At 49.3% G+C, this 65159-nt stretch overlaps 1 protein-coding gene across 1 annotated transcript; it reads right to left on the bottom strand.

The window, feature by feature from the left end:
• Nucleotides 1–17009: 17009 nt before the first annotated feature.
• On the bottom strand, nucleotides 17010–35402 carry LOC142243856 (fucolectin-like). The gene is made up of 3 exons (XM_075316061.1): nucleotides 35313–35402; nucleotides 28492–28768; nucleotides 17010–17284 (listed from the first exon to the last, which is right to left on the bottom strand). The coding sequence occupies exons 1-3, from the start codon at nucleotides 35392–35394 to the stop codon at nucleotides 17122–17124; spliced, it is 522 nt and encodes a 173-aa protein (XP_075172176.1). The 5' UTR covers nucleotides 35395–35402; the 3' UTR covers nucleotides 17010–17121.
• Between the last annotated feature and the right edge of the window lie 29757 nt (nucleotides 35403–65159).

The following is a 65159-nucleotide window of genomic DNA, read 5'->3' as shown; positions in this document are numbered from 1 at the left end:
GTTTTTATTTACAGCAGCGCGGAACCGCGATGGGGGCGGCGTGTGCGCCATCCTATGCATGCCTGTTCCTTGGTTTTTGGGAGCGGGAGGTATTCCGGGGTGGCGCCCACGCCTCCTCCATGGTGGCGGGATGGTTCCGGTACATAGACGATGTACTTATGGTGTGGCACGGGACCATCCCAGAGCTGCAGGATTTTATGTCTGAGTTGAACCGCAATAGCTTCAATATCAAATTGACGTATAGGTATGATACATCGTCTATTGACTTCCTGGACATCCGTCTCTTGGTTCAGGACAACGGCAGAATTGAGACGGATGTCTTTCGGAAGGAGACCTCCGTCAACTCTCTCCTCCATGCATCCTCAGCGCACCTTTCTTCCACCATCAGGGCAGTCCCAAGAGGACAATTTCTGAGGATGCGACGCATATGCTCCTCGGACCCTTCTTTTGAACATCAGGCGATGGATCTGAGAAGGAGATTTCTAGAAAGGGGATATAGTAAGCGTTCAATTAACGATGGCTATAAGCGTGCTAAGAAGTGCCAACGCAGTGACCTCCTGAACCCTAACTCTAAAGGGAGGATGGGTGAGGACTCAAATCCACCAGTCCGTTTTATATCCACATTTAATCATCAGTGGAATCAGATGAGGACGATTATGTCACGTCACTGGTCTATCCTCACAACTGAACCCTCATTAGCTATGTCTTTGCCATCTGAACCCTTATTGACAGCCCGCAGGGGTAAGAATTTGAGGGATTTACTCGTGAGGAGTCACTACGTGGTAAAGCAGCCCTGCATTCCTGGTGTGGGGAAACCTCGGTGGGGCTGTTTTCCATGTGGTGATTGTATGGGGTGTAGGAACATCATCCGGGCCACCACCTTCACGTCATCAGATGGAAAACGTGAGTTTAAGATCAATAAGTTTATTTCGTGCAAGTCAACTTATGTAATATATTATGCCACATGCGATTGTGGCTTGATATATATTGGTCTGACTTCACGTGAGCTGCGGGTCCGTACACGCGAGCACGTGAGGGACATTATTGCAGCACGTGATGTTGAAGATGTAACAACGTTGAAAACCCTGCCCCGGCATTTCTACAGTTTCCACGACTGCAATCCTAAATTTTTGAAAATCAGAGGTATTGATTGCCTACATGGAGGCATCCGTGGAGGCGATTTACAACGACGGTTAGCCCAGATGGAGTGCCGCTGGATTGTGCTCGTGGGATCTGTTGCTCCAAATGGCCTCAATGAAAAGCTCACTTTTGCCCCCTTTTTATGAATTTTTGGGGAAAAAATTTTAAGCTTTTATAGATTTTCATAAATTGTTCCCCTCAGTTTAGTCTTGACTTTTTGTCTTGCCTCGTTCTTTCTTTAATACATATATGTAAGATCTCATTTTCCCAAATTTAGGGTGTTCTTTTAGCACTTATTTCATTAGGGATATGCAGAGTCTCTCCTTTCCACATTTTTAATTTTGTGTCATTTTCTGTTTTTTAATGTTTTTAGTGCTGTGATTATCCATCAATGGATTCTTTTCCCCTGCATATGACTCCGCCTATGATTCTTTGGATGATGGAATAACAACAATTTTTTCTGTGGGACCATCTTGAAATGTCAGCCGTTTGCCTGGACGCATATTATCAGTGCAATATTATGTATCTTGTATTTTGTCTTTTGTAGTTATATGCACTTTCAGGCATGATGATGTACTGCACTTCGCTTTGTATATATGTGCACTGAATCATGTAATTTGTGCCCAGGATTCGGATTTTGGCTGACACTATATGTTCCCCAGTTCTGACCTTCCCATCATGGCGTCGGTTTGTATCTGTTATGGGTACGACCTTCTCATGATGGCTGCTGTGGGATTCATCTCCTATCACTGGTGACGCTGTGCGCATGCGCGCTTGGCCGGCGTCGCCTTGTTGCTGCAGATGCCTCCTATTGGTAATGGGCCGGATGTGACGTCTGAAGGGGTTTTCCCTCCCGGACCCAGATACTGGAGTGCTGACGCAGCTTCCGGGCGACTCGCTGCGGCCGACCGCGCATGCGCCGCTATATGCGTCGCCATGGCGCGCAACTTGTAACAGCTGATATGTGGGTATTTATACCCTGGGATTGACACTATTCTTTGCGACCCCCATTGTGAAGAAGCCCTCGCGAAACGCGTCGGGGTCTGTGGAACTGCACCTCCCTTGCTGACTTGGCGACTATGGGTATGTGTCATTCTAACTTTGTGTAATTTCAAGCCTCCCTTGGTTACCAGTTGGGCAGGAGTGAAAGTGATGTTTTTTCACTCCTTTCATTTATCTTGTGAGTGTTTTGCTCCACTCAATAGTGATCACTTACTGACTGTCTGCCTATAGTAATTACATCTCTGCACTTTGTTGCACTGTATGTATTTTTCTGGTTAACCATTTGAGTGCCTCTTTTTTGTAAATTATTTATGACACATAGTCCCAGCTATAGGCTGCTTTGCCTAATATACTTATAGCCAGCAATGGTGTGCATGTTCCACTATTGTTTGTATCCTTACCAGCACACCTTGAACCTTTTTAATCGTGTTTGTTATATAACTGTTTAATAAAATATTGTTCTTTGCATGAAGGTAGTGTTACTGACTCTTCTCTTTGGTTCTTCAATTGTATATATGGAGTCACTACCAGGGATTTTGTATCCTTTATGTCTCTTATAGAGGTTATGGTGATCATTGGTGACCACCAAAAATCTCCCCCACTTGGTTATGTTCAGATGTTGTTTATATTATTTGTGACATTGTATATCTTTTCTTTTCTATATAAAAAAATCAGTCCTTGAAGATAACCTTCGGGTTAAAACGTTGGACAGTAAATGAACATATAAAAAATAAAAAAAAATTTTTGAGCACCATATTGGACTCTTTTTCATACTTTCCCTAGTGTGCCGGAGTATATATTTTCTATCATATATAAAACCGTACCCCCGACGGACGTCAAACCTCCTCACTTGTCCTTCATAGAGCGGGCCCCGTACACGGAAGGTGGCTTGGCGGAGGCTTTCCTTCTTTCTAATCGTGCGGGCTACCAGCTCCGCCTTCCTCCTTTCCCTCTCCGCGATCTCCTGGCCCAGCGGGGTCTGTTCCTTGTCCCAGTAAGGGGCTACTGCGGGCCCCAGCGCACGGGTCGGGCCCCGCGAGACCTCCTTCATGCTGCCCCGCGAGACCTCCTTCACGCATTCTGGGGGGAAGGTCCCGCGGTGTCATGGCCTGGGGTGCTGCCTTACAGCGGCAACCCGGCGCGGCCTCAGCCGAGGCGTGGGGGATGGGCACAGAGATCGTCTCCCGCTTAACCTCCTGCACGGAGCGACCTGTCGGAACCGATTCGGGCTCAGGCACGATCACTGCAGGTGCCTCCGGTATCTCTCCGCTGACGGCCTCGGATTTCGGCACCTTCCAAGGGAGCGGCTCCGGACGGTCACGGGCCCCGGCTGCAGGTCGGTCCGCCTGGGCGGATTGGCGGGGTACTGCTACCGGTTGTGGTGGTAGCGGGCCTAGTGACGGGGCAGCAGCAGCCAACACGGGTAGCAGGGGAGGTAGCAGGGCGAGCGGGTGTAGACCGGGCCCCTCGGCCGCGATGACCGACCCACTAGGGGTACAGGGGCGTGGGTCACTTACCCTCTCTTCCAAAACTCCCTCCACCTCGCGTCTCCGTATGGCCGCCACCACCTCCACCATGTCGGCCTCCCACTCCTCCAAGAGGAGCTGCACACGGATCTGCAGCCGTTGTTGTAGTTGGGCGGTCCGGACCTCCACCCACGCTGCGGTCCCGGGCGGGGGGGCTACGGTGCTGCGGGACGGTTGGTACATCGCTGCGGTGGCCTTTTCCAGGAACCAAAAGATGGCCGCAGGGTCCTGGCGTCCCTGCTTTTATAGCCGCGGGCTACATGCAGCCAGACGCCATCTGTCCCCCTTAGTCTTTTTCCAGCTCCTCCTCTACAGGGGCGGGGTTTCGGCTTTCGCGCCTCCACTACTCGGGAAGATGCTCGAGCGGGGACTTTTCGCGCCCAAAATGGTGGCTTCTCCAAATTTTCGGCCGGACACCTCCGGCGGTCACAAGGCGCACCTCTACCAGACGGCAGAGCGGTAAGATCCTGTTCATGACGCCAAGTTGTCGCGGGCGGGGAGGGGACGCTGCGCTCACCCACTGCTCGGGCCCGGCTGCTGCTGCTGCTCGGTGGCTCGAGCGGTGGGCCGGATCCCGGGGACTCGAGTGGCGCTCCTCGCACGTGAGTGAAAGGGGGTGGTTTGGTTTAGGGATATTGTCCGTGACGCCACCCACGGTTGTGGTGAGGTTGTGGCACCACCGCTGCTCTGGACGGGGATCCCGGGAACGGTGACAGGGAGCAGCTTGGATGTTGTTTCTCCCCTCTGTGGGTAGGGAGGTTGGTTGTCCCGGGGCTCGGTGAGGGAGGGGATAGCAGGCGGGTTTCGAGGCCTGGTGAGATGCAGGGTCGCGGGGGCAGCGCGGTGCCGCACGGCACAGTGGTACTCACTCAGTCAATGATGAATGCAAAGTCTCCGGTAAAGCAAACGGCTGGATGGACGGGTCCCACAGACGGCTGCGGTGGTTCTTCTCCCGGTAGGTTGGCGGTGACTGCCTTTCCCTGCACCTGTGTTATGTTCACGGTTCCAATGGCTTCCCACCGGTAACCCGCTCCCCAGCTTAGATGGAGGCTGAGGGAGCCCCTTTTGCCCGCAGGCTCTGGTCCTGGGAACTGTAGCCTTGGCGGTGACTGTATTTCCCTTCACGGTTTGAGCTGTTGCCTTCAATCGGGTCTTGACTGCTGGGAAACCCCGGATATTGGTAATGCAGCTGATGTGATTTATTTGGACTTTGCAAAGGCATTTGATCCTGTACCACATAATAGCCTTATACTAAAGCTCCAGAAGCAAGGACTAGAGGAAACTATATGCAACTGGGTAAGGAATTGGCTAAAAGATAGGCAACAAAGAGTAGTCATAAATGGTACATTCTCTAAATGGGCTGCAGTCAGCAGTGGGGGCCGCAGGGATCTGTACTGGGAGCAGTGGGGGCCGCAGGGATCTGTACTGGGAGCAGTGGGGGCTGCAGGGATCTGTGCTAGGACCGATTCTTTTTAATCTCTCTATTAATGACCTTGTGGATGGGATTGATAATAAAGTGTCAGTCTTTGCTGATGACACCAAACTATGTAGGATATTAAAATCTGACCTTGATAGTACAATATTACAAAAAGATCTGGATAAGATGTCAGAATGGGCAGATACTGGGCAAATGAGATTTAATGTTGATAAATGTAAAGTAATGCACCGAGGATGGAGTAATCCTATAGCTGCGTATACATTAAATGGAAGTAAACTCGGGACTACAGAACAGGAGAAGGACTTGGGTACTCTCATTACAAATAAGCTGAGCAGCAGCACTCAATGTCAGGCAGCAGCTGCTAAAGCAAACAAGATTCTAGGGTGTATAAAAAGAGAGATTAGATCCCGTGATCCCAACGTATTGTTCCCCCTCTATAAATCACTTGTAAGGCCACATCTGGAATACGGGATCCAGTTTTGGGCTCCACATTTTAAAAAGGACATTCAGAAGTTAGAGTCAGTTCAAAGGCGGCAACTAGACTATTACAAGGAATGGAGGCCGCCCGTATGATGAGGAATGGAGGCCGCCCGTATGATGAGTAATGGAGGCTGCCCATATGATGAGTAATGGAGGCTGCCCGTGTGATGAGGAATGGAGGCTGCCCGTGTGATGAGGAATGGAGGCCTCCCGTATGATGAGTAATGGAGGCCGCCCGTATGATAAGGAATGGAGGCCGCCCGTATGATGAGTAATGGAGGCCGCCCGTATGATGAGTAATGGAGGCCGCCCGTATGATGAGGAATGCAGGCCGCCCGTATGATGAGGAATGGAGGCCTCACATATGATGACAGGTTGAAAAAGTTAGATATGTTTAGCTTAGAAAAAAGACGTCTCAGAGGAGATCTCATTATATGTATAAATACATGTGTGGTCAATATAAAGGACTGGCACATGACTTATTTCTTCCAAAGACAATACTAAGGACCAGGGGACATTCACTGCGGGGGACGAAAGATGATTCCGGCAGCTAAATAGGAAAGGGTTCTTTACAGTTAGAGCAGTCAGACTGTGGAATGCGACCACAAGAGGTAGTAATGGCAGATACTATTACAGCTTTATATCAGGGCGGAGGATTCCTCAGTACACAACATTGCCGGTTATAAATGACTTAGTGACCAAATGTAGAACTGGTGGAGGAAGGGGGAACTAGATGGACCTAGGTCTTTTTTCAACCTAAGTAACTATGTAACGCCTACCCCCTTTCTGGGATTGTAATTTATGCACTCAGTTTGTTTTTAATTAGCGGTGGATGAGATCTGGGTGCACCTATATTTAGACGGTGAGGTCTCAACTCAACCCGTAGAAGCACAAGGGCGTGCGAAACGGCCGTCGTCCATTAAAGGGCCTGCACCAGGCTCTCTCCCCGTTACTTTTTAACTGCACATGATATTGGAATAAAGCACTTTGGAAAATTGGATGGTGTTTGCCGTAGATTCCTGCTACCTGGACATTCACTATATGGTAAATCTGACCTAGCATTATGATTCTCCAGGTCAATACAAGTTTGTACACACCAAACACAAATAGATTTACTATTATTTAAGTGGTGAAAAAAATTCAGAAATTTGTAAAAAAAAATAATAAAAATATTGTGCTTTTGTCGCTATGTTCTGACACCCCTTTTCAAATTCAATTTGATATATTCCAGGGGTCAATTTTATCTCAAAAATATATTATAAACCCCAACTTTTTTAAAAAAAAATTCCTTTATTATACCAAAAGCTAAACAGACTCATAGACATAAATACATACAGTATCTCAGCTGGATTCAACCAATAAGGGGGTAGATACATTGCAATATATAATTCATCCTTCTTTCACGATTCGATACCTATTTCCCCTCATCAAAAAATTCCTCAGAGGGAAAAATTGCAATTTTTCAAAGGTTTATATATACTTCATCCCATTATTCACATTATATATATATTTTACCTATTAAACTCACCGTCACACAGTGGTTTAGGAGCTGAATACAGAGACAAAAAGATATTTCGTCTCTATATCTAGTTCCAACCCCTATCCAGTTTTAGAGACCATAAAAACACACTTATGATAATGTCATCCCTGGTCACTCTTTTTGATGTTTTTTTGACAGCTACTCGACATCCAAATCACATCCTCAACTGGTCAATTGAACAGAGGAAAAAACAGGGATAACTTTTTTTAAAAAAAAGCACATCCTGGAATACCCTAGGTTATTCCTAACATAACCAACACCCAATATATGGTGCAAACTCATCTACCGAACTGGTATTTTGGATACCATGCACCCTATAGAATGCCAAAGGTCATTCTCTACAGAACAGAGACCTAATATCGGCCCAAGGCCATCATCTGAACTGTTAGAAAAAAGATTTTTTCAGCAAAGCAACAAACACATATATGCCAAAGATAATACAGAATAAAAAGTCCAGTAACCATAATTTGTTCCTTAATAGGATTCTTGATGGATGAAATATTTATCACATATCCACTTGAGATTGTCATATAAAATAATATCCTTCTTCATAGAGGTAGTTGATTTCAGACATGTGACATGTCGCAGTTTCCTTTTGGTAATGGTTACACACTCTGTGCTCGATAGCTTCACACTCTTGGGATACAATTTAAACCTTACACCTCGACGCGTTTCCCCCCTTGTATGATAGAGCCAAAGGGTTCATCAGGAGGTTTTATTGATCCATGAGTTTAATATCAATATTCAATATGGATCTAAAAGAGGAAGAGAGAAATATATACAATCTCTCAGTGTAGATAAGAAACGCTTCCCAACATACACATAAGAAGACTACACCGTCAAGATCTTACTCAAAATGAGGCTATAAATGATCCCATTAGATACCAATTGCCCCATTCCGTATACATATTCCCTACATCAAAACAGGTCTACTCCTCACAAATGAAAAGGAGAGCACAAATATGTATGCATATATCTAAATCAGTAACCCCAAGAACAATCATATAGACCAAGTCAGTCAGCTGATTTTAAAAGAAAATACAATAGCTATAGACAATGTCACTTAGAGGAACCTCAAGACCCACCTCTTCCAACAAGCCTACAACCTACAATAGCCTTCAGCCCAGTAGACCACTGCGCAACCAGCTCTGTCCTCACCTATTGTACCATCACCCATTCCCTGTAGACTGTGAGCCCTCGCGGGCAGGGTCCTCTCTCCTCCTATACCAGTCTGTCTTGTACTGTTAATGATTGTTGTACGTATACCCTCTTTCACTTGTAAAGCGCCATGGAATAAATGGCGCTATAATAATAAATAATAATAATAATAATAATAATACTTACGCCAAAATCACCTCAGATAAAGTATGGTATGCCAAACCGGACCACTACAGCAATCGTTTAGGGGTCCAAGTAAGATGAGACAGTAGAAACTGGCAAAACGCCATGATAGCCTCCGTCCCAGAAAATCCCCAAATGAGGACACCAGCACGCCAACCAGCAACCATGCGGCAACCTTTTAAATGAGTGCGGGAGCCATTACATTTCCGGTCCCAGCCGCCTCCCATCATTCATTGCGACCGCGCACACGCGCAGTCACGTCATTCACCCTGCTTCATACACAAACCTGATGTCACTTCCCGTATATCTCATCAAAGCCACCGTGCTTGCGCAAACCTGCGCCAACCACGCAGCCGCCCATATTCTCAAAGCGGCATAACGAAGGTTCCCATAGCACAGCGCCGCGCATGCGTCCAAAGCGTATACCTCATCAAAGCCACCGCACTTGCGCAAACCTGCGCCAACCACGCAGCCGCCCATATTCTCCAAGCGGCACCACAAAGGTTCCCATAGCGCAGCCCCGCGCATGCGCCCGAGGCATAAGATATACACAGGCTGAATTCACCATGAAACAAAATTCCACATAGCAAAAGGGTCACAAATAGAGGGTTAATGCTGACTAGAATTTAAGGATATAGAAGAAAAAATGCCTAAAATAAAGGGGCCTTACTGCATACATATATTGATGTAGTAATTATAATTAATAAAGGGCCAATTCCAAAGAAAAGGGAGCATTCCTACCCCACCAACATTATTAAACCTACACTTTCCACCCCTCTCTTTACCAATTATTGACCTTTAGCTTACTAATATTATTGATAAAAACCAAACCCAATAATGGGGGTTTATATTATGAAGGTTAACATTCAATCTAACCTCCTCTAGTCTTTCCAATATCACCGGACCTACACTAAAGCCAGTAAAGGAAGAAAACACCCTCCCCCAGTGGAACCATCTCAAATCATCCCTAGATATATCACAGCCCAATATACATCAATCCAGAAAACACCCATATGTTAGGTTTTCATTAAGACCCATTGGTTGTACTGACCCCAAACGAAAAATCCATTCCGTTTCTTTCCTAAGAATCTTATTGTCCCAATTCCCTCCTCTTTCACTTTGTATGATTACTTCTAGGACCTCAAATTTAAGTACACCTGAGTCGCCTCCATGATTTTCCCAAATATGACGGGATATGGGGGTATCCCGTTTGTGCCGGATATCCCCCAAATGATCCCCTATACGCCTTCGAAATTCACGTCGTGTTTTCCCAACATAGTTCTTTGGGCATGTACATGTTGCCACATATACTACCCCTTTTGTCAGGCAATTTGCAAAGTCCCTCAGAAAATACTTATTTCCTGTAGCTACACTGACCGAATACTTAGAAACATTACTCCAATCACAGAAGTGGCATCTACCACATCTAAAAGTGCCGCAAATCCGACGGTTCAGCCACGTCCCCTCCGATAGTGGTTTCTTATAGTGGCTATGCACCAATCGGTCTGCTAATGACCTACCTCTCCTGAAAGTTATCCTGAGGACCTCCGAGATATTATCTCCTATAGATTCATCCACCTTCAAAATACCCCAGTGTCTCCTCAAAATTCCAAAAATTCGTTCTGCCTGCACATTATAAGTACCAATAACCCTGATTTCATCCGGGTTAATTCTCTGTGTATTTGGGACTAGCAGGGAACTCCTCTGTTTATGGAGAGCATGTTGAAAAGCTCCATTCAGGGCCATCTCAGGATACCCTCTGTTTCTAAATCTTTCCATCAAATTGGAAGCCTCCAATTTGAAAGAGTTAATCTCAGAACAGTTGCGCCTTGCTCTAAGGTATTGTCCCTTTGGAATACCCAGGGGGTGATGACTCTCCCATCGCAATAAACTATTAGTTGATGTAGGTTTCCTAAATATGGTTGTGTGAATAGAGCCTTTCTCATCCAATGAGATAAGAAGATCAAGGAACGATATTTTCTGCTGGTCTATCTCGTATGTGAACCTTAGATTAAAACTATTCACACCTAGTTCCTCCACCATTTGCACAAATTCATCCCTAGTCCCAGTCCAGATGATCAAAACGTCGTCTATATATCTGTGCCACGCACTTATCTTATCTTGCCACCATTTATATTCCCCAGAAAATACGACGGTTTCCTCCCACCAACCCAGGAGGAGATTTGCATAGCTGGGCGCACATGAGCAGCCCATCGCAGTCCCCCTGAGTTGATGGAAGTACTTACCGCCGTATAAAAAATAGTTATGGTGCAAGACAAATGACAGTAGATCGAGGACAAAATCATTGTGCCGGCCGAAGTGGACGGCCCTCCCAGATAGATAGTATCGGACAGCTTGTAAACCCTTCTCATGCACGATACTACTATAGAGCGCCTCCACGTCGATCGGCGCCAAGAACGTTCCCCGATCCACTGTCATCCCCTCCAATTTCAATAGAAGGTCCGATGTATCTCTTAAGTATGTGGACAGTGATACAACAAAAGGCCGCAATATTTTATCAACATAGATTCCGACGTTCTAACCAATCGAACCTATTCCGGCCACAATGGGCCTTCCCCTCAATGGTTCCACCCCCTTATGCAATTTTGCAAGTGCATAAAAGGTAGGCACCACCGGATGAGTAGGGACAAGAAACTTGTGCTCCTGGGCCGAGATTAAACCAGTATCCAAGGCTTCATCTATTAACACAGCCAAATCCCTAAGAAACCGTTCAGTGGGATCAGTCCTGAGAATTCCATACGTATCATTATCCTTCAGGATTCTCATACACATGGAGTTATATTCTTCATGATCTAAAACAACAATGTTGCCCCCCTTGTCGGAGGACTTGAGGACAACATGTCTATTTTTCTCCAAACTCATCAATGCTTCCCATTCCACCTGACTAAGATTAGATGGCACATTACCATTATGAGGCTTCAGTCTTCCAAGATCCTTTTCAACTAGCTGCAGGAATAAGTCGATTTTACCATAGTCCCCAGAGGGAGGCATCTTAGTACTTTTTCTTTTTAAATCGGTAAAGGGTCCCTTTCCTAATTCTGGCAATTCATCATTAACAAGATCCATCAAATCTCCAAAGACCTCTATATCCTCCTCCTCTACTCCCAGAGCAAGACACTGTTCCTTATTATTAGATTTAAAAAAAAAATTCCATTTCAATTTACGACAAAACAGATTTAGGTCTTTTACCCAGGTAAACAGGTTAAAAGGGGTGGTGGGTACAAATGATAAGCCCTTCGATAGTAGTTGAATTTCCTCATTTGAAAGGTGCTGTCGACTCAGGTTGACAACTTGTCCTGAGTTTACTATATCTATTGTACTCGACCCTTGTTGAGTAAATTGTTGGGTGCCTGCTGTCCTAAAAAAGGCAATGGTGCAGAGGAGGGTGAGGCCAAAGGCGAGGCCATTACTCCTCCAACTACTCCTCCCCCCTCTGTCTGTATGTTGTTCCTTGTATTGCTCCTGGTCCTCACAGCTGGTCCCCATCTCTCTCTGGTCTCTCCAACCCCCTTTTCTATTCCGTCCACCCCTTCCCCTGTTACCTGCTCTATAATTCCTATTTGCTCCCTCCGAGTCTGATATATCAGTCTCAGATGATGACACTTCAAGGATATTTTTCGTTATTGTAGAAAAATTATAGGCCTATTCAGTCTGGAACTCGCTATGATCTCTATGAAATTGTGTATGTTTTCTGGATTTTAGTTGATTTTGATACCTTTCAATATCACCCTGCAAAATACTCTCCTTTTTATTAAACTCAGGGTTCGATTTAAAGCCTAGTGTTTTTTTCAATCAAGGTATTCAAGGTCCTCTCTGCCTCCCTGAACAACTTCCTCTCTTCCTCCAAGAGCAAGCCCATAAATCTCAAGGAAGAGGCTATCGACTCTGCCTGCCAGGCCTTCAACAGCTCCTTACTGCTTGCTCTTGGGGAGGGATTAATGTTGATACGTAATCCCTTAGGTACAATATTATTCTTGATATAATTCTCCAACCCCTTAATTTCACACCAGGACTTTAGATATTGTTTATAACAAGTAGTTAATTCCTTAAAGGTACCGCGAATATTGGGAGTAGTGTTGAAGGTAAGATGATCCCCCTGCAGAGAGAATACCTCCTCCGCCTCACTATCCCATGAAGTGATATTAATTGGCCCGGTCAAAAAGCTAGCCATACTATTTAATTTCTTTTCAAATTCAATTTGATATATTCCAGGGGTCAATTTTATCTCAAAAATATATTATAAACCCCAACTTTTTAAAAAAAAAATTCCTTTATTATACCAAAAGCTAAACAGACTCATAGACATAAAAACATACAGTGTCTCAGCTGGATTCAACCAATAAGGGGGTAGATACATTGCAATATATAATTCATCCTTTCACGATTCGATACCTATTTCCCCTCATCAAAAAATTTCTCAGAGGGAAAAATTGCAATTTTTCAAAGGTTTATATATACTTCATCCCATTATTCACATTATATATATATATTTTACCTATTAAACTCACCGTCACACAGTGGTTTAGGAGCTGAATACAGAGACAAAAAGATATTTCGTCTCTATACCTCGTTCCAACCCCTATCCAGTTTTTGAGACCATAAAAGCACACTTATGATAATGTCATCCCTGGTCACTCTTTTTGATGTTTTTTTGACGGTTACTCGACATCCAAATCACATCCTCAACTGGTCAATTGAACAGAGGAAAAAACAGGGATAACTTTTTTAAAAAAAGGCACATCCTGGAATACCCTAGGTTATTCCTAACAGAACCAACACCCAATATATGGTGCAAACTCATCTACCGAACTGTTATTTTGGATACCATGCACCCTATAGAATGCCAAAGGTCATTCTCTACAGAACAGAGACCTAATATCGGCCCAAGGCCATCATCTGAACTGTTAGAAAAAAGATTTTTTCAGCAAAGCAACAAACACATATATGCCAAAGATGATACAGAATAAAAAGTCCAGTAACCATAATTTGTTCCTTAATAGGATTCTTGATGGATGAAATATTTATCACATATCCACTTGAGATTGTCATATAAAATAATATCCTTCTTCATAGAGGTAGTTGACTTCAGACACATGACATGTCGCAGGTTCCTTTTGGTAATGGTTAGACACTCTGTGCTTGATAGCTTCACAATCTTGGGATACAGTTTACACCTTACACCTCGACGCGTTTCCCCCCTTGTATGATAGAGCCAAAGGGTTCATCAGGAGGTTTTATTGATCCATGAGTTTAATATCAATATTCAATATGGATCTAAAAGAGGAAGAGAGAAATATATACAATCTCTCAGTGTAGATAAGAAACGCTTCCCAACATACACATAAGAAGACTACACCGTCAAGATCTTACTCAAAATGAGGCTATAAATGATCCCATTAGATACCAATTGCCCCATTCCGTATACATATTCCCTACATCAAAACAGGTCTACTCCTCACAAATGAAAAGGAGAGCACAAATATGTATGCATATATCTAAATCAGTAACCCCAAGAACAATCATATAGACCAAGTCAGTCAGCTGATTATAAAAGAAAATGTTCTGACACCCCTAGCATTCTCATTTTTCGGGATCTGGGGCTCAGTCACGGCTTGAGCTGGCGTTTTAAATAATACAATTTTTGGGTCGATGTTTTGATCTCCGGCTATTACATTTTAATGCAATTTTGCTGCGACCAATAAAATGTAATTCTGGCGTTTTGCTTTTCTTTTCTCGCTCCGCCGTGTACCAATCAGAATAATTGATTTTATGGTTTGGTAGATCTGGTATTTCTGAACGTGGTGATAACAAATGTGTATTTTTTTTTTTTAACTTATTTTCAATGGGGGAAAAGGGGGATGATTTTAACTTTTAGGGTTTTTTTGTTTTTTTTTTTCATTTTCCTCCTGGGGCTCGGCAACATCTGTATTGAGAACATCTACTCTTGCCCTGGTGTACTCTGCTGCAGATACTCCAGTATGGTTAAATAGCTGTCATGTAAACCTAATTAACACTCAGCTGAACAACTCTATACCTGGCCTTGGTATTTCCCTTGTCATATCTTTAAACTTGTCAAAGAGCTGCATATTGACTAAAAGGGCCACTTAATATGGTGGTTATGGTGGTCTTCTAAAAAGAGCCACTCCTTGGCTGGGTCCTTCCCGGAGGGATATCTGGCTAGTTTTCTGTGTTGAGACTCCTAACAGAGGCTCCACAGACTTTTTTGATTTGCATATTTCCCAGGGGGCAATGCACCTAGGATTTCACTGTGTTGAGCGCCCTCGTTGGCTGCCGGCAGTGTTTTCTCTGGTTGGTCACCCCAAGATCAGTGATTGTTTTGTCTTGCTGGTCTACTAGGCATTGCTCCCACCTGGCCAGAATCCTACTCCACACTGATGAGGAGCAAAACCACGTACAGCAAGGTCGGCAGTGGTGGCCGTCTGCAGGAGTGGGTGCAGGTCAGCGGAACCGTAGGACTGGGGACGGGCGGTGGCCCGCCAGTACCAAGCCGGGGAGCAGATCTGTACCAAGCACAAAGGCAGGGCTATCAGACCCCGACCAGCCTGGGAGCCGCCGAAAACGGTCAAATCCGATAGTGACCGGGACCCCAGGGGTTCCTAACACCCAAGACCCGACAGAAGGCAACAGTCCACACAGTGAGGATAAAAAGCCACCGCCATAGGCTAGAGATCCAAGGGCCAGCGCCTGCGGGCAAAACGAGCTCCTTCGGTACATACACGCCAGGGAGCGGACTACCAGTGGGAAACCATCGGAGTCAATACATTCTACAACGGTGCAGGGAAAGACAGCCACCATCAACCTGTCCGGGGAGAGCAAAGACACTGCAGCCGGCTGCGGGACCCGTCCATGCAGCCGTTTGGTTTACTAGAGACTCTGTCAATATGTGCCTGAGTGAGTACAACGGTGCCATCCGGCACCGCGCCGCGCTGCCCTGCAACCCTGCACCCCGGCCTTCCTGCCTCCCCGTCTACTACCGGGCCCCGGGATCACCAACCCCTACCCACAGAGGGGGAACCAACACCTAGCTGCTCCCCGCCATCGTTCCCGGGAATCCCGTCACGAGCAGCGGTGGTGCCCACTATCACCACGACCCGTGGGTGGCGTCACGAACTATCTCCCAAAAACCACCCAACACCCCTTTTCACTCGGGGGCGAGGAGCGCTGCTCGAGTCCCCGGGTCCGGCCCACCGCTCAAGCCACCGAGCCGCAGCAGCCCCGGACACGAGCGTAGCGAGCGCGGCCCCTCCGCCCGCGACACATACCATCCCACCCGACATACCCTAAGGTTCTGTAACTGTCAGAGCATGCTGGGTGATTTATTGTTATCTTCATTTTTGCAGGTTGTCTTTAAATTCCACGCGTCTTAACATTTTGAGTGCGCCTCCTCCATCTTGTGGGATCGCCTTCCTCCTGTCCAGCCCCCTGTGCATGAACTACCCTGCATGATTCACAGAGAGGCCTCCATTGCACTCCTGTGCATGCACACTTTGATCTGCCCGGCAAGGTACTGTAATGCTCAGGCACAAGGAAAGGTCAAAGACAGCTCGCGCATGCGCAATACAGTACTTTGATCTGCCCTCAGCTGGGCAGATGAAAATGCGCAATGGAGGCCACTCTGTGAATGACAGAACGCATGCACATGGGGCTGGGCAGGAGGACGGCGATCCCACGAGATGGAGGTGGTGCCAGACCGAGACCAGCGACACCCCTCAGACCAGACCGCTCCCTAGGTGAGTATTATCATGGTGCTTTTTACGATAGACAGGGCGGCCTGGGCTCCTGCATACAGTATTTTAGAACGCTGTATATAAGAACTCACTGGTGGTGGTCGCAGCTTATAAGGAAAAAATCTAGTGACAGGTTTCCTTTAAGTATCCTTATTTGCCTGAGGGAATAAAACTGAACAAGCCTCTATCAATCAGCTGCTTTGGCTGCACCTTGCTGTCTTCCTTCAACGCTGGAGGATAAAGGAGGTGGTTGGCCAAACAGGAACATATTCATTAAGTCCTTATAGGTTTCTGTCTGTGATCTCACGATGGGGAGGACTAGTGCTCATGCAGCCTCCTGAGAAGAGGGGAGAAGCCTCAGTCGCGTAAGGAACACACATTCAAGCTGCAGAAGGAAGGAGGTATGACATATTTCTAGAAAACATTTAAAGATAAGATTTTGTCTGAAAATATGTAGAATGGTAGAGAAATAAAAATCCGAGTCGAAAAGATGATTGATAGAATATGTATTGTGTGAGCCTTGTGTCGTCAATTATATGTCTAGAGTGGGCTTTATATAGTTAATGTCTATTCTTCATAGGACTGGGGAATGTGATCTGAATCTGTTTTACTATAAACGTGCTACGATTAAATTATTCTACAGCTGGTTTCTTGTCTAATTTTTCTTCCGATTGCATTTGCGTATTTTATCCAGACCTCATTGTGTAGAGACTGGGCGGAGACCCCTGACAAGTGATTATAGAAAGGAAAGAAACGAGGCCATTGATGTTCTCAGAGTCATTTATTTCATTCATTATGATTGTGTTCAGTCATAGGATTTATTGCAATCACTGAGCTTGGATCTTTAGGATTTCGTGGCCTAAAATGGCCATTTTCAGCGTCTGTTCACACACATTGTTTCTCAATGCCCTCAGGATAGATCTCTACTTCACATAAATTGAGAATCTCTTCCCGATTTGGGAGTACAATACTGACGTAGCGTCCCACCATCCCAGCACAGCAGGTTCTGGTCACCAGTCCAGGCTCTGCCTCAGTAATAGTGCCACATCTGAAAACAAACACAAATGTTATAATAAACCTCAACTATGGAGGAAGTTAAATCACATCTACAATTATTGCTGCTAAGAAACATGTAAAGTCCTCAATCACAGTATGAATACTCCTAGAGTGCTAGATTGTCAAGCTTTTCACTCCCAAGAGGCTGAGGTCATCATAAGCTTCTGAACAGGTCAAATTTTATGTTTGGCACTTTGACCTCATATGTGGCAAGGCCCAAGGATCAAGTAATGAACATGTGAAGCGATAGCCCTAGAGCAGTCTAATACAATTCTGATAGATGAAGGTGTGGCGCCCTGGACAAGCCAGGGGCCACAGAGCACAACACCCTACACACCCCACACTCCCAGCAGGCACACCGAAGTCAGACAAAAACCCTTGTTGCCTTCCTCCAGGAGCTGATGATGACACCAGGGGATGGGCCAGGTGGTTGGTCCCGCCCACCGAGGAGTTCACAGTCCTGGAGGCGGGAAAAGAGCTCAGATTAGTTGGAGAGGAGTTGAGGAGTGGACAGAGTTAAGCTAGGGAAGTGCAAGAGGAAGGAGTAAATTGTGGTAAAGGAGCAACTGACTGACAGCGTCCGGGTGTGCGGCCCGGGCGAGACAGCAAGGTTGGCAGACGGTGCTGACCGTCTGCAGGAGTGGCCTATCGGAGTTGCCGTGAACACCGTGGACGGGCGGTGGCCCGGCGGTACCGGACCGGTACACGTAGAGAAGCCAGCGCCATCTGGCAGGGGCTTGCGGACCCCGGCAAGGCTAGGAGTCGCCGTGAATTTGCCGAATCCGTTAGTGAAGGGGACCTCCTGGGACTCCAAACAGCTAAGTCCCGACAGAAGGCGACAGTCCAACCAGAATAGGGAAACACCGCCACCGCCAAGGCAACAGTTTCTCAGTGCCAGAGCCTGCGGGCAAGAAGAGGGCTCCTCCAGCCCACATCCAAGCTGGGGAGCGGGTTACCGGTGGGGACCCATCGGAACCAACAACCGTACACAGGTGCAGGGAAAGGCAGTCACCATCAACCTGCAGGGAGTAACAACACCGCAGCCGTCTGTGGGACCCGTCCATCCAGCCAAGTGTTTTACCGAGAACTGTGTCTCCATCATTGGGCTGAGTGAGTACCACCGTGCCTTGCGGCACAGCGCTGCCCCTGCGACCCTGCACCTCACCAGGCCCCGTAACCCGCCTGCCATCCACCCCTACCCCATCACCGGGCCCCGGGACAACCAACCCCCTACCCACGGAGGGGAGAACTAACAACAAAGCTGCTCCCAGTCACCGCTCACGGGATCCCCGTCCAGAGCAGCGGTGGTGTCACCATTATCACCACAACCGTGGGTGGCGTCATGGACAATAATCAAATCCCCACCATAAGTCCACCCTTTTCACTCACGGGCGAGAAGCGCCGCTCGAGTCCCCGGGATCCGGCCCACCGCTCGAGCCACCACCGAGCAGCGGCAGCCGCAGCAGCATCAGCGGCCGGACCTGAGCAGTGGGAGAGTGCGGCGTCCCCTCCTCCGCCCGTGACAAAGGTGAAGGGTCATGGCACACGCCCAGCATGTTTCCTGGTGCAGCCACTGCTCCTTCACATCTTAGGCCACAAAGGCGAACAGGCCAGGCTGAAAAGCTCCTCTCACTCACTCAGTCCTTGGTCTTCACGATTACAGTCCATTCACTGTCTGAGACAATAGTGTCACTCTCCACACATACCACAGGCCCTATCACTTATTGTCTCAGGACATGGTGCTACTCTCCACACATACCACAGGCCCTATCACTTACTGTCTCAGGACATGGTGCTACTCTCCACACATACCACAGGTCCTATCACTTACTGTCTAGGGCCATAGTGTCACTCTCCACACATACCACAGGTCATATCACTTACTGTCTGAGACGATAGTGTCACTCTCCACACATACCACAGGTCCTATCACTTACTGTCTCAGGACATGGTGCCACTCTCCGCACATACCACAGGTCCTATCACTTACTGTCTCAGGCCATAGTGCCACTCTCCGCACATACCACAGACCCTATCACTTACTGTCTCGGGCCATGATGCTACTCTCCACACATACCACAGGTCCTATCACTTACTGTCTCAGGCCATGGTGCCACTCTTCACACATACCACAAGTCCTAAAACCTACTGTCTCAGGCCATGGTGCCACTCTCCGCACATACCACAGGTCCTATCACTTACTGTCTCAGGCCATAGTGCCACTCTCCGCACATACCACAGGCCCTATCACTTACTGTCTCGGGCCATGATGCCATTCTCCACACATACCACAGGTCCTATTATTTACTGTCTCAGGACATGATGCCACTCTCCACACATACCACAGGCCCGATCACTTACTGTCTCAGGCCATAGTGTCACTGTCCACACATACCACAGGTCCTATCATTTATTGTCTCAGGACATGGTGCTACTCTCCACACATACCACAGGTCCTATCACTTACTGTCTCAGGCCATGGTGTCACTCTCCACACATACCAGAGGCCCTATCACTTACTGTCTCAGGCCATGGTGCCACTCTCCACACATACCAGAAGTCCTATCACTTACTGTCTAGGGCCATAGTGTCACTCTCCACACATACCACAGGTCCTATCACTTACTGTCTCAGGCCATGGTGCCACTGTCCACACATACCACAGGTCCTATCACTTACTGTCTCAGGCCATGGTGCTACTCTCCACACATACCACAGGTCCTATCACTTACTGTCTCAGGCCATGGTGCCACTCTCCACACATACCACAAGCCCTAAAACTTACTGTCTCAGGCCATGGTGCCACTCTCCACACATACCACAGGTCCTATCACTTACTGTCTAGGGCCATAGTGTCACTCTCCACACATTCCACAGGTCCTATCACTTACTGTCTCAGGACATGGGTGCCACTCTCCACACATACCACAGGTCCTATCACTTACTGTCTCAGGCCATAGTGCCACTCTCCGCACATACCACAGGCCCTATCACTTACTGTCTCGGGCCATGATGCCATTCTCCACACATACCACAGGTCCTATCATTTACTGTCTCAGGACATGGTGCTACTCTCCACACATACCACAGGTCCTATCACTTACTGTCTAGGGCCATAGTGTCACTCTCCACACATTCCACAGGTCCTATCACTTACTGTCTCAGGCCATGGTGCCACTGTCCACACATACCACAGGTCCTATCATTTACTGTCTCAGGACATGGCGCTACTCTCCACACATACCACAGGTCCTATCACTTACTGTCTCAGGCCATGGTGCCACTCACCATACATACCAGAGGCCCTATCACTTACTGTCTCAAACCATGGTGCCACTCTCCACACATACCACAGGTCCTATCACTTACTGTCTAGGGCCATAGTGTCACTCTCCACACATACCACAGGTCCTATCACTTACTGTCTCAGGACATAGTGCCACTGTCCACACATACCACAGGTCCTATCACTTACTGTCTCAGGCCATAGTGCCACTGTCCACACATACCACAGGTCCTATCACTTACTGTCTCAGGCCATAGTGCCACTCTCCGCACATACCACAGGCCCTATCACTTACTGTCTCGGGCCATGATGCTACTCTCCACACATACCACAGGCCCTATCACTTACTGTCTCAGATCATGGTGCTACTCTCCACACATTCCACAGGCCCTATCACTTACTGTCTCAGATCATGGTGCTACTCTCCACACATTCCACAGGCCCTATCACTTACTGTCTCAGGCCATGGTGCCACTCTCCACACATACCACAGGCCCTATCACTTACTGTCTCAGACCATGGTGCTACTCTCCACACATTCCACAGGCCCTATCACTTACTGTCTCAGATCATGGTGCTACTCTCCACACATTCCACAGGCCCTATCACTTACTGTCTCAGATCATGGTGCTACTCTCCACACATTCCACAGGCCCTATCACTTACTGTCTCAGGCCATGGTGCCACTCTCCACACATACCACAAGCCCTAAAACGTACTGTCTCAGGCCATGGTGCCACTCTCCACACATACCACAGGTCCTATCACTTACTGTCTAGGGCCATAGTGTCACTCTCCACACATTCCACAGGTCCTATCACTTACTGTCTCAGGACATGGTGCCACTCTCCACACATACCACAGCTCCTATCACTTACTGTCTGAGACGATAGTGTCACTCTCCGCACATACCACAGGTCCTATCACTTACTGTCTCAGGCCATGATGCCATTCTCCACACATACCACAGGTCCTATCACTTACTGTCTCAGGCCATGGTGCCATTCTCCACACATACCACAGGTCCTATCATTTACTGTCTCAGGACATGGTGCTACACTCCACACATACCACAGGTCCTATCACTTACTGTCTAGGGCCATAGTGTCACTCTCCACACATTCCACAGGTCCTATCACTTACTGTCTCAGGCCATGGTGCCACTGTCCACACATACCACAGGTCCTATCATTTACTGTCTCAGGACATGGCGCTACTCTCCACACATACCACAGGTCCTATCACTTACTGTCTCAGGCCATGGTGCCACTCTACATACATACCACAGGTCCTATCACTTACTGTCTAGGGCCATAGTGTCACTCTCCACACATTCCACAGGTCCTATCACTTACTGTCTCAGGCCATGGTGCCACTGTCCACACATACCACAGGTCCTATCATTTACTGTCTCAGGACATGGCGCTACTCTCCACACATACCACAGGTTCTATCACTTACTGTCTCAGGCCATGGTGCCACTCTACATACATACCAGAGGCCCTATCACTTACTGTCTCAAACCATGGTGCCACTCTCCACACATACCACAGGTCCTATCACTTACTGTCTAGGGCCATAGTGTCACTCTCCACACATACCACAGGTCCTATCACTTACTGTCTCAGGACATAGTGCCACTGTCCACACATACCACAGGTCCTATCACTTACTGTCTCAGGCCATGGTGCCACTCTCCACACATACCACAGGCCCTATCACTTACTGTCTCAGGCCATGGTGCTACTCTCCACACATACCACAGGTCCTATCACTTACTGTCTCAGGCCATAGTGCCACTCTCCGCACGTACCACAGGCCCCATCACTTACTGTCTCGGGCCATGATGCCACTCTCCACACATTCCACAGGCCCTATCACTTACTGTCTCAGATCATGGTGCTACTCTCCACACATTCCACAGGCCCTATCACTTACTGTCTCGGGCCATGATGCCACTCTCCACACATTCCACAGGCCCTATCACTTACTGTCTCAGATCATGGTGCTACTCTCCACACATTCCACAGGCCCTATCACTTACTGTCTCAGATCATGGTGCTACTCTCCACACATTCCACAGGCCCTATCACTTACTGTCTCAGATCATGGTGCTACTCTCCACACATTCCACAGGCCCTATCACTTACTGTCTCAGGCCATGGTGCCACTCTCCACACATACCACAGGCCCTATCACTTACTGTCTCAGACCATGGTGCTACTCTCCACACATTCCACAGGCCCTATCACTTACTGTCTCGAGCCATGATGCCACTCTCCACACATTCCACAGGCCCTATTACTTACTGTCTCAGATCATGGTGCTACTCTCCACACATTCCACAGGCCCTATCACTTACTGTCTCAGATCATGGTGCTACTCTCCGCACATTCCACAGGCCCTATCACTTACTGTCTCAGGCCATGGTGCCACTCTCCACACATACCACAGGTCCTATCACTTACTGTCTCAGATCATGGTGCTACTCTCCACACATTCCACAGGCCCTATCACTTACTGTCTCAAATCATGGTGCTACTCTCCGCACATTCCACAGGCCCTATCACTCACTGTCTCAGGCCATGGTGCCACTCTCCACACATACCACAGGCCCTATCACTTACTGTCTCAGACCATGGTGCTACTCTACATACATACCACAGGTCCTATCACTTACTGTCTAGGGCCATAGTGTCACTGTCCACACATACCACAGGTCCTATCACTTACTGTCTAGGGCCATAGTGTCACTCTCCACACATACCACAGGTCCTATCACTTACTGTCTCAGGCCATGGTGCCACTCTACATACATACCACAGGTCCTATCACTTACTGTCTAGGGCCATAGTGTCACTCTCCACACATTCCACAGGTCCTATCACTTACTGTCTCAGGCCATGGTGCCACTGTCCACACATACCACAGGTCCTATCATTTACTGTCTCAGGACATGGCGCTACTCTCCACACATACCACAGGTCCTATCACTTACTGTCTCAGATCATGGTGCTACTCTCCGCACATTCCACAGGCCCTATCACTCACTGTCTCAGGCCATGGTGCCACTCTCCACACATACCACAGGCCCTATCACTTACTGTCTCAGACCATGGTGCTACTCTCCACACATACCACAGGTCCTATCACTTACTGTCTCAGGCCATGGTGCCACTCTCCACACATACCACAAGCCCTAAAACGTACTGTCTCAGGCCATGGTGCCACTCTCCACACATACCACAGGTCCTATCACTTACTGTCTAGGGCCATAGTGTCACTCTCCACACATTCCACAGGTCCTATCACTTACTGTCTCAGGACATGGTGCCACTCTCCACACATACCACAGGTCCTATCACTTACTGTCTGAGACGATAGTGTCACTCTCCGCACATACCACAGGTCCTATCACTTACTGTCTCAGGCCATGATGCCATTCTCCACACATACCACAGGTCCTATCATTTACTGTCTCAGGACACGGTGCTACTCTCCACACATTCCACAGGTCCTATCACTTACTGTCTCAGGCCATGGTGCCACTGTCCACACATACCACAGGTCCTATCACTTACTGTCTAGGGCCATAGTGTCACTCTCCACACATACCACAGGTCCTATCACTTACTGTCTCAGGCCATGGTGCCACTCTACATACATACCACAGGTCCTATCACTTACTGTCTAGGGCCATAGTGTCACTCTCCACACATTCCACAGGTCCTATCACTTACTGTCTCAGGCCATGGTGCCACTGTCCACACATACCACAGGTCCTATCATTTACTGTCTCAGGCCATGGTGCCACTCTACATACATACCAGAGGCCCTATCACTTACTGTCTCAAACCATGGTGCCACTCTCCACACATACCACAGGTCCTATCACTTACTGTCTAGGGCCATAGTGTCACTCTCCACACATACCACAGGTCCTATCACTTACTGTCTCAGGCCATGGTGCCACTCTCCACACATACCACAGGCCCTATCACTTACTGTCTCAGGCCATGGTGCTACTCTCCACACATACCACAGGTCCTATCACTTACTGTCTCAGGCCATGGTGCCACTCTCCACACATACCACAAGCCCTAAAACTTACTGTCTCAGGCCATGGTGCCACTCTCCACACATACCACAGGTCCTATCACTTACTGTCTCAGATCATGGTGCCACTCTCCACACATTCCACAGGTCCTATCACTTACTGTCTCAGATCATGGTGCTACTCTCCACACATTCCACAGGTCCTATCACTTACTGTCTCAGATCATGGTGCTACTCTCCACACATTCCACAGGCCCTATCACTTACTGTCTCAGATCATGGTGCTACTCTGCACACAGGCCAAAGTCTCTATCACTTAGTGTCTCAAGCCACATTGCCACTGCGCACACAGGTATCATTGAGAGTGATGCACTGAAGCAACCAATAGCTTACTGCCGAAAAGAGAAACAAATGAAAAACTTCATTTTTTGTATGCAATCACAATTGCTGTTAGGGTGGTCACTGGTCACTAGAATACCACAGGAATACCCAAATATTTACAAATAAAATGCCAATGACATGTTTCAAATCTACACAGCGAGGCCACTATCAAGGCATTACTGCCCTTACTGGTGTATGCGCCCTAGTGAAGAGGGGGGGGGGGCAAATAATTATTTAGCTTTATTAAGCCCCAGGCCCCAATCATAGCCGTAGCATAGGGGGCCGGCTGTGTAGCTTTTTCCACTTTAACTGAGCATGCACTACTACATGGCTACTTTGTATGCGATGTCCTTCAGGCACATCAGATGCAAATTAGCCATGTGGTGGGTGGAACAAGGGGCAGTGGGGCAGAGCAGGGCATGTCATCCTGCTGTCCAGCGCACAGCAGCATGACTGATGATGATGTCATCACGCTGCGACCTCATCATACTGCTACGGGCAACGCAGAGCCACTGAGGTGTCAAAGGTGCAGCCTGGAATGGTAAGTGCTCCATGGAAAAGCTGAAGACAGGAATCAAATGATCGGAGGGGCCCTTTCAGCTGTTTTTCTTCTGCACTTCCCTTGATGTCTTTATATACCCTCATTAACCCCTTAAGGCCACTTTACACACAGAGATAAATTTGTGGCAGATCTGTGGTTGCAGTGAAATTGTGGACAATCAGTGCCAGGTTTGTGGCTGTGTACAAATGGAACAATATGTCCATGATTTCACTGCAACCACAGATCTGCCAAAGAATTATCTCTGTGTGTAAAGTGGCCTTTTCTCTGTGTGCAGGTGCAGAACTATCTAGGGTGGTGAGGGAACCCAGGACCCAGTGGTAGGGTTGGTGCAGGCTTCACCATCTCCCCCTTCCCTAGACACAGGGTTTCCCTTCTCTTTTGCAGCTCATTTGGTACTTCCCTGCACTAGCATGACACTTTGTTTTTTTTTGTCACCCTTATAGGTTTTGTATTAATAAAAGGCATGTTTATACTGTATATAAAAACTTGGGAGTGCACATTTTTTACTATGCAGCCTTTTTCCTTTCATGTTACAATTCATTTTTTTTTGCATAGTTTTTGTTAGCACCCCTCCCTTTATTTATATTTATTACCCTGTGGTGTCCACTACTTCTTTTTAACAGAGCATTGCAAGGAGAAGTGTGTGTGGAGGATATTATACAGAGGGGCAGTGTGGGTATGGGGGATATTATACATAGGAGCAGTGTGTGTGGATGAGGAAATATTATACAGAAGGGTAGTGTATGTGTGAGGGATATTATACAGAGAAGCAGTGTGTGGGTGTATATTATACAGAGGGACAGTTTGTGTGTGGGGAGATATACAGAGGGGCCGTGTGTATGGGTGGATATTTTACAGAGGGACAATGTTTGGGTGGATATACAGAGGTGCAATGTGTGGGAGGACATTATACAGAAGGGCAGTGTGTGTGGGTGGCTATTACACAGAGGGACAGTGTGTGTGGGGGATAGCATACAGAGGGGCAGTGTGTGAGGGATATACAGAGCGGCAGTTTGTGGGAGTGATATTATACAGAAGAGCAGTGTGGGGGGATACTATACAGAGGGGTAGTGTTTGTATGGGCATATTATATAGGGGGCATTGTGTGGTGGCATATTATACATAAGAGTAGTGTGGGAGAGATATTATGGAGAGGGGCAGTGTAGAGGGTGTATTATGGAGAGGGACAGTGTAGAGGGTGTACTATGGAGAGGGGTGGTGTAGGGGGTGTATAATTAATTTTCTAAGGGAAATACTTAATTTCCTGGAACAACTTCGAGGGTGCTAACACTTTTGGCCATGACTGTGTGTGTGTATATATATATTTTTATCCACAACGAGCCAAATGCAGGAGAAACACCGGGTACTGCTGGAAATCCTCAGTTGTTGCTATTTATGTACCTTTTTGGAATAGACAAAGGGGTACTTTACACGCTGCGACATCACTAGCATTTGCTGGCGATGTTGAGCGCGATAGCACCCGTCCCCGTCGTACGGCCGATATGTGGTGATCGCTGCCGTAGCGAACATTATCGCTACGGCAGCGTCACACGCACATACCTGCTCTGCGACGTCGCTGTGACCGGCGAACCACCTCCTTTCTAAGGGGGCGGTTCATTCAGTGTCACAGCGACGTCACAGCAGAGTCGCTAAACCGTCGCCCAATAGAAATGGAGGGGCGGAGATGAGCGGCCGGAACATGCCGCCCACCTCCTTCCTTCCTCCTTTTCCGATGGACGGAGGTAAAGTGATGGTTGTCGCTCCTGCGGTGTCACACATAGCGATGTGTTGTGCTGCAGAAGCGATGAACCACATCGCTACTGAGCAGAAAACGATATTTTGTTTTAGGACGACCTCTCCATGACCACCGATTTTTCCCTCTTTTGCGATCATTTACGGTCGCTCAGAAGAGTCACACGCTGCGATCTCGCTAATGAGGCCGGATGTACATCACAACCACCGTGACCCCGACGATATCTCCTTAGCGATATCGCAGCGTGTAAAGCACCCTTAAGTCTGTACGGGTGCACAATCCTTATAAGTCCATCTGTAGAATCCATCCGGAAGAAAGAAAGGCAGCAACCATCATACTTTAGTGTTAAAAGTTTGATCTTGAATGCAGTTCAAATACAACAGGAGTGGGGGGAGATGGGGAAAGGCAGTGGGGTGAGGTCCTGCCGAAGCACATTTGTGCGAAACGGCGTGCCGTCGTCCTCACCCCACTGCCTCTCCCCATCTCCCCACACTCCTGATGTATCTGAACTGCGTTCAGGATTAAACTTTGAACACTAAAGTACGGTGGTTGCTGCCTTTCTTTTCTTCCGGATTGATTATATATATATATATATATATATATATATTTATATTTACACAGTCAGCGGCCTCTATAATATTTATAAATATATATATTTATTTTTATTTTTTTAGCCAGCAGATGGTGTTTGATGGGAACTATTAATGTGTGATTAGTGAAAATGTAGTACAGAAGTACAGTTTTTCCGAATGTGGCCGGAACATTTTGCCAGTATGGGGCCCTGATATTCCTGGTGCCAGCTCTAGTACACAGAGCTGCATTTTTCACTACTAGAAGATGATGTAATGGACTTGTGCACACTTAGGCTGAGTTCACATGTCCTGTATTCATCCGTTAGAATGGATCCTGCAGAGATCTGTTGGCAAAACGATGTCTGCCGGATCCATTTTTTTTTAACATTGGAGTCTATGGAGAATGGATCCATTAACACATTGCTATTTATCTTCCATTTTAAAAGGATCCTGTAAGAACAAAAAACGGATCATTTACAAATGCAAGAAAAACGGATCTCTAGATAGTTTGGTGATCACAGGACATGTGAACTCAGCTTTATACTATATTTGCGATTATTAGGGAATGCTTCCTAGTTGTGTCACTTACACTGGATTTTGGTTCTTGGTGGCGTTTCCAATTCGGATTTCAGCGCCTATTAGACGTTTCCAGCAGCAATCCTTCCTGTTGGCGACAACCACAGCTCCAATCTTGCGGGGCTCGGAAAGGTCGACTCTCCACCATGCAGAATAATCACTTTTGGTAAGGATACAGGATTTCATTCGGTAAGCTCCATCTCGATTACCATCAATGGCATTGAGGGCATTCCCATTCATATGATAGACAGAGCTCTGACTGGCCTTACCCTCCAAAGCAATATTTTTTCCTGCAGAAGAGAAGAAAAAGTTTAACTTTCAATGTAAAACTCCAGAAGATATTTAATCTAATATATAAAGACTTTATCCACAATACATGAAGAGAACATAGTGCAAGATTTTGTAATTAGGGATGAGTGGACCCGGGCCTGTTCGGGTTCACCGGGTTCGGATGGACTTTATTTAAAGGTTTGTTTTGGCACCTGGACTTGACCCGAGCTTGAATACAGACCTCGAACCTCATAAGTCAATGCAGACCTTAACTTCTGTCCTGCAAAGTGATAGTAAAATGGTCATAGTAAAGGCTACGGGGCCGCAACAGGAAGCAAAAAGGGTGCAAGTGCTTTCTCCTGTGTCTTCTTTAGAGCTTAGTGGGGTTGACTAAGTGCTCATCCCATCCATTTACTAATTAGAGCCTAATTCTAGGGTCAGTCAGGGTCAGGTATCTGGCTTGGCACATAGGTGTGGAACCTATCTAGGGTGGTGAGGGACCCCAGGGACCAGTGGTAGCCTTGGTGAGAGGAAACCATCTCCCCCTTCCCTAGACACAGGGTTTCCCTTCCCTGTCGTCATACACATGGTACTAGTGTGACAGGCCGCTTGCTGTGTGGCGCCCTGGACAAGCCAGGACGTCACAAGCACTACACCAACACACCCCACACCAGAGGTGTCCGGCCGAAAAATTTGTGAAGCCGCCATCTTGGGCGCAAAAAATCCCCGCTCGAGTGTCTCCTCGAGCAGTGGAGGCGCGAAAGCCGAAACCCCGCCCCTGTAGAGGAGGAGCCGGAAAAAGACTAAGGGGGACTGATGGCGTCTGGCCGCATGTAGCCCGCGGCTATAAAAGCAGGGATGCCAGGACCCTGCGGCCATCTTGTTGCTGGTTCCTGGAAGAGGCCGCCAGAGCCATGTTCATGTCGTCCCGCAGCACCGTAGCCCCCGCGCCTGGAACCGTGGCGTGGGTGGAGGTCCGGACTGCTCAGCTCCAACAATGGCTGCAGGTCAAAATGCAGCTCCTCCTGCAGGAGTGGGAGGCCGACATGGCGGAGGTTGTAGCGACCGTACGGAGACGCGAGGAAGAGGGAGTTTCGGAAGGGAGGGTGAGTGACCCACGCCCCTGTACCCCCAGTGGGTCGGTCATCGCGGCCAAGGGACTCGGTACACACCCGCTCGCCCTGCTGCCTCCCCCGCTACCCGTACTGGCTGCCGCGGCCCCGCCACTAGGCCCGCTACCACCACAACCGGTAGCGGTACCCCACACGTCCGCCCAGGCGGATCGGCCTGCAGCCGGAGCCCGTGACCGACCAGAATTGCTACCGTGGAAGGTGCCGAAGCCTGAACCGGAGGCATTTACAGAAACTTCCCCCAAGCCGGAGCCGACAGGCCGCTCCGTGCAGGAGGCCCGGCGGAAGAGGACCCCTGTGCCCATCCCCCACACCTTGGCTGAGGTTGCGCCGGGTTGCCGCTGCAGGGCAGCACCCCAGGCCAAGTCACTGCGGGACCTTCCATCCAGATTGCCAGTGGTGGGCAGTGTCCAGAAGGTCTCGCGGGGCCCGACCCGTGGGCCGGAGCTCGCAGCAGCCCGTATTGGGACAGGGAGCCAGCGCTGCTGGGCCCGGAGATTGCAGAGAGGGAGAAGAAGAAGGCAGAGTTGGTGGCCCGCATGATCCGGGAAAAGGAGAGCCTCCGTCAAGCGACCTTCCGTGTCCGGGGCCCACTGTATGAAGGGCAGGTGAGGCGGTTTGATGTCCGCCGGGACTATGGCTTTATCTACGAGCCGGGCCTGGAGGCCGAAGTTTTTGTAGCCCGGCGGGATGTCAACGCCCACCTGCCGGAGGAGCACCCTGGCCGTAACCTGATGCCGGGAGACCTGGTACAGTACACCCGGCACTGCGGGGAGAGGGGGTGGTTCGCGTTGGATGCGAAGCTGAGGGGCAGCCAAGAGGCCCGAGTGTCCACCGCGCCCCCTCCCCCAACCGATACCGAAGAGTCGGAGCAGGGGGCAGCGGAGTCCCATTGCAAGTTGTACCCGTTGGGACCACCAGCTTTGTGTGTTAAAAGTACCGTTTTTGAAAGTTTGAAAGAATTATAAGTGAAAGAATGATTACCAAAGATGTCACCTGATTTGCAGCTTGATTGGAACCGGTCGTTGCCGGCAACTGTTGTCCCCGTGGGGACTGTTTGAAACCAATGCGTAGAAACTGCTACGGACAAGCCCGAGAACTGGCAGGGCAACCACGAACTTGTAGTCTGTAAATAAATATGTTTAAGGCTTTTACCGTTACCGCCTCCGGAGAGGCTGATTTGGAGGATGGGCCTGGAGGAAAGGGATGGCCCAGGCCCGCCACTACCGCAACCGGTGGCGATCCTCCGGGGGTTTCAGGGGTTCCCCATGGACGTGGGTCCCCTGAAAAGGACAGAACCCGCTCGGGCAACTTGTGCTGGACTGGGGTCAAGGGGTAATGCCCGTTTGCTTAGGGGCAACATCAGGGCCAGGTTGCTTGGGTGGGAGAGAGCAGAAGCTGTTACCGTTTTAGTAACGTTTAAATACCGTACCTCCCGATGTGGGAAGATTGCAAATGTATATATGTGTTTTACCGTTTTCTTATCTTTCCAGTTTGTGAAAATAAAACCGGTGATGGACGGGCAGCCTGCGGACGGTCTGCATTTTACTAAGGGGGAATGTGGCGCCCTGGACAAGCCAGGACGTCACAAGTACTACACCAACACACCCCACACCCCGGTCAGGCACACCGAAGTCAGACAAAAACCCTTGTTGCCTCCCTCCAGGGGCTGATGTTCACACCAGGGGGTGGGCCAAGCGGTTGGTCCCGCCCACCGAGGAGTTCACAGTCCTGGAGGCGGTAAAAGCAGATCAGATAGAGCTTGAGATGAGTTTGGAGGGGAGTGGAGAGAAGAAGTGAAGTGGCAGTTGAGCAGTCTGAAGTTGGTCCGGGTGTGTGGCCCGGACAGTACAGCAAGGTTGGCAGACGGTGGTGACCATCTGCAGGAGAGGCCGATCAAAGCCAACCGTAAGGACCGTGGACGGGCGGTGGCCCGGCGGTACCGGACCGGTACGAAAGAAAAGCCAGCAGCAACCGGCAGGGCTTACGGACCCCGACAAGGCTTGGAGTCGCCGTTGAAATTGTCAAATCCGTTAGCGAAGGGAACCTCCTGGGTTTCACAGCAACCAAGTTCCGACAGAAGGCAACAGTCCAACCGAGAGAGGGAAACACAGTCACCGCCAAGGCTACAGTTCCCAGGGCCAGAGCCTGCGGGCAAAAGGGGCTCCTCCAGCAACCTTCAAAGCTGGGGAGCGGGTTACCGGTGGGAATCCATTGGAACCGTTTACACTACACAGGTGCAGGGAAAGGCAGTCACCATCAACCTGCCGGGAGAAACAACACCGCAGCCGTCTGTGGGACCCGTCCATCCAGCCGTTTGTTTTACCGGAGACTCTGTGTACATCATTGGCTGAGTGAGTACCACGGTGCCATGCGGCACAGCGCTGCCCCCGCGACCCTGGGCCTCACCAGGCCCCGTAACCCGCCTGCCATCCATTCCTACACCTCACCGGGCCCCGGGACAATCAACCCCCTACCCACGGAGGGGAGAAAACAACATCCGAGCTGCTCCCTGTCACCGCTCCCGGGATCCCCGTCCAGAGCAGCGGTGGTGTCACAACTTCACCACAACCGTGGGTGGCGTCACGGACAATAAACCCCCAAAACCGTTCCCCTTTTCACTCACGGACGAGGAACGCCGCTCGAGTCCCCGGGATCCGGCCCACCTCTCGAGCCACCACCGAGCAGCAACAGCCGGACCCGAGCAGTGGGAGAGCGCAGCGTCCCCTCCTCCGCCCGTGACAGCTGCACACATGATCACACAGCAGAGGGCGGCTATTGCTGGCAGGAAAGGGAGAGGAAACATGTATATTGCCCTCAGACCTTGCAGTATCATTATTTGCGCATTTTCATCTCCTTCTCATGCTACATACAGGATCGCACAGCAGTGGGCAGCTGATGCTGCCAGAAGATGAGCGCACACATACACTGACATTGTGCGTGTCTCATCTCCCTCCCCTGTAGGCATTTGTGATCCTGTGGTGTACATACAGCAGAATGCACCTGCATGCACTGACACTGTGTGTTCTTGGCACCTGCCTGCACTGACACTGTGTGTTCTTGGCACCTGCATGCACTGACACTGTGTGTTCTTGGCACCTGCATGCACTGACACTGTGTGTTCTTGGCACCTGCATGCACTGACACTGTGTTTCTGGCACCTAAGTGTAAGTATATGCAGAGTTCACCATATGCAAATTAGTTAAAGAGGGTGACCATCTCAAAGTAAATAATTTGCATACATTTAAATATCTCTTTTTATTACACTTTAAAACTACATCTGTGAATTCATTATTTGCACTTGTTTTCTGTTATGAAGTGTACTGTGATATTTTAGTACTTCATAATTTTTCACATGCCCTGCGTACATCTTAATCCTTTCACCCCCTGGGCGATTTTCTGTTTTTCGTTTTTTGGTGTGTTTTGCTCCCCTCGTAACTTTTTTATTTTTCCATAAATCTTGCCATATAAGGGCTTGATTTTTGTGGGATGAGATGTACTTTTAAATGAAACCATGAGTTTTACCATATAATGTACTGGAAACGGCAAAAAAATTCCAAGTGCGGAAAAATTGCAAAAAAAGTGCAATTGCATAATTGTTTTTGGGGTATTTTATTCACCATGTTCACCATATGGTAAAACTGATGTCTCCATATGATGCCTCAAGTCGGTACCAGTTCGTAGACACCAAACGTGTATAGGTTTACTTTTATCTAAGGGGTTAAAAAAACTCAGATGTTTGTTAAAAAAAGTGGCGCAATTTTTGTGCCATTTTCCACGACCCGTAGCGTTCTAATTTTCAGGTTATTGGGCTCAGTGATGGCTTATATCTCCTCATCCTATATATTTTTTTTTTATCACTTACACTATGTCTTTGCTTCAAACAGTCCTCAAGTTGGACCTGTCAGTAGGTCAGAAGCAGCCAGTTTTTGTTCTTATTTTATTCTCACTATTCCTCTAAGTTTACTTTTTTTTTAAGTATACACTTTTTTTATTTTTAAATTCACTAGAGATATGGGCCTTTCCATTTAAAACTCATTTTTATGATATTTTCCACAGGATTTTCTGGGGACATGTCATTAATCATTAGTGATTTCATTTTCATCTTGTGAGCTCCACCCTCTTGGTAAAGACCATAAAAAATAAATTAGCACTAAATAAAAAGACCCATAGCTCTAGAAACATATGGCAGATATATAAAAAATCAGAAATACAGATATTGGGTTAAGAACTGGCTCAGTGATTGAAAAGAAAGATGCAGTCACAGTAACCAGTGGGTACCACAAGGGTCAGTATTGGGCCCTCTTCTTTATAACATATTTATTAATGACCTTGTAGGGAACATTGAGAGTAAATTTCAATATTTTCAGATGAAACTAAACTCTGCAAGCTAATTAATACAGAGGAGGATAATATAATGTTGCAGAGGGATTTGTGTAGACTGGAGGCTTGAGCTGAGAAATGGCAATTGAAGTTTAATGTGGATAAATGTAAGGTCATTCACTTGGGCAGAGGAAATAACATAGTTATGAACTCAATTATAAAACCCTGGGTAAAACTGTCATGAAACAGACTTGGGTGTATGGGTGGACGGAAAACTCAACTTTAGTGACCAGTGTCAGGCAGCTGCGCCCAAGGCTAATAAAATAATGGGAGGCATTAAAAGAGGCCGAGATGCTCATAAGAAGAACATAGTTTTGTCTCTATACAAATCATTAGTGCGACCGCACTTATATACTGGGCACAATTATGGTCTTTAGTGTATAAGAAGGACAAAGCTGGTGCAGAAAAGGGCAACCAAGGCTATTAAAGGAATGGGGGAATGCAAAGGTCTAGGGGTGATCTTAGTACAATGTACAAATATATGAGGGGACGGTACAGAGAACTCTCTAATGATCTTTTTACACTTAGACCTGCAACAGGGACAAGGGGGATCCACTACGTCTAGAGAAAAGAAGATTTAATCATAATCACAGACGGAGATTCTTTACTGTAAGAGTAGTGAGACTATGGTTTCTTTACTGTACGAGCAGTGAGACTATGGAAATCCCTGCTACATATTGTTGTAATGGTTGATTCATTACTAAAATTTAAGAGAGGCTTGGATGCCTGTCTTGAAAAATATAATATTACCGGTTATGTGCACTAGTTTCTGTAATGGGAGTTGAATCCAGGGAACTAACCTGATTGTAATATGTGGAGTCAAGAAGGAATTTTTCCTCTAATGTGAAGCTTACGGTCTGCCTTATGGGGTTTTTTGCATTTCTCTAGATCAACATGTTAGGTTAGGATATGGGTTGAACTTGATGGATTTAAGTCTATGAAAGTATGACACATTGATTAGGTTGGACGCCTACACATAATTGTATTAGTGCTGATTTAGTGACAACCTATCAGTAGGCAAGGTTATATATTATATGGTGGAGCACGTTACCTTTTTCCACACAGTAACTGTTCACCAATGCGGCACCGAGGGCTCCAAGAAAGAGCAGAGATGTAAGTAAGCGTCCCATCATATCCACAATCCTGTCAGGTAGGATAACAGCCGAATATGAGTGAATAATCAGGTTGTTCTGTATTTCTTTGTTATGGTTAGGAGGGTGAAAGCTTATAAGGTTAGTACAGGAAAGATTAGACATTAGGGAGTTAGGGCATATAAGCCTAGTAGGTTAGGAATTTTAATGCTAATACAATTAGGGTTAGGACTTAAAAGGTTAGTAGCAGTAAACTAAGTAAGGCTGGGATTAATAAATTGAGTATAAAAGATAAGTAGAGTTAAGATTATTATGGGCAGTGCTTGTTCTCCTAAAATTAGTGCTGATAGAGCAGGAGCTCACAGTGTTAGTATTTGTAGCTCATAAAGTTAGTACAAGTAGAGATGGAACTCAGACTTAGTATAGGTATAGCTGGGGCTCATAGAGTTAGTATAGGTATAGCTGGGGCTCATAGAGTTAGTATGGGTTGAGCTGGGGCTCAAAAATTTAGTATGGGTAGAGCTGGTGGTCATAGAGTTAATACGGGTAGAGCTGGGGGTCAAAGAGTTAATACAGTTAGAGTTGGGGCTCATAGAGTTAGAATGCATAGAGAAGGAGCTCATAGAGTTAGAATACGTAGAGATGGGGCTCATACAGTTAGTATGGGTAGAGCTGGGGCTCATGGAGTTAGCATGGGTAGAGCTGGGGCTCATAGACTTAGTACAGGTAGAGCTGTAACTCATAGTTAGTATGGAAAGAGCTAAAGCTCTTAGAATTAGTAAGGGAAGAGTTTTGTCTCAAAGTGTTAGTATGGGTAGAGCTGGAGCTCATAGAGTTATTGCATGTAGAGCTGGGGCTCATAGAGTTATTGCATGTAGAGCTGGGGCTCATAGAGTTAGTATGGGTTGAGCTGGGGCTCATAGAGTTATTGCATGTAGAGCTGGGGCTCATAGAGTTAGTATGGGTTGAGCTGCAGCTCGTAGGGTTAGTAAAGGTAGAGCTGGGACTCATAGACTTAGTACGGTTAGAGCTCGGGTTCATAGAGTTAGTACAGGTAGACCTGGGACTCAGAGTTGGTAAAAGTATTGCTGGGTAGCATATAAAATAAAATTAGTATGGGTAGAGTTACTACAGGTATAGCTTGGGTTCAAAGACTTAGTACGGGTAGACCTGGGGCTCATAGAGATAGTAAAGGTATAGCTGGGTCGCATACAACTAGTACGGGTACAGCTGGGGCTCGTAGTGCTAGTATGGGTACAGCTGGGGCTCGTAGTGCTAGTATGGGTACAGCTGGGGCTCGTAGTGCTAGTATGGGTACAGCTGGGGCTCGCAGTGCTAGTATGGGTACAGCTGGGGCTCGTAGTGCTAGTATGGGTACAGCTGGGGCTCGTAGTGCTAGTATGGGTACAGCTGGGGCTCGTAGTGCTAGTATGGGTACAGCTGGGGCTCGTAGTGCTAGTATGGGTACAGCTGGGGCTCGTAGTGCTAGTATGGGTACAGCTGGGGCACGTAGTGCTAGTATGGGTACAGCTGGGGCTCGTAGTGCTAGTATGGGTACAGCTGGGGCTCATAGAGTTAGTTCAGGTAGGGCTGGGAATTGTAGAGTTAGGAAGAGAAGGATTATTATAGTCAGGGTTAGTAAATTAGAAAGAGCCGGGTTAGATTTAGGGCTTGTACAATTGATAGAGGAAGGTCTGTTCCTTCATAGCTCAAATTGTTATTAAAAATTAAAGTTCCTGATAATTTAGTTTTACTGTTCGGCTTTTTGTAATATTATGGCTCATAGGAATAATAGGGGTATAGTTGGAGTTTGCAGGGTGAATGCTTTACTACAGGGAATATTAAAATTAATGGCGTTAAGGCATGTAAGGTTAGTAAGATAGAGTGAATAGGATTAGGAATTTTTGTTTTTAGGGCTTTTAGGGCTTTAAACGTTAGTAGCAGTAAAGTAATTAATTCTAGGATTAGTAAATCAGATTTATTTGTTAATTAGGGGTAAGATTAGTAGGATTAGGGTTATTTTGAATGGCATACATGTATATAATGAGTAGGGGTAGAAGTAATAATTTTAGGATTATTAGGGATTGGTCTTTTAGATTAGGTAATTTTTAGTTTTATTGAGGTTCAGGGTTATAAGATTATTTGGAAAAAGGGTTAATAAGGTTTTGTTAGTAGGATTAGAGGGTAACGTTAGGTTTTTGGAGTTAGGAATCTTAATGTGAATAGAGGTAGAGTTAGTAAATTATAGTTAGTAGAAATTGAGATTATATGTGAAGCAGGGGTAGATTTAGTAACATTAGGGTTATTAGGGTTAGGGATTATAAGGTAAGTAGGGGTCGGTTTTGGATTAGGGGTCAGAGATGCAATGATCCTGTGAAGAGAACCCACCTGTGTCCTGTGAGGGATCAGCTCTGAGGTTCCGGTATCTCCTCCCAATATGTACATCTTGTAGGCCCCACCCATAGTGTCCACGGTGTTTACTCTATGGGTTTCTCACCGAGGTCAACACCTCAGGCTCTGCCCGGTCCTGGCCACTTGAATTCTCCCCACTAATCCATACGCGATAATGCTGCATTAGAACCATTGTTTAGCCACACAATGAAGTGACATGTGTGATAAATCCTTCCTACGGTGCTGCCAAGTACAACAGATCTCCATCCAGAAGCCTCCATTCAACCTTTTCTCACACTTACGGTGACTTCTGACTTGTTATTAGCACATATGTAATCATGGCTTCTGTCACGAGAGGATCACATTTATAAGACTTCTATACAAAGCCTTGTAAAATAGTACAAGACTGTTATATAAGGAATGACCGATATTAGACACGTAGAGGTGACCCGGAGAACGAGGGCTATAGAAGGAGTAGCCAATATGAGTCACATCCAAAAGCACCTAGTATTTTAATAGTACCAGAGTATACGCACGTGGTCAAATTTATTGGTCCCCCTCGTGTCATGAAAGAAAATCCCACAATGATCACAGAAATAACTTGAATCTGATAAAAGTAATAATCTAATATATAAAGCTGAATGTGTATGTGTATGTATGTGTGCGTGTGTGTGTATGTGTGCGTGTGTGTGTATGTGTGTGTGTATGTGTGTATGTCCGGGATTGGCATCTGCACCGTCGCAGCTACAGCCACAAAATTTTGCACACTCACACGTCTGGGCCTCGTGAGCGTCATAGGCTATGTTGTGAGGCGAACTTTTAACCCCGCGCGTTCCAATTTACCAATCAATTTTGACCTCTACCTACTTTATTGGGAAAAAGTGAAACAAAAAGTGTTGGAGGCAAATTGACAGCTGCCAGATGTGAACAAGGGGGACTTAAAGAATGAGAGCGATGGCGCCAAAGAGTATATACCTGTTATGCCTGGGTGGTGGATACTCTGGGCCGTGCACCGGACTCCCCCACTGAAGCAACTTAGAGCTAACCCCTATACAGGGACTGTCCGGTCACCCCACCAGAGGGCCTGGATGCACGGTTGCCGGAGCACGAAGCGGTACAAGAGCAGAGTCCAACCGGTAGAGGAGGTAGAGGTTGCCGGGTAAAGCCGAAGTCAGGAGATGGGTTCAGACTGGAGCAGATGGTAGTGTCACAGTAGACAATCCCCGGAGGACCACTCGGACAGGTTGCGATCAGGACCCGGTATGCTTGACAGAACAGTCCCGGCAGAACCGCTTGGACAGGTTGTCAGCAGGTCCAGGTGTAGCTTTGGTAATACTGGTTCCCGCAGGACCTCTCGGACAGGTTGTAGACAGGACCAGGTGTAGCTTTGGTAAGACTGGTTCTGTGGAAGACACAATTTTAGAACGAGACACAGCAAGAGGGACCTGGACTCCTAGCTAGAGAACTTGAAGAACAGGCGACGCCCTCAAGGCAGGAAGCCCCTTAAATACCCTAGTCCTGATTTAGGCAATATCCTGTTTCAGGAGTGCTGGCCCTTTTCAGAGGTCAATGACCACGCGCGCACCCTAATGCGCATGCGCGATGCCCGAGTGCCGGAGGCCAGGGCAGGGAGCGGTGTTGCGGAAGCAGGGGAGCCAGGCAAGGTGTCCATGGTCGCAGGGGAGCGCCGAGAGCGGGAGAGCGGGAGCCTGGAGGGTGCCGAGGAGGACGTGTGGCTGAGGGCAGATGATCCGGGGACCGGAGCGGTGTGTGAGGAACGACGTCGGGACCCGAGGAGCGTGACAATACCGTACAGTTGCTAAGATGGGGCCCCGGCATGGGATACTCACCACACTCAGGGATATGAACACACACACAAAATGCGCCACACACTACCACGTACTTGAACACATACACCACCCTCAGCACACATCTCACCACACATACACCAACCTTGCCACATAATCGCCCTAAAACACACACAAGTCTGGTATTATCCTTCAAAAATAAAAATCTGATTAATAAGCAGCCAAACTATAAGAACAACAAATGTACCATATAGGAAATACGGCAGCTGTCAGTCACATGACCTGTCTATTATGTGTATGTGTGAGCTAATATATACTGTCAGGGGAGAGGGCTTTCTGTTGCCTGGGGATTTATCAGGCTGCCAATAGCAACCAATCACAGCTCAGCTTCTATTTTTCTACAGTTAATTAATCTGAGCTCTGATTGGTTATGGTTAATATAGGCAACAAAGGACATTCTCAGAATAACAAAGCTTGTGTGAGGTAATAGGATGTCAGTTAGGGTGTGTTGGTGGAAAGGCTGATGTCAGTCACATTACCTCTATGTGAGAGGATATAGAAACTGTCAGTTACAGACTTTTTTTACCACAATAATGCCTCATAAGAAAAGGAATTCCTTGGCATGAATATCAGCTGATGTGAATAGAAAAGCTGCATTAACTTTCTGAGGAGAGGGAAGCGAGGCTTGCAGACATGAAAACAAGAACCGTTTCCTTAAAAGCCAATGAACTTTCTGAGGAGAGGGAAGTGAGGCTTGCAGACATGAAAACAAGAACCGTTTCCTTAAGAGCCAATGAACTTTCTGAGGAGAGGGAAGTGAGGCCTGCAGACATGAAAACAAGAACTGCTTCCTTAAGAGCCAATGAACTTTCTGAGGAGAGGGAAGCGAGGCTTGCAGTCATGAAAACAAGAACTGCTTCCTCAAGGGTCAATGAAGTCATCTCAGCAGAGAGAAGGCCGACTTGCCACTAAGAGAATTGCTATTTCTTCCACTAGGGCACAGGAAATAGTTGGAGATTTGAAACATGCTGCCTTTTGTTACCAGTCAGACATAAACTATCAGGATCATCCTAAAGTTCAGGCAGGAAAAATGGATGTGGTCTGCATGTACTGCAGTGCCCTGAAATGGAAAGATGAACCGCCAGGTTGATGCTGTGCAAATAGCAAGATAAAACTTCCACCTCTCCTGTCACCACCAGATCCCCTAAAGTCTGATGACAGGTACCAGCACAATATCAAAGCATTTCTTGGACAACATTAGGAAGTACCACTCCTGCTTCCAAATGACATCATTTGGTGCAACAAAAGAAATGTTTACAACAGGATTTATGCCGACATTTAAAGTTCAAGGACAGGTTTACCACTCAGTTGGGTCACTGCTTCCATTACAAGGCAAAGAACCTCAATTTCTTCAACTCTTCTTCATGGGAAATGCAGAAGCAGAGGCTCAGCGGAGATGCTCTTTAATTCCTAACACTCGCCTTGATATTGTCACTATTTTGCAGCAGTTCCTTCACTCCAACAATCCATATGTTCAGATTTTCAAGACTGCACTTGAATGCATGCCAAATGACAATTACAAGGTTGTCATTCGAGCTGACAAAACACCACGAGGTGAACATCAGCGACGTTTTAATGCTCCCACATCTGACGAGGTAGCCTTCTTGATTGTAGGTAATGATTTTCAAAGCCGTGACATTGTGCTTCAGAAAAGGAACAATAGTTCACAATTAGCAGAAACTCACAGGTCCTATGATGCTCTGCAATATCCAATCATCTTTTAGCAGGGACCGGATGGCTATCACTTTGGAATATCTCAGACAGATGCTGCAACAGGCAACCCTTCAGGAAAAAAAGTGTCTGCCATGGACTTCTATGCATATAGGATCATGACAAGATTTGCAGAGGAAAATCACATCTTGAAATGCAGACACCTCTTCCACCAATTTATTGTTGACATGTATGCAACGATCGAGAGTGAACGTCTTTTATATATCCGAATAAATCAAAAGAAGCTCAGGGCAGAGGAATACATTCACCTTAGAGATGCTGTTGCAAATGATGCTGATCCAAAAGAGTTGGAGCAAATGGTCATTCTGCCATCAACTGTCACTGGAAGCCCACGACACATGCATGAGTATGACTCGCCCATCCCAGGGCTCTGGGACACCCGGTGCCGGGCCAGACTAGTCCGGGGGTAGTCAGAGGTGGCAGGGCTCTGTGACCCTGGCGGGGTCAACTAATATGACGGCTGTGAGGATGGTGATTATAATTAAGTTGATGGAAGTTTCGTGACGCCACCTGTGGATTGCGGCTATGGAGCCGCCGCTGCTGGGTAGGGCCTCCGGGGCTGATGTAATGGCAGCTGGGATGGTTCTGCTCCCCACAGGTGGAGCGGTACCCCGGGGCAACCGTTGGTGCTTATGAAAGTCTATGCAATGGCGGTGCAATGTAGAACAAAAGGGAGGCGACACCAGGAGGTGCAGTTTCAAGGTCTTTACTCACTGTTGCCAGGGCTGCAGCAGACTGGTTGCCATTAGAGTGCTTTAATTCACTATCCGGTGCCTCTGCCGATCCCAGGTAATTCTTAGGGTTAATACCGGTGCACCACTTTTAAGTCTCTTTCCTTGACTGACTTCTTAGCCTCGACTTTGGTAGATGAACTAGTCTTGGCCTCTGCCCAGAATCTGGTCAAGAGGACTTGCCTTACAGGAATCTTGACCTCTTCCCAGGGGATCTATGGCAGGAGGTGGCCCTGGGCGCTTGCAACCACCCTGGGCCTTCGGTGTTACTTTATGAGTAAATGTCTTTCTTCCCTCTGTCTAGGGACCGTCCCCGAATGCAGCCAGACCCCTCCACCTGATCTTCCTGTGGAGCAGGCCACGAGCAAATATGCCCTTCCGCGGCCCTGGGATCCTCTCTTCTCTGTCTGTGGTGTCACCTGGGCCTAGCTGGGCCCCAGGATCTCCACCAGGAAACTTCTCTCTTTGTCACCTTCTCTTCACTCTCCTGAGGTAACTACCTCCCTCTCCTTCTCCCTCTCACTTCACTAACTGCCTTTGAACTCCCTGTTTCTACTCTTACTTTCAGTTGGCTCCTCCCACTTTCCTTGTTGCTAGGTCCCACCCTAAGGAAGAAGAGATGGGTCTTACGGCCCCCCTGACTACAGCACGGGGGTAGCTGCCACTATCTCCGGTCCCAAAATATGCCTGACAATAGGTGTAGTGTGAATTTTCCTGTGAACCGGTATATACCCTTGTCCTTACCCAGGATGGGACATCACACCTCTAGCTGAGGTGCAATGTCTCTGTGGCGACGGAAGCCTCAGGGGCGCCACAAGTACACATAGGATGCAATGACTTATGTGAGGAAGTATGGCCATCCAGATCTTTTCATCACATATACCTGTTGCCGGGCCAAAAAACAGAGAATCGCCATGACCTTATTGCTCAGGTTTTAAAACAAAAAACTTTCAAAAATGATTAATCTCATCACAAAATCACATATTTATGGTGAGACGCAGTGCTGGATGTATTCAGTTGAATGGCAAAAAAGAGGCCTTCCTCACGCCCACATCTTGATCTGGTTGAAACAAAAAATACAGCCTACCGAAATTGACAATATCATCAGTGCCGAATTGCCAGACTCTCAGATTGACCCATTGCTGTTTGACACCATCACAAAAAACATGATCCATGGTCCGTGTGGGAGTCTCAACAAAAATTCTCCCTGTATGATTGATGGCAGGTGTTCAAAACATTACCCATGATCCCTGGTCCAAGAAACCCAAACAGGACAAGATGGATATCCAGTCTACCGAAGAAGAAAGCCAGGGGATGGCGGTTTCACAGCAAAGCTCAAAAGGCATGTTGGATCATCACTCCAAGAGATAGAAATTGACAACAGGTGGGTAGTGCCTTACAACCCTTTGCTCTCAAAAATCTTCCAGGCCCACATAAATGTCGAATCTTGCAACTCTGTGAAATCAATCAAGTATATCCTCTTATTCCATCTGATTTGCCTTTTGATTTTAAACACCTCCAGTTTCCTGTTCGACTGGCATTTGCTATGTCCATCAACAAGGCTCAGGGACAGTCTTTGAAAGTAGTTGGAATCGATTTACAATCTCCATTCTTTTCTCATGGTCAACTCTATGTGGCCTGTTCAAGAGTTAGAACAGCCAAAAATCTGTTCGTCTTTGTGTCGCGGACGGAGGGGCCGTGCTCGCTACGCTCGGGTCCGGGGCTACTGCTGCTCGGTGGCTCGAGCGGTGGGCCGGACCCGGGGACTCGAGCAGTGCTCCTTGCCCACGAGTGAAAAGGGGGTGGTTTGTTTTGGGAGATAGTTCGTGACGCCACCAACGGGTCGTGGTGATAATGGGCACCACCGCTGCTGCTGAGGATCCCGGGTGCAATGGCAGGGAGCAGCTAGGGTGTTGGTTCCCCCTCTGTGGGTAGGGGTCGGTGATCCCGGGGCCCGGATGGTGATATGGGGAGGCAGGAAGGCCGGGGTGTACGATTGCGGAAGCAGCGCGGCGCGGTGCCGGATGGCACTGTTGTACTCACTCAGGCACAGATTGACAGAGTCTCTGGTAAACCAAACGGCTGGATGGATGGGTCCCGCAGCCGGCTGCGGTGTCTTTGCTCTCCCCGGACAGGTTGATGGTGGCTGTCTTTCCCTGCACCGTTGTGTATGTATTGACTCCGATGGTTTCCCAACGGTAGTCCGCTCGTCGGCGTGTATGTACTGAAGGAGCCCATTTTGCCCGCAGGCGCTGGCCCTTGGATCTCCTCCAGCCTATGGCGGAGGCTTTCTATCCTCACTGTGTGGACTGTTGCCTTCTGTCGGGTCTTGGGTGTTAGGAAACCCCTGGGGTTCCGGTCACTCTCGGATTTGACCATTGTCGGCGGCTCCTAGCCTAGTCGGGGGCCGATGGCCCTGCCTTTGTGCTTGGTACAAATCTGCTCCCCGGCTTGGTACCGGCGGGCCACCGTCCGTCCCCGGTCCTACAGTTCCACTGACTTGCACCCACTCCTGCAGACGGCCACCACTGTCTGCCGACCTTGCTGACAGTGCCTGGGCTCCTACCCAGACACCAGCAGTTTCTGTCCTCTTACTTTCCTAACTCAACTCCTCACTCCACTTCCACTGAACTCCAAACTGAACTGAACTGACTGCTTTTCCCGCCTCCAGGCCTGTGAACTCCTCGGTGGGTGGGGCCAACCGCCTTGCTCCGCCCCACCTGGTGTGGACATCAAGCCTGGAGGGAGGCAACAAGGGTTTTGTTTGACTGGTGTTGACTATCCAGGGGAGGGTGTGTGTGTGATGTTATGTCTGTGACTACCTGGCTAGTCCAGGGCGTCACATTTCCCCCTTGGTGAAATGCAGACCATCCACAGGCTGCCCGTCCATCACCGGTTTTATTTCTGAAAAATAGAAATTTAACATGGAAAACATATAACATAAGCATATTTTTTCATTCTTCCCTTACGGGAGGCTTTTCTCTTAAACGTTACTAACGGTATAAAACATTTTTATTAATAACGGACGGGTTCATGTTCTTCCGCTCCCCCACCCAAGCAACCTACACCATGATGCTGCCCCTAAGAAATGGGCAGCACCCCTTTACCCCAGTCCTGGTCCAGGTCACCCGAGCGGGAACGGGTACGGTGTCTCGCACCCGGCTGTCATTTCAGGGGACCCCACGTCCAGGGGGACCCCTGACCCCCGGAGGATGGTCACCGGTCCTGGTGGTGAACGGACCCCAGCCTGCTCTGCTGCGGGTCCTTCCTCCAATCTGCCTCTCCGGAGGCGGCAACGGAAAATGGCCCACAAATTATTTACAAGACCACAAGTTCGTGGTTGGCCTGCAAGTTCTTGGCCTTGTTCATGAGTAGTTTCTCATGTGGGCTGTTTCGAAGTAGTAGTACAGCAGACAAGGAATAAACATACTGATGGTCCCAACGGGGACAACTTTCTCCTTTTACGGACGGTATAAATCAGGTAAGTCATTCGGATCATTGGTGTTCATTCATTCAAACGAAACAAGGTGCTGAGGGTCCCAACGGGGACAACTGGGTTGCAACGGTGGACCGCTGCCATTATTTGAGGTCGCCCTGCTCAAATGCCTCCTCCAACTCGACATTCGGACGGTACGGTGGGGGGGGGGACTGGGACCGCATCTGGACACCGCGGCCTTCCCTCTGCTTCACATCTAGGGCAAACCAGCCCCTCTCCCCGCAATGTCGGGTGTAGGTCACCAGGTCGCCCGGTTGCAGGTCACGACCAGGGTGGCCCGTTGGCAAATGGGAGTTTACATCATGGCGAGCCACAAATATCTCGGCCTCCAGGCCCAGTTCGTAGATGAAACCATATCCACGTTAAGGGTGAAACCGTCTGACCTGGCCCTCGTAAATCGGGCCCCGCACCCGGAAAGTGGCGTTGCGGAGATTGTCCTTTTCTCTTATGGTGCGAGTCAGCACTTCGGCCCTCTGCTGCTCTCTCGCGGCCCAGCTGGTTCGGCTCTCTGTCCCAGTAAGGGGCGTCTGCATGCCCCTGCGCGCGGGTCGGGCCCCGCTGGACCTCCCCCACACCGGCCACGACTGGTTTCCTCTTTGGAAGCCCTGCGGTGACGCGGCCTGGGATGCTGCCTTGCAGCGGCGACCCAGCGCAGCCTCAGCCGAATGTGGGGTTTAGGGACAACAGGCCTCACCTGCTGAGCCTTTCTGCTTACGGCTTCTACCTCTTCCGTAGCCGGAAGGACTGCCGGAACGGGGACTTTCGTGGGTGCGGCCACTTCTGAGGCCGACGGCTTGTTTTCGCGGACGGGCACCTCCCGCGGGATCTTCCATGGCAGCGGGAGCAGTGCGGGTCGTTCACGGGCAACGCCTACAGGCTGGTCCTCCAGGGCGGACGGGCTGAACTCTGCTACCGGTGTTGGGGGCAGTGGGCCTAGTGGCGGGGCAGCAACAACCGGTGCAGATGGTGGGGGAGGCAGCAGGATGAACGGACGCAGACCGGGCCCCTCAGCCGCAGCGCCCAGTCCTTCAAGGACACAGGGGCGTGGGTCGCTTACCCGCTCCTCTAGCACTGTCTTCACCTCGCGTCTCCGCACGGCTGCCGCTACTTCCTCCATTTCGGCCACCTATCGCTCCATTAGGAATCGGACTTGGGCCTGCAGGCGGCAGCACATTTGCGCGGTCCGGGCCTCCACCCACGCCGCTGTTCCTGGCATGGGCTCTGGGATCTCAGCATTGCCGGACGGGACGGACATACTGGCGCTTGTGCTTCCAGGAACCGTATGTGTAGCAGAGTCCTGGCGTCCCTGCTCTATATACCTTCGGTTACATCAGGTACACCTGCACCCGCCCCCCACTTGGTTCTTTCTAGCACCTCCCTCTTCTGGGGGCGGGGCTTCACTTTCACGCCTTCCCTGCTCGGGGAAGACGCTCGAGCGGGAAATCTTCGCGCCAAAGATGGCGGAACTTCAAACTTTTTGGCCGGACACCGTCGGCGGGGACTGCAAGGCGCACTTCTACCGGTAGGTAGATTGGTTCTAATCCTGTTCGTGACGCCAAGTTGTCGCAGATGGAGGGGCCGCGCTCGCTACGCTCGGGTCCGGGGCTACTGCTGCTCGGTGGCTCGAGCGGTGGGCCGGACCCGGGGACTCGAGCAGCGCTCCTCGCCCACGAGTGAAAAGGGGGTGGTTTGTTTTGGGAGATAGTTCGTGATGCCACCCACGGGTTGTGGTGATAATGGGCACCACCGCTGCTGATGACGGGAATCCCGAGAGCGATGGCAGGGAGCAGCTAGGATGTTGGTTCCCCCTTCGTGGGTAGGGGTCGGTGATCCCGGGGCCCGGATGGTGATACGGGGAGGCAGGAAGGCCGGGGTGCAGGGTTGCGGAGGCAGCGCGGCGCGGTGCCGGATGCCACTGTTGTACTCACTCAGGCACAGATTGACAGAGTCTCTGGTAAACCAAACGGCTGGATGGACGGATCCCGCAGCCAGCTGCGATGTCTTTGCTCTCCCCGGACAGGTTGATGGTGGCTGTCTTTCCCTGCACCGTTGTGTATGTATCGACTCCGATGGTTTCCCAACGGTAGTCCGCTCCCCGGCGTGTATGTACCGAAGGAGCCCGTTTTGCCCGCAGGCGCTGGCCCTTGGATCTCCTCCAGCCTATGGCAGTGGCTTTCTATCCTCACTGTGTGGACTGTTGCCTTCTGTCGGGTCTTGGGTGTTAGGAAACCCCTGGGGTTCCGGTCACTCTCGGATTTGACCGTTGTCGGCGGCTCCTAGCCTAGTCTGGGTCCGATGGCCCTGCCTTTGTGCTTGGTACAAATCTGCTCCCCGGCTCGGTACCGGCGGGCCACCACCGGTCCCCGGTCCTACAGTTCCACTGACTTGCACCAACTCCTGCAGACGGCCACCACCGTCTGCCGACCTTGCTGACAGTGCCTGGGCTCCTACCCAGACACCAGCAGTTTCTGTCCTCTTACTTTCCTAACTCAACTCCTCACTCCACTTCCACTGAACGCCAAACTGAACTGAACTGACTGCTTTTCCTGTCTCCAGGCCCGTGAACTCCTCGGTGGGTGGGGCCAACCGCCTGGCTCTGCCCCACCTGGTGTGGACATCAAGCCTGGAGGGAGGCAACAAGGGTTTTGTTTGACTGGTGTTGACTATCCAGGGGAGGGGGTGTGTGTGATGTTATGTCTGTGACTACCTGGCTAGTCCAGGGCGTCACATTTGCACCTGAAGGAAGAACTAAGAATGTCGTTTATCAAAAGGATCTCGAATAAGGAGTAGAAGATTACTTCACATTACTTGGCCAATTTAGTTAAATCTGTGTGGAATATCTGTGGTGTTGAAATATATGTTGTGAAATGCTTCTATTAGCTTAGTTTTTGCCTTTTAATAATAACATTTCTATCTATCTGTTTTGTGGTTTTTGTCTGCAGAATACATTTTTGTGAATACATTCTATTTTGTTAACAGCAGTTATTAACCCGGGCGAAGCCGGATAGTACAGCTAGTATATAATAAATCTATGAAAATGAACAAGTGAAAGTCAAACATTGCTGCTTTTCTACTTCCACTCATGAAATCGGCCTGGACAGAAATTATGGCACCCTCCTCCTCCTCATCCTCCCACCGAGAGGGATAGGGCTACCGCCAGGGCCCGTAGATGCCAAGGGTCAGCGTCAGACAGGCACGGCTCCCAACTAAAGAACCAGGAGCGGACTCCCGTGTTTCAAACCGGGAAGTCCTACCTACAACACACCGAGTGCAGAGGAGAGAGACTTTGACTACCAACCCGGGTGTGGGATCAGATACACCCATTTGCGGCAGCCGGCCACCATCACCTTGGTTTACCACAAGACTTGTGTGCTTTATTCGACCATGAGTAACATCCCCGGCCTGGCTGGGTGCGCCGGCCCGTGCAATCACCATCCTCAGCACAGAGACACTGGGCCCCGGGGCAACCATCCCTACCCACGGAGGGGTTAACATCCAGCTGCCATCCCATCGCCCCCGGGTACCCAGCAACAGCAGCGGTGGTGCTACATCTCACCACACACCGTGGGTGGCTTCACAGACATTCTACAATCACTCCCGTATAAATACGTCCCCCTTTTATTCAGAGTGTCCGTGCGACCCCCGGGTCTGGAGAACCCCTCGACCCGTACCGTAGATCCGGATCCGAGCAGCGCCGGCTGCTGGCATGGGGGTGGCACACCTGGACCTGGTCTTGGAGGACGGGAGGCATCTGAGTCTAAAAACCGGTGTAGGACTGAAAGCAGGGCGGGGTACTGGACCCTAGGTCAAGGAGTAGATTCAAGCAACCCGGCAATTAACCTGCGGAGGATAGTGACTTTATGGACTGTCCCCACGAAGCTCAGAGATCAGGGGCACTAGCGCAACGAGGGGGATAGGGCTTTCCAACCCAAGCAGCCCACTGAAATCCCAAGCGTTAGCCCTTGAGAGCAAAGCTCCTCTACCAATAGTACCAATAGTAGAGAGCGGGGCCCGGACAGCTTTATGCCTACGGGCCAACAGAACACTTCAAATTTTTGTACGGAGGCAGGCTCCGGACCATCAGGCAGTATTGTAGGGTATGGATACCCGGACGGGCTCCCCCAAGAGGGCAGCGGCATCCAGAGACTTGATTTACCTTGTTGGCAGATTCTGCTTTTCATCACCAACGCTGTCTGAGTGAGTACGTGGTCATCCCCTGCTACCACCTAGCCCTGCGCTCCCCTGCACCCCACAATCCAGAATTCCGGGGTCTCCCCTACCCGTGGATGGAAACGTCATCTGGCTGCCCCACTCCATCTCCCCCGGGTACTCCCAACACCGGCAGCGGCGGTACTCCCCTTATCGCACACCACAGGTGGCGTCACAAACTATTATTCCCTGTAAATAGCCCCCTTTACATTTGAGTTGCTGCAAGCCCCTGGGTCCGGACACCCTCGAGCCACAGCAATCCCGGATCCGAGCGGTTCAACTGCTGCAGGGGCGGCACAGACGCGCCTCACTGCATCAGAAATAACGTAATCTAACACACTTAAATTAGCCAAAGCCCCCGCTCCTGATGGATTCAGTAATGAATATTACAAATTACTGGGACCTCCTGTAGACCCCCTCTTTGCACGTTATTCAACAAAATAATTGCAGGTTACTTACTGGTCCTGGGAGGGAGAGGTGACAGGGCCGACAAAATGGACGCCATTACCAGAGTATGAGATAGAAGGCTACACTATTACAAATAAAAGCAATACTCCATAGTAGCTATACGGACATGGCGTTAATGATCTTTCACAATTTGTACATTTCCCCCCTGGTCCAGTCAAAAATGGAATCCACAGTTTATTCGTGCTTTGGCACGAACTAATCTATTTCACCACTTGTGGGAATGTTTACAGATACTTAATCTTTGGATAATTGTCCACTCAGTCTCACAAAATACACACAATATCGAATTCCCGCTAACTCCTCCGTGGGCTATTTATAATATCCTAGACGAGTCTCAACCCAGATTCCCAAAAGATACAAGAGCAGCACTCATTATTTGGGCTGTGGCCACCAGGAAACGCATTCTTCATCTCTGGCTGAATCCAGACCCTCCTTCACTAGATACTGTACAAACTTAAAATGGAAACGTTAGAAACACTGACCAACAAGAAGAAACTGACAAAGAAAGTCTTGAGACATGGAACCCAACTATCCACACCTTATCCACAGTTACCAGGGATAGACTGAAATCTCAATTTGGGAACACCTCATGGTACTTATTGGAGATTACTCAGGGACACGCTCCAATTCCATAGAAGTTATTTGGGTTGAAAGAGATCGTGTACAGAGGTGGAAGGGGTGGAAGGGTTAGGGAGTATTTTGTGATGTTCCGATCTATGTACGTTATATCCTAGTCTGTTGATTAGTTCATTACTGTAAAAGTAAAAATTAATAAAAAGATTAAAAAAACAAAAACATCTTTAGCCAAATCTAAGATCTGTTCACTGCATCTGGAGAATCGGCCGGTAGAGGATTATAGCACAGGATTCCGGCGCTGATCCATGGACACACAGTGGAACGGCTCTGAGGGTAATGAGGGTAAAGGAGGCGTTGGTGATGTATGAGACACCTCCTTCTCTAGCGTGTGCCATGTCTCTGGTAATACGTATTGATCATTTTCAGCAGAGGTCCCATGAAACTAAAACTTTTTGGGATGGGGTTTCAGTACCTGTATTACCTCTGGAGACCTCACCCGAGCTCATGCAGCTTAGAGGGACGTTCTGTAAGAGGATGAGCTATAGTCAGTGCTTTCCTGCAAACACCATGGATTGCATTATATGTGTATGTGTAAAGAATGTAAATATTAATGTGACAGAAAAAAACAAAGAGAAAAATTGTATGAAAAATACCCTGAATAATAATGAATAACCTGCAAGTGCTTAATAACAGGGTACTTAGTATATACATTTTTGCAAAAACGTAAGAAGTCGTCCCACCTCGTCACGGTGTACCCATCTGGGACTGTCCCCATGTCGCGGGCGGAGGAGGGGACGCCGCGCTCTCCCACTGCTCGGGTCCGGCTGCCGCGGCTGCTGCGGCCTGCCGCTGCTCGGTGGCTCGAGCGATGGGCCGGATCCCGGGGACTCGAGCGGCGCTCCTCGCCCGTGAGTGAAAGGGGGTTTTTGGGTGTGGGGATTGTTTATTGTCCGTGACGCCACCCACGGTTGTGGTGATTTGTTGACACCACCGCTGCTCTGTATGGGGATCCCGGGAGGGATGGTATGGAGCAGCCAGTTGTTGTGTTGCCCCTCCGTGGGTAGGGGTTGGTGATCCCGGGGCCCAGTGATTAGGTGGGAGATGCAGGGCTTGGTGGGCGCAGGGACGCGGGGGCAGCGCTGTGCCTTGCGGCACTGTGGTACTCACTCAGCCTGAGACGATGACACAGTTCTCGGTAAAACACACGTCTGGAAAGACGGTTCCCACGGACGGCTGCACTTGCTCTTCCCCAGTAGGTGACGGTGACGGTCCCTCTGTCCTGCACCTATGATGATAATGGTTGCGATGGGTTCCCACCGGTAACCCGCTCCCCGGCTTGGATATGGGCCGGAGGAGCCCTACTTTGCCCGTGTAATAACCTGCAGGTAACAGGATACACAAGGACTGCACGGAACCACGGGGGTTAATCAATGCAAATTTAATAATGTATTGCACAACACAGGTGGAGGAAAAGTGAGGGAAGGGAGCACAGCAGTAGAGATAATGCAATATACATACAACTACTTTGAATAACTTGTCAAAGATACAAGTAAAATATATCTTTGTACCGTGTTAGCCAGTAGAGATAAAAAAATTGTTTAAAAGAACAGAGAGTCCTCAGTGGTTGATACCTTTTAATGGCTAACTGAAAAGATGGTAATAATTGCAAGCTTTCGAGACTACTCAGGTCTCTTCATCAGGCATGGTATAACACAAAATCTGAAGAGTCACGTATTTATACACAACAGGACTTAGAATAGTGCAGTAAAAAAAAAAAAAAAAAAAAAAAAAAGAACAAGTTATATGAAACAGAACTATCTCTATGGCAGGGGGACAAGCTGTTCTAGGAACTGCAGCAGTATTTATGGCTAGAACAGCTTGTCCCCCTGCCATAGAGATAGTTCTGTTTCATATAACTTGTTCTTTTTTTTTTTTTTTTTTTTTTTTTTTACTGCACTATTCTAAGTCCTGTTGTGTATAAATACGTGACTCTTCAGATTTTGTGTTATACCATGCCTGATGAAGAGACCTGAGTAGTCTCGAAAGCTTGCAATTATTACCATCTTTTCAGTTAGCCATTAAAAGGTATCAACCACTGAGGACTCTCTGTTCTTTTAAACAATTTTTTTGTCAAAGATAGGAAGCCTCAGATTGTACTCCCAAAAGCAAAACACAGAAATCCTTATTAAACAAAAAAACGCAGAGTCCTTGTTACCTTACTTGTATAACACAGTGCAGAGTCTTTTCCTATCTGTCCCTAACTAAAAGTAGTGTGCACACTTAACTGCAGGTTTCAGCGTGGGGTACCTCGTCACCGTTGGGGCCCGTATTCCGCCGGCAGACACCTCTAAAGTTCAGTCTTTGTCCCGGATCTGTAACTCGCACGTGCTGCCTGGCTCCTCGCTCTCCACATCCAGCCTCTTTGGATCGGTAATTTGCACGTGCTGTCTGGCCCCTCGCTCCACATCCAGCCTCTTTGGATCTGTGTCTTGGGGGGGGACACCACGCAACACTCTAAGGTAGTTGGACCTCGGAAAACAGGGCAGACTGAGGCCTTCTCTCTTACAGCCCACTCGAGCACACTCCACTCTGCAAAAACACAGCCACAAGTAGACTCCTCCTCCTCCTGTTCCAGACTGAACCAGTCACTTGAGCAGTAGGACTTTTTGCCCGCTGTTCTCTGTTTTGACAGCAGGTGGCAGCATAACACAAGGAAGTCCACCAAACAGTCTTTTAACCTATATATATATAAATGTTAACAGGTCTTACATTTACCCCCCTCTTTAACCTCGGCAGTCCCGGCCGATACACTCTTGAGGCACTCTGCAAAGGGGCACACGGTGGCAACTCCTGCCCTGCTTCACAACCTGTTGCTTGGGAGCCAATGTCGTAAAACAGGATTCAGTGACAGAACACACAAATTCATCTGCCAAGTACCGATCAGGGGGAATACCAGCATTAGCCCGCTCAGTCCGGCGTGGCACCACAGCTAACTCACCAGACGTCGGCGCCGTATCAGGGAGTACAGTATTCCCGTCCCCATCTCTGGAGATTAGTGACTCCTGCTCTGCAGGGGTGGCACCTGTGTCTTGAAAGGATGGGGGTGTGGATCTCTCCCAGTCTGCTGGGTTGGTCGGGGCCCGCCACCATTCTTCATCGTCAGAGCCCTCTTCGAAGGTAACAGGAACAGGCACGGGCACCGTCTCCGAGGTACTTTGTCTGGTCCTGTCTTCTGAATAGCAGGGCCTCAGCATATTACGATGCAGGATGAGGGTGTCGCCTCTTCGCTCACCTCTCACTTCGTATACTGATCCGTGGGGAGAGATTCTTCTAATCACAATGTACGGCTCTGTTTTCCAGCGCTCACTCAACTTGTGTCTCGGGTGTTTCTCTGCAACTAGTACTCGGTCTCCTGGCAAGAACGGGGCTTCACACACAGGTTTCCGCTGCGGGTGTGTCTTTTCTTGCAACCGCTTGGTGACAATTCGATGGATAGTCTCCAGCCGCCGACGGTGACAGTCAACCCAGGAACCTATGCTCTGACCTTCACTGAGCTCGGGGGGAGCCAGGTTGAGCTCTTCTATGCCTCTTCCGGCTCTTCCAAACAGTAGTACGTATGGGGTGTACCCAGTGGTGGAGTGGACACGATTATTGTACGCCCACACGAGTTCTGCGAGATAGCCGGGCCAGTGATTCTTACGATCATCCTCCAACGTGCGTAGCATTTGTAGGAGGGTCCGGTTAAATCTCTCGCAGGCTCCGTTGCCCTGTGGATGATAAGGCGTAGTCCTTGACTTCTGCATTCCGTAAATCCTTTGCAGCTCTCTCATGACACCGCCTTGAAAGCAAGCCCCTTGGTCGGAATGTATTCTTTTGGGGCAGCCGTACACCCGGATAAAGTCATCACTGATGGCTTGAGTAGCTGATTCAGCTGTCTGATCTCTGGTGGGCGTCACCACCGCAAATTTGGAGAAGTGATCTGTCATCACAAGGCAGAACTGATAGCCCCGGTGGGAGTGGCCAATCTTCAGATAATCGATCATGAGTACTTCCAACGGCTCTTTGGTTACAATAGTCTGTACTGGTGCTTGCTGTGGGGGAGCCTTACTTAACTCGCAGGAACGGCACAGTTTACAGGCCTTCTCTACCGCCCGAAGCATCTGAGGACAGTATACTATTCTTTGCAACCACTGGTAAGTCTTGTCCGGTCCGAAATGGGCTCCCTTCTCATGCGCCTCTCGGGCCAGTGGTACTGCCATCTTCTGGGGTATCACTACTTGCCACCGTACTTCCAACTCTGTAGCTAGGTGCACCTTCCGATACAGCATCCCTTCTTGCACCGACAGCTTATCCCACTGGCTGAGAATCTGGAGGGCCACGTGCGACAGCGTGGCCCGTATTTCCTTTCTAGGCTTGCGCTGCTGGATCACCCACTCTTTCACTTGAAGCAGTTCTGGGTCAGATGACTGAATTTTCACCAATTCCTCTCTGGTTTGGCCAAGCAGGCGTGATGTCGTGCCCGACGTAATTTCAAGCATACGAGCCTCTACCACTTGAGCGGTGAATTTACTGAAGTCCGGAATTTCGTCTTCCTCCAACTGTTCATCTCTCTCCCCCACTGGGGCTTTGGTGGTAACACGAGAAAGGGCATCCGCATTCTGATTTTCATGCTTAGAGCGGTATTGCACATGATAATTGTATCTGGAGAGTCGTGCCAGCCACCTCTGTTCCATTGCTCCCAGTTTGGCGGTGGAGATGTGAGCCAGGGGGTTATTATCCATATAGACTTCAATTTTAGCTCCCGTGAGATATTCCGAGAACCTTTCGGTTATCGCCCATACTAGTGCCAGTAACTCCAGCCGAAAGGAACTGTAATTCTCGGGATTGCGCTCGGCTTCTCGCAACGTCCGACTTCCATATGCAATCACCCGTTCAGTACCATTCTGTACCTGGGCCAGTACTGCACCCAGGCAGTAGAGGCTCGCGTCTGTATACAACCGAAAGGGGAGGTTATAGTCTGCATAGGCAAGCACAGGGGCGCTAACCAAGGCCTCTTTCAATCGGTGTAAGGCTTTTGCTTGTCTTGGTCCCCAGCAAATTTTCTGTGCTTTTGGTCCTTTCGCAGTACCTCGGAGCAATTCGTGCAAAGGTTCTGCCTCCTTCGCGAAATCTTTGATAAAGCGACGGTAATATCCGGCTAGCCCCAGGAAAGCTCGAACCTCCCGCACTGTGCTGGGTGTGGGCCATTGTAGCACTGCTCTCACTTTCCCATCGGAGGGCTGTACGCCGGCTTCCGACACCTTGTGTCCGAGATATTCAATCTCTTCCTGAAAGATCCGGCATTTTTTTGGTTTTAGTTTAAGCCCATGGGCCCGTAACCGCTGAAACACTTGGCCCAGGTTTTCTAGATGTTTCTCAAAGGTTGCAGAATACACTACTATGTCGTCCAGGTAAATCAATGTGGCCTCGAAGTTCATGTCTCCAAGGCAACTTTCCATGAGGCGCTGAAAAGTTCCTGGGGCATTATTTAGTCCAAACGGCATGCGATTGAACTCGAAGAGTCCCATGGGTACAATAAATGCGGTCTTGGCCTTGTCTTTCTCTGCCACAGGGACCTGCCAATATCCGCTGGCCAGATCGAGGGAGGAGAAGTAACGTGCCTTTCCCAACGCCGACAGGGACTCCTCTATCCGGGGGAGAGGGTAGGAATCACGAACCGTGCATCCATTAAGCTTGCGGTAGTCAACACAGAAGCGGGTAGACCCATCCTTTTTCTTGACCAGCACGATTGGGGCAGCCCATGGACTCTGACTTTCTCTTACCACCCCGCTCTTCAGCATCTGCGCCAAAAGCTCTTTTACCTCTTGGTAGTACTTTGGGGGTATTTGCCTGTACCTTTCCCTGATCGGTGGGGCATCTCCCGTGGGTATTTCGTGCTGAATCTTGTCAGTACAGCCGAAATCTTCTGCGTGACGGGAGAACGTGGCTTGATTCTCCCAAATAAAGTCCTCTATGGCTTGGGCTTGCTCCGAAGCGAAGGGGCTCAGGTCCACTCCCATCTGCCCTAAGATGACGCGACTGTTCCATTGATCAGTGGGTTTCTCTTTTCTTTCCATAGAAAGAGCCCAAGTCCAGGCTTCCCCTGCCATGGGCTGCAATTCAATCGATTCTGCGGCCGCCACCTCTTCAGGCGCCAGGTAGACATGGGCCAGAACAACTCCCGAGGTCAAGGTGTAGGCCTGTTCACCGGTGTTCACGCAACGGAAAGGGACCCTTCCATTTCTTACTGTTGCTAAAGTGCGAGCCACCAACGGTTCGTCTCCGTTCTCTTCACCACGATAAGGCTCCACCAACACCTCCATCCCCTCGAGTGTATGGTGGGCCCCGACTGGCAAGGTGAGGACTGTCTCACGATTTGGAGGTAGAGTAATTGTTGTCTGTCTTGGGACTCGAACCCTCCCCACCGGGTAGCGGCTCCCACCATTCTTCCACAGTCCTCGGGCACGGATAAGGTGTTGGAAGACCTTTTGGGCAGGCCGGTTAGCAACTGTCGTCTTCCAGTAATCACAGCCCCCGTGTCGAAGAGCAACTGGTCTAATTCTTTCAAGATGTTCATGCCCACGATAGCTGGCACCTCTCTGTCGTACCGGCCCTCCGTTAACACAATCCCTTTTTTGCCTAAGTTCTGGCCACAGGCACGTATGTTCATCCACACGACCCCTACAACCGGAATGGGAAGATTGTTTGCAGCCCTCAGTTTGATATGTGCCCCTCTGTCAATGGATACAGTTTGTCCAAAATGTTGGTAGAAGAACTGTTCTGGCATGGTGGTCACTTGGGACCCAGTATCCATCAGGCATCTTACTTCTTTCCCTTCAAATTCGGCCATGATCGTCGGCGTGCTGGCTGCTATATCTTCAGGGCGTTGGTTTTCTCTAAGCTCAGTTGGTCTCCCCACCATGTGCCCATCCATGGAGGGAGGCACTAGTTTAACGGCGGTCTTTCTTGAGACGTCTTCCTCTCCGGACAGTGTCGGAATAAATGGTTCCGATTTCCACAGTTCCAACACTGGTAGTCTCCAGCGGGTCTCGGTCGTCTCTGCTCGATCTGTCCCCTCTCTTCTTGATAGGTATGCGTGCGGGTATTTGGCCGCGGTGCTGTAGTTCCTACTTCTGACGCCGGGGCTTGCATATTCTTCAGCAACTCTTGTAGAGCAGTAACAGTCTCTTGTAACTGATCCACTTTAGCCTCAAGCTGGCTCGGTTCTCGGTTTTTCTCACCCGGGACTACCTTATGCATACAAACTTCACCCCAGGCGTTCTGCGGGTCGCAATTTTCAGTTTGTGCGCGGGAGACTGCTTCTTCCAATATCTCCTGGAAAGTTATTTTTTTTTCTACCCTGAGCCGTTCACGGAGGGCACCTTTGATCTTGGGGTTATGTAACCCACGGAGGAATTGATCTCGCAGGGTACGGTCAGCATAACCGGGGGTTTGTGCTAGCTCTGGCTCTGCTGTAAGCATTTGTCTCATTATTCTCTGGAGTGCATTTGCATACTGTGGCAGACCTTCTTCACCCTGCAGCCTGTAGAACAGTTGCGCCTGTAAATCTCCTGCTTCTGGTTTCCCGCCATACACTCTCTCAAGAATCTTCACCACCTGCTCTAACGTCTTCCGTTCACTCTCAGGGCGCAATAAAATGGTCTCTTGAGCATGGCCTTCAAGGGCAATCAACAATATCTCCCCTTGATTTTCTGCAGTCACTCCTGCTACTCTCAACATGCCCCTCACTCTCTGCGCCCAGTCATGGAGAGGTACATTGCTGCCAGTAAATTTTGGTATATGGGTCAGCATAGCCCCAAGGGACAGTTGCCTTGCTGGTATTCCCCCATCAGGTTGTATTAGAACACCTCCATCAGCGACACCCCCCTGTCCGTCCATGGTTCCGTACCAGCCTGCGTATCCTGCCGACTACGCCAAATGTAATAACCTGCAGGTAACGGGATACGCAAGGACTGCACGGAACCACGGGGGTTAATCAATGCAAATTTAATAATGTATTGCACAACACAGGTGGAGGAAAAGTGAGGGAAGGGAGCACAGCAGTAGAGATAATGCAATATACATACAACTACTTTGAATAACTTGTCAAGGGTAGGAAGCCTCAGATTGTACTCCCAAAAGCAAAACACAGAAATCCTTATTAAACAAAAAAACGCAGAGTCCTTGTTACCTTACTTGTATAACACAGTGCAGAGTCTTTTCCTATCTGTCCCTAACTAAAAGTAGTGTGCACACTTAACTGCAGGTTTCAGCGTGGGGTACCTCGTCACCGTTGGGGCCCGTATTCCGCCGGCAGACACCTCTAAAGTTCAGTCTTTGTCCCGGATCTGTAACTCGCACGTGCTGCCTGGCTCCTCGCTCTCCACATCCAGCCTCTTTGGATCGGTAATTTGCACGTGCTGTCTGGCCCCTCGCTCCACATCCAGCCTCTTTGGATCGGTAATTTGCACGTGCTGTCTGGCCCCTCGCTCCACATCCAGCCTCTTTGGATCTGTGTCTTGGGGGGGGACACCACGCAACACTCTAAGGTACTTGGACCTCGGAAAACAGGGCAGACTGAGGCCTTCTATCTTACAGCCCACTCGAGCACACTCCACTCTGCAAAAACACAGCCACAAGTAGACTCCTCCTCCTCCTGTTCCAGACTGAACCAGTCACTCGAGCAGTAGGACTTTTTGCCCGCTGTTCTCTGTTTTGACAGCAGGTGGCAGCATAACACAAGGAAGTCCACCAAACAGTCTTTTAACCTATATATAAATGTTAACAGGTCTTACACCCGCAGGCGCTGGCCCTGAGAAACTGGTGCCCTGGCGGTGGCGGTGTCTCTCCGTTGCGGTTGGACTGTTGCCTTCAATCGGGACTTGGTTGTTAGGAGACAAACGTCCCCTTCACTGACGGATTTGGCAAATTATGGCGACTCCTAGCCTTGCCGGGATCCGAAAGGCCCCTGCCCTGGTGCTGACTGTTCTTCGTATACTGCTCCAGACCGCCGGGTCACCACCCGTCCGCGGTCCTTCCAGCAACCTCCGAGCAGTCCCCCTGCAGACTATCACCGTCATCTGCTGACCTTGCTGTCACTGTCCGGGGCACACACCTGGACCAACTTCAGGCTTGCTTAACTGTTCCTTTTCTCTGTCTCTACTCTTACTGTTTACTCCTTCACTTCCCTAGCTGTTCTGCCTGGTTTTCCCGCCTCCAGGGCTGTGTACTCCTCGGTGGGTGGAGCCAACCGCCTGGCCCACCCCCTGGTGTGAACATCAGCCCCTGGAGGAAGGCAACAAGGATTTTGGTAGCTTTGGTGTTCCTAACTGGGGTGTAGGGTGTGGTGGTGTGATGACCTGTGACCCCTGGCTTGCCCAGGGTGTCACACCCAACCAACTAAAGTTAAAACCATTATACATACCTGACTTGTGTCTATCAAAACTCCAATGTGAATGGTAACGAGTGGTCAGCCGGGTCCCAGATTAAATACACAGCAAAGTGGGAAGCAATTAGTTGTTCAGCCTCAGTATAAGGAGGGCTGCACTCCCAACTTGCAATAAAGCAAGATAGCAGACAAAAAAACACCAAAAAACTGAGCTGTACCAAAAAAAACAGTAAACATGCAACATTACAAGCATGTAAATGGCAGCCTCTAGACAAGAAAAAACCAAAGAGGAAAAATCGTATGAAAAATACCCTGAATAATAATGAATAAACTGCAAGTGCTTAATAGAAGGGTACTTAGTATATACATTTTTGCAAAAACGTAATAAGCCATCCCACCTCGTCACGGTGTACCCGTCTGGGACGGTCCCTAACCAACTAAAGTTAAAACCATTATACATACCTGACTTGTGTCTGTCTGTTTTGAAGGTTCTAAGATAATGTCGCCACCTACTGGTCGGTTATGGAATTATGCGTATTTGTTAGGATGTTTATTAGTTAATGTGGGAGGAGATAGAGCAGAGGCTGTAGGCAACAGCCATCTTAGGCTAGGTTCACATTTCCGTTTTAAATCCGTCAGCGACGGATCAGTCATTTTTTAGATGTCAAATGACGCAATGGATGTATTTTTTACCGGATTCCTTTCACAGGAATCCTGTGTAAAAACTGATCCGTTGCGTCCATTACATCCATTGTGTGTCCGTTTTTTGACGGATCAGTCATGATCCATTTGTGTTTGGGACAGCCCAGTGGGTGTGCCAAACATGCTGAACATGCTCAGTAGAGCATGACGGACTCCAGCGCTGGATTCCGTTGTAAGACGGATTACGACGAAATCCAGCACTATAGACAAACATTTCAAGCTTGACGGATTGCGACGGATTCCTGCGCGGTGCATTAAGTTTGACGGCCCGAAAAACGTTACATTCTGCGTTGTTTCCGCCCGGCGGTCAGTCTAAATATGACTGACCGCGGCACAGCAGATGCAACGCAAGGTTATCAGTTGCAATCCGCCACTAATACAAGTCTAAGGGAAACAGCAGAATCCGCCAAACGGATTCCGTTGTTTACCAAAGCCGCGGATTGTGACTGATACAATTTAATGGAAATGTGAACCTAGCCTTAGACAGTCAGTGAGTGTGAGGACAGAGTGAGGAGAGGATGTAGGAACCTGGCCTGTCAGGTCAGGCGTGCCGCTTCCAGTGGGCTGGACCCAGAAAATCCCGGGTGTGAAGACTACTGGAGGTACAGAGCCTCTGGCTCAGTTTTAGTCTTAGGAGAGCACCTGAAAGCCCCCTTCTCTACCGGGGGAGTGAGACCAGGAGTCTCCGGGTGGGAGAGAAAAGGGGTCCGAAGCAAGTGAGAGAGATTGTGCTAGGAAGTCCTCAAGCAGCGAGCAGCAGAAGTCCACGTGTAAAGCAAGTACAACATGAACATACACTGTAATGTTACTGAAAGATGTTCTGCCTGACATACTGTGAAGATATATGTTATATTGGAAATGCTGAGTAAAGTTCTAGTTGAAGAGAAGTGTCTGGTGTCCGCTGAATTCTGTGTGTCCTGTACTGAAACTGAGGAATGGGAACCAGCTGCTACTAACAGCCCAGGAACGGTCTGGAAGATCAAGACAGCGGAGGCCTCCGGCCCACAAGTGAGTAACAGACACCACATGATCTTGAAGATGTCCCCTTTCACTGTGGAGGTGGCTGGGCACGGACTGATGCTGCAGAGCTGTGCAGCACCAAGGATTCGACCCCGCCCGCGACTGCAACTGCCCTGTGCTACCACTACAATGCCGTGGTTTGAAAAACTGCAGTCCTCCAAAGAGGGGCGGAATGTGTTTTTTTCTGTGGCAAAAAGGGACACTTTACCAGTTGTTACGGGGGGACCGGTAGATTGGACAAGGGGGTATATATCACAATCGCGAGTCAGGGCCCACCGTGCTCCAGATGGCAATGGAGCTGCTGGCACCCTATGGGTTAGGCGGAGACTATAGAGCTGATGACTCATAGATAACCCAGGAGACCTGGGAACCGGTCACGTGTGAAGGGACACGTCAAACCGGATGACAACCCAGTTAGTGTTGCGGTGGGGCGGGCGCTACTCCGACCACGTGTGTAGGGAACACGTCAGGCCGGATGGTAACCAGTTAGAGTTGACCGAGAAGACAGCTGCGACAGCGGCCTGTCGGCCACGTGTGTAAGACACGTCAGGCCGAGCTGTCCTCCGATTAGCATTTATAGTCACCACTCGACTGGCCACGTGTGTGAAGGACACGTCAGACCAGGTAGTCACACCAGTAGCATTTGACTGGGGAGCAGAGTAGGGAAATAGGGTTCACACACCCAATCTAGGAACACCCTGTTAACTCCACAGGGGTTCTGGGATACGCTATCCGTGCGCGTAGAGGGCACAACCGGACAGGTGGCGCAGCAGGTACACTGTCCGTGTGCGTAGAGGGCACTCTCGGACAGGTGACGCAGCAGGTATGTGTCGTGGGCGGAGGAGGGGACGCTGCGCTCTCCCACTGCTCGGGTCCGGCCGCTGCTGCTGCGGCTGCTCGGTGGTGGCTCGAGCGGTGGGCTGGATCCCGGGGACTCGAGCGACGCTCCTCGCCCGTGAGTGAAAAGGGTGGAGATTGGATTGTGGGGATTTGGTTATTGTCCGTGACGCCACCCACGGTTGTGGTGATATTGGTGACACCACCGCTGCTCTGGACGGCGATCCCGGGAGCGATGACAGGGAGCAGCCAGGATGTTAGTTCTCCCCTCCGTGGGTAGGGGGTTGGTTGTCCCGGGGCCCGTTGATGGGGTAGGGATGGATGGCAGGTGGGTTACGGGGCCTGGTGAGGTGCAAGGTCGCGGGGGCAGCGCTGTGCCACACGGCACGGTGGTACTCACTCAGCCAATGATGAGGACACAGTTCTCGGTAAAACACACGGCTGGATGGACGGGTCCCACAGACGGCTGCGGTGTTGTTTCTCCCGGCAGGTTGATGGTGACTGCCTTTCCCTGCACCTATGTAGTGTAACGGTTCGAATGGGTTCCCACCGGTAACCCGCTCCCCAGCTTGGATATGGGCTGAAGGAGCCCCTTTTGCCCGCAGGCTCTGGCCCTGGGAACTTTAGCCTTGGCGGTGACTGTGTTTCCCTCTCTCGGTTGGACGGTTGCCTTCTGTCGGGACTTGGCTGCTGGGAAACCCAGGAGGTTCCCTTCGCTAACGGATTTGGCAAATTCACGGCGACTCCTAGCCTTGCCGGGGTCCGTAAGCCCCTGCCGGATGGTGCTGGCTTCTCTTTGCGTACCGGTCCGGTATCGCCGGGCCACCGCCCGTCCACGGTCCTTACGGTTAGCTCCAATTGGCCACTCCTGCAGACGGTCACCACCGTCTGCCAACCTTGCTGATCCGTCCGGGCCACACACCCGGACCAACTTCAGGCTTCTCTACTGCCACTTCCCTCCTTCCACTTTCACTTCCAAACCTAATCTCTCTCCACTCCTCAACTCGTCTCAAAACTGATCTGCCTGCTTTTCCCGCCTCCAGGACTGTGAACTCCTCGGTGGGCGGGGCCAACCGCCTGGCCCACCACCTGGTGTGGACATCAGTCCCTTGAGGAAGGCAACAAGGGTTTTGTGTCTGACTTCGGTGTGCCTGACCGGGAGTGTGGGGTGTGTTGGTGTTGTTCTCTGTGGCCCCTGGTTTGTCCAGGGCGCCACATATGCTGTCCGTGTGCGTAGAGGACACAACCGGACAAGTAACGCAGCAGCCGCAGCCCAGTAAATGCCAACGGACTGCTATAGCACAACTGGAACGGCAGCAAGGAAGCACGACGCCTGACCCTCATGTGCTGAGCCACGAATCTTGGCGTGACAGGCACCACTCGCCTAGCCCTACCTACCGCTTCCAACAAAGCTTATGCCACTATGAACTCTAAGTGAAGACTGCGCAACTCCATGTTGTCTCCAGACCCTTTTATAACCTGGGTCTGCCCCAAACCCAGGGTGGAACCACCAAGGTCCAATAGCAGAGTGCCATGTCATCAGCGACGTCACCAGCCGCCTATCCAGAACCGCCATGTCATTGATGACCTCATGTCAGCCACGCCCCAAACACTTCACCAGTCATCATCTGATGACCAATGGCGAGGTTCCGTGTCATAGGGGCGGACCTCCGCGAGCCAGTCCAGAGTGGACACATCAAGGACACCTGATGTGTGTCGGCCTATTACACCCTGCCACCTCAGGGACATGCCCAGTGAGGTCCTTACCGGACCTAGCCTCTGATGCACTAAGTGCCTGAGCATGCTAAGTAGCCTGAACAACAGTCTCGGAAATCAGACTATCTGTCTGAGCATGCTCAGTAGGTACAACACAGGACTTAGCCATGGCACGATGTCAAAGTACCTGTGCAAAGAGACTTTTCGCACTAAGTGTAGGAGCATGCTCAGTAGCCTGAACCAAGGACTTAGCCTCAGAAATGGCACTATCAGGCTGAGCATGCACACTAGGCGAAACACTGGACTTAAGGCCGCTTTACACGCAGCGACATCGCTAAAGCGATGTCGCTGGGGTCACGGAATTCGTGATGCACATACGGCCGCGTTAGCAATGTCGTTGCGTGTGAAACCAACGTGCGATCTGAAAAGGTCGCAAAATCGTTCAAAAACCCTCATCGCTGACATGCTCCCCTATTCCCAATTATCGTTGCTACTGCAGGTACGATGTTGTTCGTCGTTCCTGCGGCAGCACACATTGCTATGTGTGACACCGCAGGAATGAGGAACCGCACCTTACCTGCGTCCCGCCGGCAATTAGGTAGGAAGGAGGTGGGCGGGATGTTCGTCCCGCTCAT

Source organism: Anomaloglossus baeobatrachus, chromosome 6, assembly GCF_048569485.1.
Source record: "Anomaloglossus baeobatrachus isolate aAnoBae1 chromosome 6, aAnoBae1.hap1, whole genome shotgun sequence".
Taxonomy (NCBI): domain Eukaryota; kingdom Metazoa; phylum Chordata; class Amphibia; order Anura; family Aromobatidae; genus Anomaloglossus; species Anomaloglossus baeobatrachus.
Note: the sequence above shows the minus strand (reverse complement) of the source record. Positions and strands in the feature narration are given on the sequence as shown.

Bases quoted from the DNA above. Each gene is read 5' to 3' on its own strand.
- LOC142243856 (XM_075316061.1), bottom strand. From the start codon at position 35,394: ATGATGGGACGCTTACTTACATCTCTGCTCTTTCTTGGAGCCCTCGGT. The intron at 28,769-35,312 runs GTAACGTGCTCC...TCTCTTCTGCAG, and splicing joins CAGTTACTGTGTGGAAAAAG to GAAAAAATATTGCTTTGGAG. The intron at 17,285-28,491 runs GTAAGTGACACA...GTTTGTTTTCAG, and splicing joins ACCAAGAACCAAAATCCAGT to ATGTGGCACTATTACTGAGG.